This window comes from Entelurus aequoreus, linkage group LG19, assembly GCF_033978785.1.
Source record: "Entelurus aequoreus isolate RoL-2023_Sb linkage group LG19, RoL_Eaeq_v1.1, whole genome shotgun sequence".
In the NCBI taxonomy this organism is placed as follows: domain Eukaryota; kingdom Metazoa; phylum Chordata; class Actinopteri; order Syngnathiformes; family Syngnathidae; genus Entelurus; species Entelurus aequoreus.
Genome location: NC_084749.1, coordinates 44650744 through 44708243, shown reverse-complemented (window position 1 = coordinate 44708243; position 57500 = coordinate 44650744). Strand labels below are relative to the sequence as shown.

The following is a 57500-nucleotide window of genomic DNA, read 5'->3' as shown; positions in this document are numbered from 1 at the left end:
CACACTGATATCAACCTTTATATTAAAGATTAAGATTAAAGTACCAATGATTGTCACACACACACTAGATGTGGTGAAATTTGTCCTCTGCATTTGTCCCATTCCCTTGGGGAGCAGTGGGCAGCAGCGGCGCCGCGCCCGGGAATCATCTAGTATCACACTGACACTGATACCAACCTTTGTATCCATCTAGTATCACACTGACACTGATACCAACCTTTATATCCATCTAGTATCAGACTGATACTAACCTTTATATCCATCTAGTATCACACTGACACTGATACTAACTTTTATATCCCTCTAGTATCACACTGACACTGATACCAACCTTTATATCCATCTAGTATCACACTGACACTGATACCAACCTTTATATCCATCTAGTATCACACTGATACTAACCTTTATATCCATCTAGTATCACACTGACACTGATACTAACCTTTATATCCCTCTAGTATCACACTGACACTGATACCAACCTTTATATCCATCTAGTATCACACTGACACTGATACTAACCTTTATATCCATCTAGTATCACACTGACACTAACCTTTATATCCATCTAGTATCACACTGATACCAACCTTTATAGCCATCTAGTATCACACTGATACCAACCTTTATATCCATCTAGTATCACACTGACACTAACCTTTATATCCATCTAGTATCATACTGATACTAACCTTTATATCCATCTAGTATCACACTGACACTGATACCAACCTTTACATCCATCTAGTCTCACGCTGACACTGATACCAACCTTTATATCCATCTAGTATCACACTGATACCAACCTTTATATCCATCTAGTATCACACTAATACTAACCTTTACATCCATCTAGTATCACACTGACAATGATACTAACCTTTATATCCATCTAGTATCACACTGATACCAACCTTTATATCCATCTAGTATCACACTGATACCAACCTTTATATCCATCTAGTATCACACTGATACCAACCTTTATATCCATCTAGTATCACACTGACACTAACCTTTATATCCATCTAGTATCACACTGATACCAACCTTTATATCCATCTAGTATCAACACTGACACTAACCTTTATAGCCATCTAGTATCACACTGATACTAACCTTTATATCCATCTAGTATCACACTGATACCAACCTCTATATCCATCTAGTATCACACTGATACCAACCTTTACATCCATCTAGTCTCACGCTGACACTGATACCAACATTTATATCCATCTAGTATCACACTGACACCAACCTTTATATCCATCTAGTATCACACTGATACCAACCTTTATATCCATCTAGTATCACACTAATACTAACCTTTACATCCATCTAGTATCACACTGACAATGATACTACCGTTTATATGCATCTAGTATCACACTGATACCAACCTTTATATCCATCTAGTATTACACTGATACCAACCTTTATATCCATCTAGTATCACACTGACACCAACCTTTATATCCATCTAATATCACACTGATACCAAACTTTATATCGATGTAGTATCACACTGATACCAACATTTACATCGACGTAGTATCAAACTGATACCAACCTGCACATCGACGTAGTATCACACCGATACCAGGCTGTACATCGACGTAGTATCACACTGATACCAACCTTTACATTGATGTAGTATCACACTGATACCAACTAATACGTCGACGTAGTATCTCACTGATACCAACCTGTACATCGATGTAGTATCACAGTGATACCAATATTTATATCGATGTAGTATCACACTGATACCAACCTGTATATCGATGTAGTATCACACTGATACCAACCTGTATATCGATGTAGTATCACACTGATACCAACCTGTATATCGATGTAGTATCACACTGATACCAACCTGTATATCGATGTAGTATCACACTGATACCAACCTGTATATCGATGTAGTATCACACTGATACCAACCTGTATATCGATGTAGGGGCTGCATGTTGGAATCCACTCCCCTCCAACCTTTGGCCTAAGAGAAGTCCAGGATGTTGTGCCTCGGTCCTGCTGCTGGTGGTCAGTGCCATGGTCTCTGCGCTGGTCCTGCTGCTGGTGGTCAGCGCCATGGTCTCTGCGCTGGTGGTCAGTGCCATGGTCTCTGTGCTGGTCCTGCTGCTGCTGGTGGTCAGTGCCATGGTCTCTGTGCTGGTGGTCTCTGTGCTGGTCTACGTGCTGGAGTTAACAGCAGGGAGATCGGGGTGCAGTGACTCGGACCAGAGCAGTCTATAGAGACCAAGGACAAGTAGGTAGCAAACATGGCGGCCTGTGGGCCGGCCATAATCTCTCTGATTGGTCAAGAGCCCCTCATGTGACCACAGGCCGCCATGTTTGCTACCTACTGTCAAAGCCAGTTGTCCTCACTCTCTATACACCACTCTGACCCAGAGCGGCCGGCCAGAAGCTGTTAGGGTTCCTGGTTCCATTCCATCTTCCGCCATAGTCACTGCCGCTGTGCCCTTGGGCAAGGCACTTCACCCGTCCGGTGGAACGGGTGAGTTTGCCGATGTAAAAGGCTTTACTTTCATCATTCATTGAAAAAAGTGATGACACTAACATGCAGTCTACACACCTTTAGATGTTTACCACAATATGCTGTCCTGAGTGGTAAATGTTCCTGCAGACCAAACTTAGATTTGTACTGCCGCTGTAATCATTTCAATCTTTGTTTGGAATGTGAAAAGGTGTGGTTAGTGCATACTAAGTTGTCACCATTCTTCACTTGGAAGCACAAGTACAACATGTATCTGATGTTGGTACCAAATATAAACAACAACAAATCCAGATCTTGGATATTTACATATTAACTCTTCAGCATCCTGATCCGTCCTTGATTCCTGTATCATTAGCTTAGTGATGTTTGATGTACACACCACAAAAGCAGTGAAGTTGTCACGTTGTGTAAATGCTAAATAAAAAGAGAATACGACATCTTATATTCAATTGAATAGACTGCAAAGACAAGATATTTCATGTTCACACTGAGAAACTTTGTTGTTCCTTGCAAATATGAGCTCATTTGGAATTTGATGGCTGCAACATGTTTCAAAAAAGCTGGCACAAGTGGCAAAAAAGACTGAGAAAGTTGAGGAATGCTCATCAAAGACTTATTTGGAACATCCCACAGGTGAACAGGCTAATTGGGAACAGGTGGGTGCCATGATTGGGTGTAAAAGTAGATTCCATGGAATGCTCAGTCATTCACAAACAAGGTCGGGGTCGAGGTTCACCACTTTGTCAACAAATGCCTGAGCAAATTGTTGAAGAACAACATTTCTCAACAAGGAATTTAGGGATTTCACCATCTACGCTCCGTAATATCATCAAAAGGTTCAGAGAATCTGGAGAAATCACTGCACGTAAGCCATGATATACACAAACATAAATAAATGTATGTTTCACAGCAAATTTGGTGGTGATTCAGCCAAACATTTCATTGAAATAAGTGTGTGACATCCTCTAGCATATTTTACTGTGTGGTCAAAGTCAGGCTTTAACAACAGCGCCACCATGTGATGAGAATTATAAAAACTGCTGCATACTTGCACACATTTTGTGTCGGGAGGAGAAGAATTTAGAAGCCGTGTGATCAAATGAAGACACCTCCAAACTAAAAAAGTCACATTTACTTCCTGGGGAAGAGATCAACTTTTTTATCAGGTTGAAGAAGAGCATTTATTTCTCATTCAACTTTTGTCTTTTTCCCATCTTTGTTCAATTTGATGCCATAAAACTCAGTCGTTGTGTAAGTCAATGTATTAAAGATACAGTACGTAAGTCAATGAATTAAAGGTACAGTATGTTATTCAAAGAATTAAAAGGTACAGTACATAATTCAATGAATTAAAGGTACAGTACGTAATTCAATGAATTTAATTCAATGAATTAAATTCAGGTCACCACCTCCAAAGTTATGATACTTCCATATACTAAAGTAATGTCCGATCATTACCTTATAAAATTTGAAGTTTTGACTCTTTGTCAACAAGCTAATAATAATAATAACTGCTATAGCGGCCGCAACATTAATGCTGCCACAACGATGACTCTTGCTGACCTACTGCCTTCGGTAATAGCACCATTCCCAAATTATGTCGGCTCTATTGATAAACTCACTAACAACTTTGACGATGCCTTGCGCGAAATTATTGATAGTATAGCACCGCTAAAGCAAAAAAGGGCCCCTAAAAGGCGCACCCCATGGTTTACAGAAGAAATTAGAGCTCATAAATTATCATGTAGAAAACTGGAACGCAAATGGCGCGCGACTAAACTTGAGGTTTTCCATCAAGCATGGAGTGATAGTTTAATAACTTACAAACGCATGCTTACCTTAGCTAAAGCTAAATACTACTCAAATCTCATCCGCCTCAACAAAAACGATCCTAAATTTCTGTTTAGTACAGTAGCATCGCTAACCCAACAAGGGACTCCTCCCAGTAGCTCCACCCACTCGGCAGATGATTTTATGAATTTCTTTAATAAGAAAATTGAACTCATCAGAAAAGAGATTAAAGACAACGCATCCCAGCTACAACTGGGCTCTATTAACACAAATACGACGGTATATACGACGGACACTGCCCTCCAAAATAGTCTCTCTATTTTTGATGAAATAACATTAGAGGAATTATTACAGCGTGTAAGTGGGATAAAACAAACAACATGTTTACTTGACCCACTTCCTGGGAAACTTATCAAGGAACTGTTTGTATTATTAGGTCCATCAGTGTTAAATATTATAAACTTATCACTTTCCTCCGGCACTGTTCCCCTAGCATTCAAAAAAGCGGTTATTCATCCTCTGCTCAAAAGACCTAACCTCGATCCTGACCTCATGGTAAACTACCGACCGGTCTCCCACCTTCCGTTTATTTCTAAAATTCTCGAAAAAATTGTTGCACAGCAGCTAAATGAACACTTAGTGACTAACAATCTCTGTGAACCTTTTCAATCCGGTTTCAGGGCAAATCACTCTACGGAGACAGCCCTCGCAAAAATGACTAATGATCTATTGCTAACGATGGATTCTGATGCGTCATCTATGTTGCTGCTTCTTGATCTTAGCGCCGCTTTCGATACCGTCGATCATAATATTTTATTAGAGCGTATCAAAACACGTATTGGTATGTCAGACTTAGCCTTGTCTTGGTTTAACTCTTATCTTACTGACAGGATGCAGTGCGTCTCCCATAACAATGTGACCTCGGACTATGTCAAGGTAACGTGCGGAGTTCCCCAGGGTTCGGTTCTTGGCCCTGCACTCTTTAGTATTTACATGCTGCCGCTGGGTGACATTATACGCAAATACGGTGTTAGCTTTCACTGTTATGCTGATGACACCCAACTCTACATGCCCCTAAAGCTGACCAACACGCCGGACTGTAGTCAGCTGGAGGCGTGTCTTAATGAAATTAAACAATGGATGTCCGCTAACTTTTTGCAACTCAACGCTAAGAAAACGGAAATGCTGATTATCGGTCCTGCTAGACACCAACATCTATTTAATAATACCACCTTAACATTTGACAACCAAACAATTAAACAAGGAGACTCGGTAAAGAATCTGGGTATTATCTTCCACCCAACTCTCTCGTTTGAGTCACACATTAAGAGTGTTACTAAAACGGCCTTCTTTCATCTCCGTAATATCGCTAAAATTCGTTCCATCTTGTCCACTAGCGACGCTGAGATCATTATTCATGCGTTCGTTACGTCTCGTCTCGATTACTGTAACGTATTATTTTCGGGCCTCCCTATGTCTAGCATTAAAAGATTACAGTTGGTACAAAATGCGGCTGCAAGGCTTTTGACAAAAACAAGAAAGTTTGATCATATTACGCCTATACTGGCTCACCTGTACTGGCTTCCTGTGCACTTAAGATGCGACTTTAAGGTTTTACTACTTACGTATAAAATATTACACGGTTTAGCTCCAGCCTATCTCGCCGATTGTATTGTACCATATGTCCCGGCAAGAAATCTGCGTTCAAAGAACTCCGGCTTATTAGTGATTCCCAGAGCCAAAAAAAAGTCTGCGGGCTATAGAGCGTTTTCTATTGGGGCTCCAGTACTCTGGAATGCCCTCCCGGTAACAGTTAGAGATGCTACCTCAGTAGAAGCATTTAAGTCCCATCTTAAAACTCATTTGTATAATCTAGCCTTTAAATAGACCCCCCCTTTTTTAGACCAGTTGATCTGCCGTTTCTTTTCTTCTCTCCTCTTCTCCCCTGTCCCTTGCGAGGGGGAGTTGCATAGGTCCGGTGGCCATGGATGAAGTGCTGGCTGTCCAGAGCCGGGACCCCGGGTGGACCACTAGCCTGTGCATCGGTTGGGGACATCTCTGCGCTGCTGACCCGTCTCCGCTCGGGATGGTTTCCTGTTGGCCCCGCTGTGGACTGGACTCCCGCTGATGTGTTGGATCCACTGTGGACTGGACTTTCACAATGTTATGTCAGACCCACTCGACATCCGTTGCTTTCGGTCTCCCCTAGAGGGGGGGGGTTACCCACATATGCGGTCCTCTCCAAGGTTTCTCATAGTCATTCGCCGACGTCCCACTGGGGTGAGTTTTTCCTTGCCCGTATGTGGGCTCTGTACCGAGGATGTCGTTGTGGCTTGTACAGCCCTTTGAGACACTTGTGATTTAGGGCTATATAAATAAACATTGATTGATTGATTGAATTAAAGGTACAGTACGTAATTCAATGAATTAAAGATACAGTACATAAGTCAAAGAATTAAAGATACAGTACGTAATTCCATGAATTAAAGGTACAGTACATAATTCAATGAATTAAAGGTACAGTATGTTATTCAATGAATTAAAGGTACAGTACATAATTCAATGAATTAAAGGTACAGTACGTAATTCCATGAATTAAAGGTACAGTACATAATTCCATGAATTAAAGGTACAGTACGTAATTCCATGAATTAAAGGTACAGTACATAATTCAATAAATTAAAGGTACAGTACGTAATTCAATGAATTAAAGATACAGTACATAAGTCAAAGAATTAAAGATACAGTACGTAATTCCATGAATTAAAGGTACAGTACATAATTCAATGAATTAAAGGTACAGTACGTTATTCAATGAATTAAAGGTACAGTACGTAATTCCATTAATTAAAGGTACAGTACATAATTCAATGAATTAAAAGTACAGTACATAATTCCATGAATTAAAGGTACAGTACATAATTCAATGAATTAAAGGTACAGTATGTTATTCAAAGAATTAAAGGTACAGTACATAATTCAATGAATTAAAAGTACAGTACATAATTCCATGAATTAAAGGTACAGTACATAATTCAATGAATTAAAGGTACAGTATGTTATTCAATGAATTAAAGGTACAGTACATAATTCAATGAATTAAAGGTACAGTACGTAATTCCATGAATTAAAGGTACAGTACATAATTCCATGAATTAAAGGTACAGTACGTAATTCCATGAATTAAAGGTACAGTACATAATTCAATAAATTAAAGGTACAGTACGTAATTCAATGAATTAAAGATACAGTACATAAGTCAAAGAATTAAAGATACAGTACGTAATTCCATGAATTAAAGGTACAGTACATAATTCAATGAATTAAAGGTACAGTACGTTATTCAATGAATTAAAGGTACAGTACGTAATTCCATTAATTAAAAGTACAGTACATAATTCCATGAATTAAAGGTACAGTACATAATTCAATGAATTAAAGGTACAGTATGTTATTCAATGAATTAAAGGTACAGTACATAATTCAATGAGCTAAAGATACAATATGTTATTCAATGAATTAAAGGTACAGTACGTGTTCTATGTCAGGGTTTTATTGTTGGACTGATGATGTGTAAGCAATAAAGTGATGATGTGTATAAAATACAGTAGTAGTATTTATGCATCAAGATGTTTGGTGAGTCGACGTACTTTCTCCTTCTTCTTTCTGTTGCCGTGTTTCTTCCAGGGTTTGTTGTCTCCCGTCTGAGTCTTTTCTGCTGCTACAATCCCACACCCGGGTTTGTAGGCCATGACGGACTGGACTCCCTTGCACAGTGCCCGCACGTTGTCCTAAAACACATAGTTCATCTAGTCACTTAGTCCATCCAGTCACATAGTCCTGAAACACATAGTCCATCTAGTCATATAGTCCATGTAGTCACATAGTCCTGAAACACAAACATCTAGTCACATAGTCCATCTAGTCACATGGTCCTGAAACACAAACATCTAGTCATATTGTCCATGTAGTCACATAGTCCTGAAACACAAACATCTAGTCACATAGTCCATCTAGTCACATAGTCCTGCAACACAAACATCTAGTCACATAGTCCATCTAGTCACATAGTCCTGCAACACAAACATCTAGTCACATAGTCCATCTAGTCACATAGTCCTGAAACACAAACATCTAGTCACATAGTCCATCTAGTCACATAGTCCTGCAACACAAACATCTAGTCACATAGTCCATCTAGTCACAAGGTCCTGCAACACAAACATCTAGTCATATAGTCCATGTAGTCACATAGTCCTGAAACACAAACATCTAGTCACATAGTCCATCTAGTCACATGGTCCTGAAACACAAACATCTAGTCATATAGTCCATGTAGTCACATAGTCCTGAAACACAAACATCTAGTCACATAGTCCATCTAGTCACATGGTCCTGAAACACAAACATCTAGTAATATAGTCCATGTAGTTACATAGTCCTGAAACACAAACATCTAGTCATATAGTCCATGTAGTCACATAGTCCTGAAACACAAACATCTAGTCATATAGCCTATGTAGTCACATAGTCCTGAAACACAAACATCTAGTCATATAGTCCATGTAGTCACATAGTCCTGAAACACAAACATCTAGTCATATAGCCTATGTAGTCACATAGTCCTGAAACACAAACATCTAGTCATATAGTCCTGAAACACAAACATCTAGTCATATAGTCCTGAAACACAAACATCTAGTCATATAGTCCATCTAGTCACATAGTCCTGAAACACAAACATCTAGTCATATAGTCCATCTAGTCACATAGTCCTGAAACACAAACATCTAGTCACATAGTCCTGAAACACAAACATCTAGTCATATAGTCCATCTAGTCACATAGTCCTGAAACACAAACATCTAGTCACATAGTCCTGAAACACAAACATCTAGTCATATAGTCCATCTAGTCACATAGTCCTGAAACACAAACATCTAGTCACATAGTCCATCTAGTCACATAGTCCTGAAACACAGTGCTTATTACTAATTATTATCTTTAGTTAACTGGTATTTCATGTGTACATGTTGTATCAAAAAGACAAATACCCGCACCAATAACCAGTGGATCCCAAATAAAATGTACAAGTCAGTGAGAGAGTTGTGATGCTAGTTAATACTGTACCGCATGTAAGTGATGCTAGTTAATACTGTACCGCATGTAAGTGATGCTAGTTAATACTCTACCGCATGTAAGTGATACTAGTTAATACTCTACCGCATGGAAGTGATGCTAGTTAATACTGTACCACATTTAAGTGATGCTAGTTAATACTGTACCACATGGACGTGATGCTAGTTATTACTGTACCGCATGGACATGATGCTAGTTAATACTCTACCGCATGGAAGTGATGCTAGTTAATACTCTACCGCACGGAAGTGATGCTAGTTAATACTGTACCACATGGAAGTGATGCTAGTTAATACTGTACCGCATGGAAGTGATGCTAGTTAATACTCTACCGCATTTAAGTGATGCTAGTTAATACTCTACCGCATGGAAGTGATGCTAGTTAATACTCTACCGCATGTAAGTGATACTAGTTAATACTCTACCGCATGGAAGTGATGCTAGTTAATACTGTACCACATTTAAGTGATGCTAGTTAATACTGTACCACATGGACGTGATGCTAGTTATTACTGTACCGCATGGACATGATGCTAGTTAATACTCTACCGCATGGAAGTGATGCTAGTTAATACTCTACCGCACGGAAGTGATGCTAGTTAATACTGTACCACATGGAAGTGATGCTAGTTAATACTGTACCGCATGGAAGTGATGCTAGTTAATACTCTACCGCATTTAAGTGATGCTAGTTAATACTCTACCGCATGGAAGTGATGCTAGTTAATACTGTACCGCATGGAAAGGATGCTAGTTAATACTCTACCGCATGGAAGTGATGCTAGTTAATACTCTACCGCATGTAAGTGATACTAGTTAATACTCTACCGCATGGAAGTGATGCTAGTTAATACTCTACCGCATTTAAGTGATGCTAGTTAATACTGTACCGCATGGAAGTGATGCTAGTTAATACTCTACCGCATGGAAGTGATGCTAGTTAATACTGTACCGCATGGACGTGATGCTAGTTAATACTCTACCGCATGGAAGTGATGCTAGTTAATACTGTACCGCATGGACGTGATGCTAGTTAATACTCTACCGCATGGAAGTGATGCTAGTTAATACTGTACCGCATGGACGTGATGCTAGTTAATACTCTACCGCATGGAAGTGATGCTAGTTAATACTGTACCGCATGGAAGTGATGCTAGTTAATACTCTACCGCATGGAAGTGATGCTAGTTATTACTGTACCGCATGGACATGATGCTAGTTAATACTCTACCGCATGGAAGTGATGCTAGTTAATACTCTACCGCACGGAAGTGATGCTAGTTAATACTGTACCACATGGAAGTGATGCTAGTTAATACTGTACCGCATGGAAGTGATGCTAGTTAATACTCTACCGCATTTAAGTGATGCTAGTTAATACTCTACCGCATGGAAGTGATGCTAGTTAATACTGTACCGCATGGAAGGGATGCTAGTTAATACTCTACCGCATGGAAGTGATGCTAGTTAATACTCTACCGCATGTAAGTGATACTAGTTAATACTCTACCGCATGGAAGTGATGCTAGTTAATACTCTACCGCATTTAAGTGATGCTAGTTAATACTGTACCGCATGGAAGTGATGCTAGTTAATACTCTACCGCATGGAAGTGATGCTAGTTAATACTGTACCGCATGGACGTGATGCTAGTTAATACTCTACCGCATGGAAGTGATGCTAGTTAATACTGTACCGCATGGACGTGATGCTAGTTAATACTCTACCGCATGGAAGTGATGCTAGTTAATACTGTACCGCATGGAAGTGATGCTAGTTAATACTCTACCGCATGGAAGTGATGCTAGTTAATACTGTACCACATGGAAGTGATGCTAGTTAATACTCTACCGCATGGAAGTGATGCTAGTTAATACTGTACCGCATGGACATGATGCTAGTTAATACTCTACCGCATGGAGGTGATGCTAGTTAATACTGTACCGCATGGACATGATGCTAGTTAATACTCTACCGCATGGAGGTGATGCTAGTTAATACTGTACCGCATGGAAGTGATGCTAGTTAATACTCTACCCCGTGGAAGAAGTTCTTGTCCACAGGATTTTCTATCCTCTTGACTTTGTGTTTGTTGCTGGTGGAAGACAAGTCACCCCCGTCCAGATCTCTCCTGGGGAACGTGCGGTGTTGTGGCTGGAAGTGGTCGTCATGGATACCAGGAGGAGGATGGCAGTACAGAAGCTTTCCCTGGGAAGAGAGCATCAGTTAGCAAAGTTAGCTAGATGCTTAACTTGCACTAACTAGCTAAGTTAGTTAAATGTTTGAGATGCTTGACTTACGCTAACTCAGGGGTCGGCAACCCAAAATGTTGAAAGAGCCATATTGGAGCAAAAATACAAAAACAAATGTGTCTGGAGCCGCAACAAATTAAAAGCCATATTACATACAGATAGTGTGTCATGAGATATACATTGAATTAAGATGACTTAAAGGAAACTAAATGAGCTCAAATATAGCTACAAATGAGGCATAATGATGCAATATGTACATATAGCTAGCCTAAGTAGCATGTTAGCATCGATTAGCTTGCAGTCATGCAGTGACCAAATATGTCTGATTAGCACTCCACACAAGTCAATAACATCAACAAAACTCACCTTTGTGCCTCTTCACGCACGTTAAAAGTGTGGTGGACAAAATGAGACAGAAAAAGAAGTGGCATAAAACACGTCCTAGAAAGTCGGAGAAAGTTATACATTTAAACAAACTAAGGTGAGTTCAAGGACCGCCAAAATTAGTAGGACAAAACGGCGCTCGCCAAATACTCGAATCAGTGAAGCCTGTTTAATATAAACAGTGTGCTTTATAACAATTAGGGAGGTTTGTGTCATGTTTGTCCTCCTACAGAAACCATATTAAAACAAAAAAAATATATTTTTTCCCCTCATCTTCTTCCATTTTTCATACATTTTTTAAAAAGCTTCAGAGAGCCACTAGGGCGGCGCTAAAGAGCCGCATGCGGCTCTAGAGCCGCGGGTTGCCGACCCCTGCGCTAACTGGATAAGTTAGCGAAATGTGTGTGATGCTTAACTTAATTTAACTAGCTAAGTTAGCTAAAAGCTTGTAATGCTTAACTGACTTCAACTCGCTAAGTTAGCTAAATGCTCGAGATGTTTGACTTACGCTAACTAGCTAAGTGAGCTAAATGCTTGTGATGCTTAACTTGCACAAACTAGCTAAGTGAGTTAAATGATTGTGATGCTTAACTTACTTTAACTAGCTAAGTGAGCTAAATGATTGACTTACTTTAACCAGCTAAGTGAGCTAAATGATTGACTTACTTTAACCATCTAAGTGAGCTAAATGCTCGAGATTCTTGACTTATGCTAACCAGCTAAGTGAGTTAAATGCTCGAGATGCTTGGCTTATGCTAACTAGCAAAGTGAGCTAAATGCTGGAGATGCTGGACTTATGCTAACCATCTAAGTGAGTTAAATGCTTGACTTATGCTAACCAGCTAGGTGAGTTAAATGCTTGACTTATGCTAACCAGCTAGGTGAGTTAAATGCTGGATTTATACTAACGAGCTAAGTTAGTTAAATGCTGGACTTATGCTAACTAGCTAAGTGAGTTAAGTGCTGGACGTATGCTAACTAGCTAAGTTAGTTAAATGCTGGACTTATGCTAACTAGCTAAGTGAGTTAAATGCTGGACTTATGCTAACTAGCTAAGTTAGTTAAATGTTGGACTTATGCTAACTAGCTAAGTGAGTTAAATGTTGGACTTATGCTAACCAGCTAAGTGAGTTAAATGCTAGACTTATGCTAACCAGCTAAGTGAGTTAAATGTTGGACTTATGCTAACTAGCTAAGTTAGTTAAATTCTGGACGTATGCTAAGTAGCTAAGTTAGTTAAATGCTGGACTTGTGCTAACTAGCTAAGTGAGTTAAATTCTGCACTTGTGCTGACTAGCTAGGTGAGTTAAATGCTGGACTAACGTTGACATAGTCCTTGAGGATGTAGCGAGCAGATCTGGGCTGATCAGGCTGGCCGTGTGACGTCATGAAGCCTCGCATGTCTGACAGGAAGACAACAATAAAGTTGTTAAACAAGAAGAGCTGCAAAGTACATACAAGTACACAAAAGGAGCCACTTTGACATTTTTGGATCTTTAAAAGGCTAAACATTGTATTCAAAGACAAATTGTGTCACTAGTACCAACATTTAAACCTGAACATTTACTATGTTTATTATTAATACTTGGACTTTACTGAACATTTACTGTGTTTATTATTACTACTTGGACTTTACTGAACATTTACTGTGTTTATTATTACTACTTGGACTTTACTGAACATTTACTGTGTTTATTATTACTACTTGGACTTTACTGAACATTTACTGTGTTTATTATTACTACTTGGACTTTACTGAACATTTACTGTGTTTATTATTACTACTTGGACTTTACTGAACATTTACTGTGTTTATTATTACTACTTGGACTTTACTGAACATTTACTGTGTTTATTATTACTACTTGGACTTTACTGAACATTTACTGTGTTTATTATTACTACTTGGACTTTACTGAACATTTACTGTGTTTATTATTACTACTTGGACTTTACTGAACATTTACTGAGTTTATTATTACTACTTGGACTTTACTGAGCGTTTACTGTGTTTATTATTACTACTTGGACTTTACTGAACATTTACTGTGTTTATTATTAATACTTGGACTTTACTGAACATTTACTGTGTTTATTATTAATACTTGGACTTTACTGAACATTTACTGTGTTTATTATTACTACTTGGACTTTACTGAACATTTACTGTGTTTATTATTAATACTTGGACTTTACTGAGCGTTTACTGTGTTTATTATTACTACTTGGACTTTACTGAACATTTACTGAGTTTATTATTACTACTTGGACTTTACTGAACATTTACTGTGTTTATTATTACTACTTGGACTTTACTGAACATTTACTGTGTTTATTATTACTACTTGGATTTTACTGAACATTTACTGAGTTTATTATTACTACTTGGACTTTACTGAACATTTACTGTGTTTATTATTAATACTTGGACTTTACTGAGCGTTTACTGTGTTTATTATTACTACTTGGACTTTACTGAACATTTACTGAGTTTATTATTACTACTTGGACGTTACTGAACATTTACTGTGTTTATTATTACTACTTGGACTTTACTGAACATTTACTGTGTTTATTATTACTACTTGGACGTTACTGAACATTTACTGTGTTTATTATTACTACTTGGACTTTACTGAACATTTACTGTGTTTATTATTACTACTTGGACGTTACTGAACATTTACTGTGTTTATTATTACTACTTGGACTTTACTGAACATTTACTGTGTTTATTATTACTACTTGGACGTTACTGAACATTTACTGTGTTTATTATTACTACTTGGACTTTACTGAACATTTACTGTGTTTATTATTACTACTTGGACTTTACTGAACATTTACTGAGTTTATTATTACTACTTGGACTTTACTGAACATTTCCTGTTTATTATTACTACTTGGACTTTACTGAACATTTACTGTGTTTATTATTACTACTTGGACTTTACTGAACATTTACTGAGTTTATTATTACTACTTGGACTTTACTGAGCATTTGTGTGCGTCATTCCTTCCATGAGGTCTTACATCCATAAGCCATCAGAAACTCCTCTGAGGTGGGAGGTCTGTCAGGGTCTTCGTCCTCTCGAGGACGGATGATGTTGATGCCGTACGTGCCCTCCAGAACATGTCGAGGGATGGTTTGGCAGACTTGAGGGGATCGTTAAGGACTAAGCTGGCTCCAAAGTGCTCCACTGGCAGAGCAGAAGGATTGTGAAAGGATATGATGGAGGTGGCTGGCACGTGGTCCCTCATCTGGTCGATGGGCAGAATGCCACAGCAGATCATCTCGGCCCTGGTGGACACAAATGAGGGCATGACCAGACCCGGGCAGTCGCACAAGCACAGTCCTGGTTCCACGAACAAAGTCTGTGTGGAATGAGACCAGAAGAAGAGAGTGAAGATGACACATGACCATGCTCTTTAAGTATCTAGTCCAAAGTTCTTTGGATCCGGTCACATCCCCATAATCAGAATCAGAATCACTTTATTAATCCCCGAGGGGAAATTTGAGATTTTTCAGCACAATCCCATTCAAGATCAGACAAACATTACAGGGAGATAGAACAGGATCGCTGTGTGTAAAGGATATCACCACATGGGCTCAGGAACACTTCAGAAACCCACTGTCAGTAACTAAAGTTGGTCGCGACATCTGTAAGTGCAAGTTAAAACTCTACTATGCAAAGCCAAAGCCATTTATCAACAACACCCAGAAACACCGCCGGCTTCGCTGGGCCTGAGCTCATCTAAGATGGACTGATGTATAGATGGACTAATAGATGACGTATAGAATGATGATGTATAGATGGAGTAATAGATGACATATAGAATGATGATGTATAGATGGAGTAATAGATGACATATAGAATGATGATGTATAGATGGAGTAATAGATGACATATAGAATGATGATGTATAGATGGACTAATAGATGACATATAGAATGATGATGTATAGATGGAGTAATAGATGACATATAGAATGATGATGTATAGATGGAGTAATAGATGACATATAGAATGATGATGTATAGATGGACTAATAGATGACATATAGAATGATGATGTATTGATGGAGTAATAGATGACATATAGAATGATGATGTATAGATGGAGTAATAGATGACATAGAATGATGATGTATAGATGGACTAATAGATGACATATAGAATGATGATGTATAGATGGACTAATAGATGACATATAGAATGATGATGTATAGATGGAGTAATAGATGACATATAGAATGATGATGTATAGATGGAGTAATAGATGACATATAGAATGATGATGTATAGATGGGAGTAATAGATGACATATAGATGGAGTAATAGAATGATGATGTATAGATGGAGTAATAGATGACATATAGAATTGTGATGTATAGATGGAGTAATAGAATGATGATGTTTAGCTGACATATAGAACGATGATGTATAGATGACATCATATAGACTAGAGTGTGAGTGGTGCTCCTCAGCATGCTGACAAGACAAGTGTTGGTACCTGGAAGTGTTTGGTGTGTCCAGGAGTTGCTGACACGGACACTTTCTTGTCTCTGAGAATGGTGTTGATGGTTGAACTCTTGCCCACGTTGGGATAGCCCACCTTTGAAAAGAATGCATAAATACTCGGCACAAAGACGGAACAAAGCTTGTGACGACCCACCAGTCCCACTGTCAGCTGACCCTCTTTGCATGGAGGCCCACTGTGGACCTCCTTGAAGGTCTCCAACAACTGGTCCTTGTGCAGCAGCCGACTGGAGTTACGAAAGGTGGACTGAGATGTCGCACCTTCACCTTCACCTTCAGAGCAGGTTAGCCACTCCTCCTCCTCGCTTATCTCCCCCTTGGGCTCGTCCTCTCCCTCATGGTGGTCTCCATCTTCTTGCTCGCTCTCCTCACTTTGTGGAGGCTCCGCCCCCATGCCCTGGGAGACACATCATAGTCAGCCAGATTGACACAAATCCTTCATACTTTTATTCTCACTTCCATCCACTGCTAACATTATGGTCGTATGCTTTTTAGTTGCATTGGCACTGAGATGATCGTGTTCCTGAACCAACAACAAAATACGCGGGTTTCACTACTTTGGACTCAGTGTTTTTCAGGACTAGACTTGCGTCAAGAGTCAGGTGAAAGGAGACTCTTTGGTGGTCACGTTGTTGTGTCTGCTTCACCGTTTAATGATTATGTACCTAAAGTTTGGACCATTACTACCTTTTCACTCACTCTTCATTAGGAGTGTGAATCTTTCACTAGCTTAAGCAAAGCCAAAGCAACAATCAACAACACCCAGAAACGCCGCCGGCTTCGCTGGGCCCGAGCTCATCTAAGATGGACTGATGCAAAGTGGAAAAGTGTTCTGTGGTCTGACGAGTCCACATTTCAAATTGTTTTTGGAAACCGTGGACGTCATGTTCTCCGGACCAAAGAGGAAAAGAACCATCCGGACTGTTCTAAGCGCAAAGTGTAAAAGGCAGCATGTGTGATGGTATGGGCAGTGTTTCCCACACATTCATTTATTTGTGGCGGCCCGCCACGAAAGAATTACGTCCGCCACAAATAAAAAAAATAAAAAAATAAAATAATTTTTTTTTTGTCCTGTCCAGCTTCTCAGGCAAATCATATAGTTGATGTAGATGCCCATAGAGGCTGTTCGGATTTACTTTACAAAAGAGAAGTGTAGGATACTTCTCTTGTTGCCTTATTTGTATTTGACCACTACTGTTTTCTGTTTATTTGTTACTGACTGTGGCAGGACACCTCTGCCCCTGTTTCACTTTATGTTGCTGGTAAATAATATGGTTGACAAATCGCCGCGATCCATTTATCGTGTTTTTTGATGTTTGCCGGGAATCTATAGAAGCTAAGATTTGGTTTATCGCCTCGTCTATTGCTACATCCAACAGCACAGCAGGTTTCCGGCATTTCCAAGCTCAAATAGCAGCAGATCTAACAAGAAAGCGTGTGTGAGTCGTTGACCGGCACTGAACTGGTGACCGGCAAGATGGCCGCCAAGCTAATGGGCGTGGCTGATGACGTCAGCTGCAAAAATGTTAACTCGATAAAGTGTATTTCTTTTTTTAGCTTTAACTTTTCATTTTTTAGCATTGTAACCACATTTGCAAACAACTTTTCTCTTCATAGAATGTTCTTTCAGTAAAGAAATAAAGTGCAAAAATGTCAAAGCATCATAACAAACAGTTATGTCAAATAGCAGCAGAGCTGTATTATTTTCAGTTTTGTGCCCAAGGGACTGATTTTATTTAACACTATATTATTATTTATACAGAGACAGGTTGTTTTTGTGTTACTGTATATATTTGTTTTTCTGAAAAATCCCACTTAATATACTTTGGGTAACAACAGTCAATATTTATTTATTTTATTTTATTTTTTTAGGGGGTAACAGTAAATATTTATTTATTTATCAGATTACATTTTTTTTTCTCGTATAATAAAAGTGAGCTTTTGTTAAACCAAATATTGTGTGTTTTTTTCCATATACAACCACCTATCTGGACTCCATAAGAGAATCCATAAGGAATCGGTTCGATAAGAGGATTCGATAATAGGCTCGAACTCGATAATTTCTTATCAAACATCATCCCTAGATATAAGTAATAACTTTACACTACTTTATATTAGAAATGGCACTAAAACATTTTGATGGATTTTTGAGCGCCGTGTGTAATGTTCTATATTTTCAATGGAACGTTTACAATATTGGTGTTGTTTATTTGAAACGTATGTCTTATGTTTGACTGCCATCTACTGGTCATACTTATAATTACACCATGTACCAAATAAAATAGTGTCGCGTCCCGGAAGAGTTGGTACTGCAGGGGATTTTGGGTATTTGTGCTGTTGGGTTTATGTTGTGTTGCGGTGCAAATAGTCTCCCGAAATGTGTTTGTCATTGTTGTTTAGTGTGGTGTCACAATATGGCACATGTTTATGACAGTGTTGGCGTTGTTTATACGGCCACCCTTAATGTGACATGTATGGCTGTTGACTAAGAATGCCCTTCAATCACTTGTATATGATATATTCATAATCAACATTATCATTAAATTTGGCTAAGATCATACAGAGTGGCAGTTTTACTTGTCATCTTCAATTGAAGACCATCTTCACTTACGCGGGTAATTGAGCACTAATATTACTATCTAGTCTGGAAACTATTACGGTCTAATTAAATACGGTAATTGAGCACTATTTACTATCTAGTCCGGACTCTATTACCATCTAAATAAATACGGTAATCAAGCACTATTACTATCTAGTCTGGAAAATACAGTAATTAAGCATTATTTAGGCACTATCGGGTTTTAAGCAAGCACTATCAAGTTTTGCGCTTTAGAGTTCTCGTCCGGAAAATACGGTAATTAAACACTATCGAGTTTTACGGTAATCAAGCACTATTGAGTTTTTAAGGTAATTAAGCACTATCGAATTTAAAACTCCAGAAAATACGGTAATTAAGCATTATTTAGGCACTATCGGGTTTTAAGCAAGCACTATCGAGTTTAAAACTCCAGAAAATACGGTAATTAAGCATTATTTAGGCACTATCGGGTTTTAAGCAAGCACTATCGAGTTTAAAACTCCAGAAAATACGGTAATTAAGCATTATTTAGGCACTATCGGGTTTTAAGCAAGCACTATCGAGTTTATAGTCCGGAAAATATGGTAATTAAGCACTATCAAGTTTTTCGGTAATCAGGCACTATTGAGTTTTACGGTAATTAAGCACTATCACGTTTAAAACTCCGGAAAATACGGTAATTAAGCACTATTGGAAAATACGGTAATTAAGCACTATCGTAAACTCCGGAAAATACGGTAATTAAGCACTATTGAGTTTATAGTCCGGAAAATACGTCATTCGTTACATTATCACATTTGATGCGTATTTAATTCGTTACATGATCACGTTTGACACATATTTAATTAGTTACATTATCACATTTGACGCATATTTAATTAGTTATATTATCACATTTGACGCATATTTAATTCGTTACATTATCACGTTTGACGCATATTTAATTCGTTACATTATCACATTTGACGCATATTTAATTCGTTACATTATCACGTATGACGCATATTTAATTTGTTACATTATCACATTTGACGCTTATTTAATTTGTTATATTATCACATTTGACGCATATTTAATGCATTACATTATCACATTTGACGCTTATTTAATTTGTTACATTATCACGTTTGACGCTTATTTAATTCGTTACATTATCACATTTGACGCTTATTTAATTAGTTATATTATCACATTTGACGCATATTTAATGCATTACATTATCACATTTGACGCATATTTAATTCGTTACATTATCACGTTTGACGCATATTTAATTCGTTACATTATCACATTTGACGCATATTTAATTCGTTATATTATCACATTTGACGCATATTTAATTCGTTACATTATCACATTTGACGCATATTTAATTCGTTATATTATCACATTTGACGCATATTTAATTCGTTACATTATCACATTTGACGCTTATTTAATTAGTTATATTATCACATTTGACGCATATTTAATGCATTACATTATCACATTTGACGCATATTTAATTCGTTACATTATCACGTTTGACGCATATTTAATTCGTTACATTATCACATTTGACACATATTTAATTCGTTATATTATCACGTATGACGCATATTTAATTCGTTACATTATCACATTTGACGCATATTTAATTTGTTACATTATCACGTTTGACGCATATTTAATTCGTTACATTATCACATTTGACGCATATTTAATTCGTTACATTATCACGTTTGACGCATATTTAATTCGTTACATTATCACGTTTGACGCATATTTAATTCGTTACATTATCACATTTGACGCATATTTAATTCGTTACATTATCACGTTTGACACATATTTAATTCGTTACATTATCACGTATGACGCATATTTAATTCGTTACATTATCACATTGGACGCATATTTAATTTGTTACATTATCACATTTGACCCCTATTGTCGGAACTGGTTAATATTTGGGATGATATCATTGTCATATTTCTCTACTTGGCCATGACACATTTGCAAAAACGTGAGGAGAAAGAAAAACAGATGAAAAGCAAATAAAATAAGTTTAAAAATGAGTGCTGTAAAATGATTACATTTTGTAATTCAATTATTCACTTTTGCATTTTGATTAATCGCAGTTAATTAAATGCATGAAGAAGATTTCACACGTCGGACTTGTTACAAGTTGTCTTTTGAAAAACACTAACTAGAAAGGTATGATTATAACGACACGGTGGTGCCGCTATCAACACTGCTCTGCCTTCTTATGCTCTGGCAGAGCAGGTGTGTAAACAAGAAGCGGCAGGTCTATTAGTGTGATTAAAAATCAAAGGAGTGGAGAATGTAGGACAAAAACAAAGGAAATGTTTGAAAGAATAAAGAGTTGTAGTTTGAAGTCAGCTGGGATAGGCTCCAGCTGAATAATGCCCAAAGCAGGAGCAGAACAAGAATGTTAGTGACGCAGGAACTGGTCCTCACCTTCTCCTCCGCATCCAGCCTGTCGCTTTCAGCCAGAGCAGACCAGAACACGGTCCTCAGACCTTCTCGGTCAAAGTGTGCGGCCCAGGCTCTCCTCTGCTCCCTGGTCAGCAGGTCGGCCTTGTTGACCAGCAGCATGTTCACCTTGTGCGGCGACACCTCTCTGACGTAGGCCTCCTAGGGGGCGCACGGAGCTTTAGTGCGCACACGGCGCCAACACAAACACCATTCTTCCTACCAGGTCGGGACATCTGAACAAGGAAGGGTTCCTGGCGTCCACGATCTGAACCACCACGTCGCTGCAGGAAATCACACAATTAGAGCGTGAAGGCATTCCCACGTCAGGCCAGTTATGAAAGGTCTACCTCCGCTCGATGACGCGCCACAGCTGCCTCCAGAACTCCAGATTCCTCTCAAACGGAGTGAGGAGCAGCTTCTGCTCCTCTTCCAGCCTTCGGGGGAGAGATGCCACAATTGAGTACGGACTTGGAGAAGACGGCAGAGACAAAAGTTACCGTGCCAGCTCTCTCCTCCACTCCAGGAAGCTGTCCCGCTCGGCCTGCTGGAGAGCCTCTGAGCTGGTGCTTTGGTCCCACTGCGGGCTGAAACAAGAACATGTGGTTGCCGGGGCTGGAGCCTATCCCAACACGGACGACAACAAGCAAGATAGCTAGATGCTAAGCTAACTAGTTTAGTCAGTGTGGCGTTTAGACAAGAAGACCAGCGAGCACCTGCAGCTGACTTCAACACATTTTCTTCACATTCTAGAATCCTGGGCCACAAGAATATATTACACTATATACATTAAATATATTACACTATATACATTACATATATTACACTATATATATTACACTATAGACATTAAATATATTACACTATGTATATTAAATATATTACACTATATACATTAAATATATTACACTATGTAGATTAAATATATTACACTATATACATTAAATATATTACACTATATACATTACACTATATACATTAAATATATTACACTATATACATTAAATATATTACACTATGTATATTAAATATATTACACTATATACATTAAATATATTACACTACATACATTAAATATATTACACTACATTAAATATATTACACTATATAAATTAAATATATTACACTATATACATTACACTATATACATTAAATATATTACACTATATACATTAAATATATTACATTATGTATATTAAATATATTACACTATAGACATTAAATATATTACACTATATAAAATATATTACACTATGTATATTAAATATATTACACTATATACATTAAATACATTACACTATGTATATTAAATATATTACACTATATACATTAAATATATTACACTATATAAATTAAATATATTACACTATATACATTAAATATATTACACTATATACATTAAATATATTACACTATATACATTAAATATATTACACTATGTATATTAAATATATTACACTATATAAATTAAACTATATACATTAAATATATTACACTATATACATTAAATATATTACACTATGTATATTAAATATATTACACTATATACATTAAATATATTACACTATGTATATTAAATATATTACACCATATACATTAAATATATTACACTATGTATATTAAATATATTACATTATATATATTACACAATATATTACACTATATACATTAAATACATTACACTATATACATTAAATATATTACACTAAATATACAGAATATATTACACTATCTACATTAAATATATTACACTATATACATTAAATATATTACACTATATACATTAAATATATTACATTATATATCAAATATATTACACTATATACATTAAATATATTACAATATATACATTAAATATTACACTATATACATTAAATATATTACACTATATACATTAAATATATTACACTATATACACTAAATATATTACACTATGTATATTAAATATATTACACTATATAAATTAAACTATATACATTAAATATATTACACTATATACATTAAATATATTACACTATGTATATTAAATATATTACATTATATATATTACACAATATATTACACTATATACATTAAATACATTACACTATATACATTAAATACATTACACTATATACATTAAATATATGACACTATATATATTAAATATATGACACTATATATATTAAATGTATTATACTGTATACATCCATTCATACGTTATATTACTTTATTTACTTTCACATAAAAAACACACTCATTTTAAGGCTTGGCGACCATATCTATGGTGGTGACTTATTTTATTTTGTAGTAGTAGTGACTTCCTCCTGGTCAACTTCCTTTGTTTTCACTTTAGCAAACAACTGCGCAAGCAAGTGGGGGCCACATTGGGGCCACATTGGTGTGTTTTTACACTGGAGTCTGGTCAAAATCACATTTTACTTGCAGTGTAGTCAGTTGGAAAAATCTGATTTAAAAATAATAATCAGATTTGGACCACTTTGGCCTGCAGTGTAAAGGTAGTCATGAGTTCTGACTTGCACTAAAGGTCCACGGTCGCCGTGGTAACACGAGGGCCTCCTGTGAAACTTCTTCAACTTACCGCCGAGGAATTCGGAGGAAATGTTTGTTGTCTTCGTGCAGGTTCTTGAGTCTCTTGGTCTCCTCAGCTGACAGCAAACCTGCTCTGGCGTCCGCTGGCACGAACTTGATGTTGAGTTTCTCTGAGCACAAAGAAGAGGGTGAAGATGAAGCAGCATTAGAAGCTCACTTTGAGATCACCAGTCATGCAACTATCAACACACTCAGTGTGGGCTCGTTAAAGGAGCGCCACCAGTTTCGTGATCCGTCATTCAATCTCATAATGTGACAGAGATGGATGGATATGAAGACCACAGAAAAGATATCTCTATGACTAAAATGCAAACTTTGTGCAAACATGTTGACAAATATGAGATGATTATATAAGTCAAGAAGGTGAGGCAGCAGCTCAAACGTTCTCATACTTTCTGTAACATCCAGAAAGAAATTATAATACTATAATCTATGTGTTTTTATTTTCATAGCCGCCACACCATTAAAATACTTTAGTTTTTTTAACTTGACAACAAATTAAAGTAATATTGTATGTTGTAGCCCCCAGGAGAAGTCACACAAAGTCTCATGCTGTTTTTAACTTTTATTGCCAATCCTATGCTAACAAACGGCTCAATTCCAACAGGTTTTACCTCCCGTACAAACACTTTTGTCTCCGTGCTTCCCCGGACACACAGCAACACTTCCTCAATCTGCACCAATCACATTTCCAGCACGGACGGTGTGTTTGCAAACATGGGAAAAACTGACATCAAATCCAAACCGCACAAACATAAAACATTAGCTGGTCGTTACAGTATGAATTGATTCATGTACACTATATTGCCAAAAGTATTTGGCCACCTGCCTTGACTCACATATGAACTTGAAGTGCCATCCCAGGGAATTGTCCAAAATGTTTTGGTATCCTGGAGCATTCAAAGTTCCTTTCACTGGAACTAAGAGGCCAAGCCCAACTCCTGAAAAACAACCCCACACACCATAATTCTTATTCCAACAAATTTCACACACGGCACAATGCAGTCGGAAATGTAGCGTTCTCCTGGCAACCTCCAAACCCGGACTGGTCCATCAGATTGCCAGATGGAAAAGTGTGATTCATCACTCCAGAGAAGGCGTCTCCACTGCTCTAGAGTCCAGTGGCGACGTGCTTTACACCACTGCATCCCACGCTTTGTATTGGACTTGGTGATGTATGGCTTAGATGCAGCTGCTCGGCCATGGAAACCCATTCCATGAAGCTCTCTGCGTACTGCACGTGGGCTAATTGGAATGTCACATGAAGTTTGAGGCTCTGTAGCAAGTGACTGTGCAGAAAGTCTTTGCACTATGCTGACCTCTCTGTCAGTTTACGTGGCCTACCACTTGGTGGCTGAGTTGCTGTTGTTCCCAAACTCTTCACTTTTCTTATAATAAAGTTGACTTTGGAATATTTAAGAGCGAGGAAATTTCACGACTGGATTTGTTGCACAGAGGGCATCCTATGACAGTTCCACGCTGGAAATCACTGAGAGTGGCCCATTCTTTCACAAATGTTTGTAGAAACAGTCTCCATGCCCAAGTGCTTGATTTGATACACCGGGCCAAGTGATTAGGACACCTGATTCTCATCCTTTGGCAATATAGTGTATATATAACCCATTATTTGTGCACTATTGACAAGTGATGTACCGAACACCTCGACCACCGAAACCTGATGTAAACAAAACACTGTCTGGAGCATTGTCAGCATGTCTGTGATCTGGGCGTGATTGTTGTATATAACAAAGTTTCGTTGTACTTGTGCAATGACAAAGACCTACCTACCTATATATACTGCATACATATTGCAGATATACCCGCGTATACAGCCATCTACAAAATGTGCAAATACTAAGTTGACAGTGGCGGCTTTTAAAAAACAGAAAGTGAAACATGGAGGGACAGAAGTAGAGTCTCCAAACACGAGTACAGTCTATAATAACACCAGAAAGAGATGTTAGATTTGTTGCTAGTTCTTTTTAATAAAAAAAAAAGTCATTAAATGTTTCTTGACACTTGAAAAATTCTCAACAAAGTACATTGTACAAAAAGCAACAACAATTGAAAAAATGGCAAAACGCTAAAAAAAATGTATATGTTAATACTAATTAATAATAACAGATTTGTTTTTTTAATTATGTATACGCTTTTTGAGCATTTTTAAAGAAAATCATATCATAGCGGATTATGCAAATGATGTGATGACGCCATGGTGACCACGCCCCCACCATCACAGGTGTTTTGGCAGTCTCGGGGAAACGCTGAAACGTTGACAATATTTCAGGAGGAAACCTTACAACGTATTAACTCCATTAAGTGTTATAAAATGGAGTAGATGAGTTATTGTGATGTAGATACATTTTCCCAGGAGATTTTTCATATTTACAAATAAAATGTTGATGCTCCTCTTAGACACACGTAAAAATGTTTTTGATGTTTTTTTGCTGATAAATTTAACATAACATCAAACATTATGTCACTACTGGTCCCACCTTTCCTACAAAATAGTGTTTAAAAAACACTTTAAGCCTTGTCCAGATGTTTACTGATGTAATATTCATGTTTAAATAACTTTTACTACAAATGAATATCAGCTTCAAATATTGTTGACTACTAATAATCGGTATCGGCCCTGAAAAAAACCATGTGGGCGGATCTCTAATCGTAAGCACAGGTTTTGCTACGGAACGGAAGACTGAGGCGCGTCCAATCCCCACCTGGTAGACAATAAAAGTGTTTCTCCCGCCATGCCTCTACCTCATAAACAAATAGAGTGCCGTCCCGGTAGTCATTGCGACCAATACCTGTACTTAAATGTATAATGTATTTATATTATTCACATGTGAGTAATGCTGTATAATAGAATGTATTTATGTTATTCACATGTGAATAATGCTGTATAATAGACTGTATGTATGTTATTCACATGTGAATAATGCTCTATAATAGACTGTATTTATGTTATTCACATGTGAATAATGCTGTATAATAGACTGTATTTATATTATTCACATGTGAATAATGCTGTATAATAGACTGTATTTGTGTTATTCACATGTGAATAATGCTGTATAATAGAATGTATTTATGTTATTCACATGTGAATAATGCTGTATAATAGTATGTATGTTATTCACATGTGAATAATGCTCTATAATAGACTGTATTTATGTTATTCACATGTGAATAATGCTGTATAATAGACTGTATTTATATTATTCACATGTGAATAACGCTGTATAATAGACTGTATTTGTGTTATTCACATGTGAGTAATGCTGTATAATAAAGTACCAATGATTGCCCCACACACACTAGGTGTGGCGAAATTATTCTCTGCATTTGACCCATCACCCTTGATCACCCCCTGGGAGGTGAGGGGAGCAATAGACTGTATTTATTTTATTCACATGTGAATAATGCTATATAATAGACTGTATTTATGTTATTCACATGTGAGTAATGCCGTATAATAGAATGTATTTATGTTATTCACATGTGAATAATGCTGTATAATAGACTGTATGTATGTTATTCACATGTGAATAATGCTCTATAATAGACTGTATTTATGTTATTCACATGTGAATAATGCTGTATAATAGAATGTATTTATGTTATTCACATGTGAATAATGCTGTATAATAGACTGTATGTATGTTGTTCACATGTGAATAATGCTGTATAATAGACGGTATTTACGTTATTCACATGTGAATAATGCTGTATAATAGAATGTATTTATGTTATTCACGTGTGAATAATGCTGTATAATAGACGGTATTTACGTTATTCACACATGAATAATGCTGTATAATAGAATGTATTTATGTTATTCACATGTGAATAATGCTGTATAATAGACTGTATTTATGTTATTCACGTGTGAATAATGCTGTATAATAGACTGTATTTATGTTATTCACATGTGAATAATGCTGTATAATAGACTGTATGTATGTTATTCACATGTGAATAATGCTGTATAATAGAATGTATTTATGTTATTCACATGTGAATAATGCTGTATAATAGAATGTATTTATGTTATTCACATGTGAATAATGCTGTATAATGGACTGTATTTATGTTGTTCACATGTGAATAATGCTGTATAATAGATATATAATAATATAATATAATACTGTATTTATATTATTCACATGTAAAAAATACCTTAGTGTTTATTGTCTATTGTGAGCTGAATTTCCCCCAGGGATCAATAAAGTACTTTCTATTCTAATCTATTCAATAGTGCCAAGGAGAAGAAAGAGCTTGAAAAGAAAATGTCAGGAGAACTCACCTGCAACAAACTCTGTCCCTGCCAGCTCAGCAGTCGCCAGAAAGTCGTCCATGGAACTTTGCTCCGTCACCGACTGCAGGTTCAAGCGTCCCCAGTCGTAGCCGTCGTTCAGCTCACTGGTGTGCAGCTACGTTGGTCAAACACAGAACGTTTTCATTGTAGAGCGCCCGTACACGTTGTACACGATACATTGTGAGAACATGGACGTTTATGGAAGAGTCAGCAAGACATTATGCTTCAGTTTGGATGGTCGGACAGTCATTTTTTCTCTCACTGGCACTCATCAAATCTAAACATTGGAACTATTTAACTGGCCTCAACAAAATTGATAAGATCTTGGGTATGGTGGGAACCTGCTAGTCGTGACGGAGCGGTGCTTGCTGGACACACCACTTGGGAGAAGGAGTACCGCGTGCCTGGCGACCCTTTTCAGTCGAGGTCGTGAAGATATCTACCTATTGGGAATGATGACAACAGGACATCTGCTGATTGGAGTAAGCGTTGCTCTGGTTTGTCCACAAATTGGAAGTTGCTGGCAGTCTTCAAAGTAGCCCAAAGCTGCCACAAATGATTGGAGGATGCGGGAAGAACTGTGGAAACTCTTGTGATTTGGATAACATCTGACTGTCTTCCCCGCAGGATGAATTTGAGGACCAGTCATAGACAATTTAGAGTGAACAGGAAATGTTATTTTCACTCGCATACAAAACATTCTATCTTGGATTGTTTCCCTGGCTTGGAGACTCTCCCGAAGGACAGTGCGGCGAAGACATAAACTCCCTTCTTGTCTCTTATGGACACAAACCTGTTGTTGTTGACTTTGGACTTATCGGCTGCACGACATCAAGGCCGCGGAACAGAGACACACTGCACGCTTACACACACACACATGCATCCACAAAAAATATACGCCACACACAGATACCCCACCCCCCATTCAACGCCCTTGACACAAATCCCATAGGGAGGATGGATGGATGGGCAGCGCCTGAGCTGCAGCCTACCACCATGGCCCCCTACTCCCCTCCCCTCTGTTGCTAGATATCTTGAGATGTACGTTGTAATATGTATATGTGCTTTGCTATGGAGGTTTTTTTGCCCACTCCAGACCCCAGTCTAGATTGTATTTTTTTACTCATCCTTCCCCAGCGTTGACCTTTTTCTCATCTTTTAACGGGTGCTTTGTGGCGACCCATCAGCGTTCCTGTTCTGTAACGCTGTACACTGTTTGTCTAATCTTGAACGGGTTTGTGCTGAAAACAAAGTTTTCTTGTACTTGTGCAATGACAATAAAGACCTACCTACCTACCTACCTAGTTGTTACAACTCACCATTCAGCTACATTCCCACTCTTGGGTGACAACTTCATTCAGAATCCATTCGCCATATTCATTATGTAAATAATAAAAGCTTTTTAAACAGGTGACTTGTTACAAAAGCTAATTTGGCTACGCAAATTTTTGCCTAAAAACACATTTAATTTTTTTAATTCTTAAACATATTTAATCGATTTAGAATCTTAATAAATACAAAAATAATTATTTTCAGGCACTCGTATTTAATTGTTGTTAAATGTTCACCAATTCATTCTTTTTCCTGGGATTAAAGGCCTCGCCTTTTCTCCTCCAAACATAATGCTGGGTATTGTGGCCAAACAGCTCCATTTTTGTTTCATCTGACATCACATGGACAAAGATAAGACCTTCTGGAGGAAAGTTCTGTGGTCAGATGAAACAAAAAATGTTGCTGTTTGGCCACAATACCCAGCAATATGTTTGGAGGAGAAAAGGTGAGGCCTTCAATCCCCGGAACACCATACCTACCGTCAAGCATGGTGGTGGTAGTATTATGCTCTGGGCCTGTTTTGCTGCCAATGGAACTGCTGCTTTACAGAGAGTAAATGAGACAATGAAAAAGGAGGATTACCTCCAAATTCTTCAGGACAAGCTAAAATCATCAGCCCGGAGGTTGGGTCTTGGGCACAGTTGGGTGTTCCAACAGGACAATGACCCCAAACTAGGGGTGTAACGGTACATGTATTCGTATAGAACCGTTTCGGTATGGGGGTTCCGGTTCGGTTCGGAGGTGTACCAAACGAGTTTCCACACAAAATGCCTCAAATGTCCGGCATTTTGAGTTAGGGTTGCGTGTATTTTCGATGTACGTTCAGGGTTAAGAAGGGGTTAAAAACAAAACAAACAGCAGCATTGGTGAGGGAGGGGCAGAGACAGAGAGTGAGTGAGAGAGTTATGATAAACGCGCATGCGTCGCCAGGCTCTGCTTTTTATCCATAGATTTATCACATTTAATGTTTTATTATCTATAGCAGGGGTGTCAAAAGTGTGCCCCGGAGGCCATTTGGGGGCCACAGCTAATGTTTTAAAGGCCCACGGCACATTCTAAAAATACTATTCAAATAAACAAAAACATAACAAAAGTGAAATAAAAAAGCTTAAAGGTTAAATGTAATTTAGAAAAAGTTGCAATGTTGACTAATAAAACAAAGCTGTTTTTTTTTCTTTCAAACTGTCATTGCTCAAAACATAATATTGAATCAAAATCAATGTTATTATGAATTATTGACCTATCCAAGGTTCCCATTACTTCACATCAAATATTACACTAAGAAAAATATTTTTGGTGGAAGATTTTGCAAAATTTGGTAAATAAATAACCCAAAAATTTATATTTTGTTGTTTTCTTACTGTGCCGAAAATGAACCGAACCGTGACCTCTAAACCGAGGTATGTACTTGAAAGAAATACACTCTATACATTGCTAATGTGGTAAATGACTATTCTAGCTGCAAATGTCTGGTTTTTGGTGCAATATCTACATAAGTGTATAGAGGCCCATTTCCAGCAACTATCACTCCAGTGTTCTAATGGTACAATGTGTTTGCTCATTGGCTCAGAAGGCTAATTGATGATTAGAAAACCCTTGTGCAATCATGTTCACACATCTGAAAACACTTTAGCTCGTTACAGAAGCTACAAAACTGACCTTCCTTTGAGCAGATTGAGTTTCTGGAGCATCACTCTTGTGGGGTCAATTAAACGCTCAAAACGGCCAGAAAAACAGAACTTTCATCTGAAACTCGAAAGTCTATTCTTGTTCTTAGAAATGAAGGCTATTCCACAAAATTGTTTGGGTGACCCCAAACTTTTGAACGGTAGTGTATATTTCCCCAAAGTTACGTACGTGACATGCACATAACGGCATGCACGAACGGGCAAGCGATCAAATGTTTGGAAGCCGCAGCTGCGTACTCACGGTAGCACATATCCAACTCAAAGTCCTCCTGGTAAGAGTCTCTGTTGTCCCAGTTCTCCACAGGCCAATGGTAAAGCTTGACTGTCATCGTTCGGGAATGTAAACAATGAAACACCGGCTAGCCGCTCAGGTTTGTGTTGCTGCAGCCGGCCGCTAATACACCGCTTCCCACCTACAGCTTTCTTCTTTGCTATCTCCATTGTTCATTAAACAAATTGCAAAAGATTCACCAACACAGATGTCCAGAATACTGTGGAATTTTGCGATGAACACAGACGACTTAATAGCTGGCCACAATGCTGTCCCAAAATGTCCGCTACAATCCGTGACGTCACGCGCAAACGTCATCATACCGAGACGTTTTCAGCAGGATAGTTTGCGGGAAATTTTTGTGAGCAACAAGTATGTGCTCCAATCACTCTATCACAAAAAAATAAGAGTTGTAGAAATGATTGGAAACTCAAAGACAGCCTTGACATTATGTTCTTTACAAGTGTATGTACACTTTTGACCACCACTGTATGAGTAAATAAATGTGTAAGAACATGCATAACATTATATTAGTAAGTAAATACATACATGAAATGATATTAGTAGATAAATGTATAAGAAGATGCATAACATTATATTAGTAGGTAAATATGTACATGAAATGACATTAGTAGATAAATGTATAAGAAGATGCATAACATTATATTAGTAGGTAAATATATACATGAAATGACATTGGTAGATAAATGTATAAGAAGATGCATAACATTATATGAGTAGGTAAATATATACATGAAATGACATTAGTAGATAAATGTATAAGAAGATGCATAACATTATATGAGTAGGTAAATATATACATGAAATGACATTAGTAGATAAATGAGTAAATGTTCGCCATACCCAAGTGTCGAACCTCTTGTTGCCTCGGCTTGCCTGAAGTCTTTCTTTAATCAAAGCTCTGCCAAGTGCTCCTCCAGCCTTCTTCTTAGCCATAGCGCCTCTTAAAAAGTGTCTTTACACGGGAAAATATGAATTTGTTTTGATTTCTTTGAGCGAAAAGTCAGCAACGAGCAAAGCTACATGCGCACACGCTCGTTGTCCCGCGAACCGGAAGTGGAACAAACCAAATTTGACAACTACATCCGGGTAAAATGTTGTTGACATTATCCGACAAATACGTGACATTTGTACACAATATTTACAAACACGTGGTGTTATGATTTCAAATGTAGTATTTAGTTAGTTTGGGGGTAAACGTTTTTATTTTTTGAAATGAACAACAACATACATTCATAATGCACACACAAGTCAAGGCACTTTCAACATCAGCGAAACATGTCAATAAAAGAAAACAAAAGCAAATACAGAGTATTAAATAATAATGCAACCTATTTTTATGGACGTGCCTCTTTGTGATGTTAAGTTCCTGTTTTAAGCTGTTATACAGCATATGCCTTGAGCTCTTATTTTGAAGGCGCCAAGAGCGGAAGTGGGGACACATCGCGGTGGAGCGGAGTTTTGAAAACTAAGGAAATATAAATAAGTCCTCGTCTTTATTCCACATAAATCACAAGACGGCAGCAAGATGAAAGAAGTCTTCGTGCTTTCACATCACAAGGAGGCAAGTCCATAAAAATAGGTTACAATAATAAATAATAATACGAAAAAATATGAAAAGACAAAAAGGGCTACCTATATCACTTTAAATGTTTTTTTAACAAAGATATCAATTTAAGGGCTTTTGTACTCTTAATCATCCTCCAAGATTTGATTGATAATTGTAAACAATTAATATAGTTTGGGACTAAACTGTGTCACGCTGTTGTCGAACATTCCGAATAAATGTCCAACTCCCAAATACGTCCTGAAGGAAACGAAACCGTAGAGTATTTAGTTCCTAACGACTGATCAGAATCAGACTAGTTTTTATTGCCATTGTTATAGAACGGGTTCACAAACTAGGAATTTTTCTTGGTGCAATGGTGCAACATAAAACACATATTTGGTAATGACAAGAGCTGTAACTGAGCTATCACATCTTGTTATAGACTTAGAAGGAATTAAAAAAGCGACTGTTAGGAGTTATTGTTCATGTGCCTGATGGCCGAGGGGAAAAAGTGTTCAGGTGGCGGGAGGTGTGGGTCTGGATGGAGCGTAGTCTCCTGCCTGAGGGGAGAGGGGAGAATAGTTTGTGTCCAGGGTGAGAAGAGTCAGCTGTGATCCCACCCACACGCCTCCTGGTCCTGGAGGAGAACAAGTCCTGGAGGGATGGGAGCTTGCAGCCAATCACCTTCTCAGCAGCACGTACCATGCGCTGCAGTCTATGCTTATCATGGACTGCGGCGCCGGGGAACCAGGAGGAGGTGAGGATGGACTCTATGGTGGTTGAGTAAAACTGCACCAGCGTCTCGGTCTGCACCTTAAGTTTCCTCAGCTGCCGCAGGAAGTACTGGGCCTTCTTGATGAGGGAGCTGATGGTCGGCTCCCACTTGAGGTTTTGGGTGATGGTGGCGCCCAAGAAACGGAAGGAGTTAGTCCACAATGGAGACGGGGGTGGGAGAGTCAATCAGGGTGAGGGGGGATGGTGGGGCTGTGACTTTCCTGAAGTCCATGATCATCTCCACTGTTTTCTGGGCGTTCAGCTCCAGGTTGTTGAGGCTGCACCAGGACGCCACCAGGTCCACCTCTCTCCTGTAGGCGGACTCGTCGCCATCCGAGATGAGCCCGATGAGGGTGGTGTCATCCATCACGCTCTTTTCAGCTAAATTCCACCACCGCACTCCATTTAAGTGGTTTAGTTTGTGTTTAAAGTCATGTTTCTCCTCACTTTTCCTCCATTGTGTGTACTATTATGCACAATATTTGTGTTCGACATGTGCGTCAATAGCGGAAATCAACATGCGGAAGTGCACACATTTAAACAGCCTGTAATGTAACAATAACAATTTTTATTTTTAAAGGCTTATATTTGTTTGGTGAGCTCGCATTATTCATCACTTGCCAACATTTAGCATTTTATTACGAGAACTTTCCCTAGTTTTAAGAGCTATTTACGTATTTTAGTCATTGACTTTATATCATAATCTTAATTTCGGCACAAATCTTTTTTTTTTTTGTATTTAAATTTCAAAAGTGCGAAAATAACTATTCAAATAAGATATTTCCCGCACATACAACATATTGTAAAAGATTCTGCAACATTCCAAGGATGCTTCATTTAAAAATGGCAAGTTTAATAATGCTGGTTGTCAAAATAAAATATGTTTTTCTATTTTAAAAGTCCTGCTAATTTGGAGATATACACATCTTAATTTAGGATAAGATATCAGGTAAAGTTAAGTAGCTGCACGTAAAGATCATTTCACCAGTTTTTAGTATTTTGTCATCAAATCTTTTCAGCTGTAAATTGTGGAAGAGCACATTTAAACAGCCTGTAATGTAACAATAAAACCATTTTATTTTTTTTATTTTTAAAGACTTGTATTTGCTTGGTGAGCTCGCATTATTTATCACTTGCCAACATTTAACATTTTATTACGAGAACTTTCCCTAGTTTTAAGAGCTATTTATGTATTTTAGTCCCTGACTATATTTACATCATAATCTTAATTTCGGCACAAATCGTTTTTTTTGTTTTGTATTTTAAAAATGTAAAAACTGAGAAAAAACTATTCACATAAGATATTTCCCCCACATTGAAAATAAAAGATTCTGCAACATTCCAAGGATGCTTCATTTAAAAATGGCACGTTTAATAATGCTGGTTTTCAAAATAAAATACGTTTTTCTATCTTAAAAGTCCTGCTAATTTGGAGATATACACATCTTAATTTAGGATAAGATATCAGGTAAAGTTAAGTAGCTGCACGGACAGATCATTTCACCAGTTTTTAGTATTTTGTCATCAAATCTTTTCAGCTGTAAATTGTGGAAGAGCACATTTAAACAGCCTGTAATGTAACAACAAAACCATTTTATTTTTTATTTTTAAATACTTATATTTGCTTGGTGAGCTCGCATTATTTATCATTTGCCAACATTTAACATTTTATTTACTAGAACTTTCCCTAGTTTTAAGAGCTATTTACGTATTTTAGTCAGTGACTTTATTTACATCGTGATCTTAAGTTCAGCACAAATTAAAAAAAATTTTTTTGTATTTTAAAAATGTAAAAACTGAGAAAAAACTATTCACATAAAATATTTCCCCCACATTGAAAATAAAAGATTCTGCAACATTCCGAGGATGCTTCCTTTAAAAATGGCAGCCTGTAATGTAACAATAAAACCATTTTGTTTTTTATTTTCACCCCCTGCGACCTCAAAAGGGACAAGCGGTAGTAAATGGATGGATTTTTAAAGACTTATACTTGCTTGGTGAGCTCACATTATTCATCACTTGCCAACATTTAACATTTTATTTACTAGAACTTTCCCTAGTTTAAGAGCTAATTATGTATTTTAGTCATTGACATCAATCTCAATTTCAGCACAATTTTTTCGTATTTTTAAAATGTCAAAACTGACAAAATAACTATTCACATAAGATATTTTTGCCACATTGTAAAATATTCTGCAACATTCCGAGGATGCTTCATTTAAAAATATCAGTAGGAAATGGATGGAAGTTTAACAATGCTGGTTTTCAAAATAAAATATATTTTTCTATCTTACTGCTAATTTGGAGATGTACACATCTTAATTTAGGATAGGATATCAGCACGGACAGATCATTTATCGGGGCGGTATAGCTCGGTTGGTAGAGCGGCCGTGCCAGCAACTTAAGGGTTGCAGGTTCGATCCCCACATCCGCCACCCTAGTTACTACCGTTGTGTCCTTGGGCAAGACACTTTACCCACCTGCTCCCAGTGCCACCCACACTGCTTTAAATGTAACTTAGATATTGGGTTTCACTATGTAAAGCGCTTTGAGTCACTAGAGAAAAGCGCTATATAAATATAATTCACTTCACTTCACTTCACTTCACATTTCACCAGTTTTTAGTATTTTCTCCTCAAATCTTTTCAGCTGTAAATTGTGGAAGAGCGAGAAGATGCAGTTCTGACACTAGCCGGAAGGTGGCAGCAAAACATTCTCCCGGTGTGCCACATGAGGCTGAATGGTTGCTCTCTCCCCCCCTACAACAAGCCTGCGATGGTTTCTTCCAGCATTTAAAGCTGAGCCGCTCCCTCCTCCCCTCAGTGTGCCAGCAGACTGAGCGCGCAGCCATGGACCGCTTTAGCCAAGTACGGAGTCCCTGCCAGTCCTAGACTAGCTCTCACATGACTTGAGTGGCGCACAAAAGCAAAAGTTGACGTGTCCTTGTCTCCCAGGGGAGGTGCGGCGGGCGGCGGACAAAATGCTTCCGTGGAAGAAGAGCAAGTTGGAGCTGATCGAGGAAGACAAGCCGTCCAAGCAGAAGGGCTATGCGGTGAGTTTCAACTACGCGGCGCTCGCCTCCTTCGCCAAGTCCTGCCCGGAGAGCGCGCTCTACCGGGTGGGCAACATGTTCAAGTCCAAGAGGAGGAAGGTGAAGATCACCGGCGACGACCCCACCTACACGGTGCTCTACCTGGGCAACGCCACCACCATCCAGTCCAAAGGGGACGGCTGCACGGACGCGGCGGTGGGCAAGATCTGGGCCAAGAGCGACGCGGGCAAGAGCGGCACCAAGATGCGCCTGACCGTCAGCTCGCAGGGCGTCCGCATGGTGCACGTGGACGACAAGGCCGCGAGGCCGGGGCACCTGTACCTGCTGCACCGGATCACGTACTGCGTGGCCGACCCCCGGCTGCCCAAGGTCTTCGCCTGGATCTACCGCCACGAGATGAAGCACAAGGCGGTGATGCTGCGCTGCCACGCCGTGCTGGTGTCCCGGCCGGAGAAGGCCAAGGCCATGGCGCTGCTGCTCTACCAGACGTCCGCCACCGCCCTGGCCGAGTTCAAGCGTCTCAAGCGGCGCGACGACGCCCGCCACCAGCAGCAGCAGCTCATTGGCGAGCGCGGCGTCCCCCTGGTGCCGCTCAGGAAGCTGCTCAACACCCAGTGCTGCTACAAGCCCCCCGTGGAGCGCAGCCGCAGCGCACCCAAGCTGGGCTCCATCACCGAGGACCCGCTGGGCGAGGAGGAGGAGAAGGAGGAGGAGGAGGAGGAGGAGAAGGAGGAGGAGGAGGAGGAGGAGAAGGCGGCGCACTTCGAGTGCGAGGACGTCCTGGACACGCGGGGCGGCGGCCTGGTCGCCCGCGACGACCAGCAGGAGCTGACTCAGATCATCAACCATTTGGGCGAGATGAGCATCGGCAACGACGTGCGGACTCTGAAGGCCGACCTCAAAGTCACCCGCCTGCTCTCGGGAGAAAGCACCGGCAGCGAGTCGTCCGGAGACAGCGACCGGAGACTCTCCAACGGCCTGGAGCGCATCAGCGTGCAGTCGCCCGCGTGAACAGGTGGCACTACCTCAACTTTCATGTAGAGGTGGCACTACCTTAACTTTCATGTAGAGGTGGCACTACCTCAACTTTCATGTAGAGGTGGCACTACCTTAACTTTCATGTAGAGGTGGCACTACCTCAACTTTCATGTAGAGGTGGCACTACCTCAACTTTCATGTAGAGGTGGCACTACCTCAACTTTCATGTAGAGGTGGCACTACCTCAACTTTCATGTAGAGGTGGCACTACCTCAACTTTAATGTAAAGGTAGCACTATGTCAACTTTCATGTATAGGTGGCACTATGTCAACTTTCATGAAAAAGTGGCACTATGTCAACTTTCATGTATAGGTGGCACTATGTCAACTTTCATGTATAGGTGGCATTATGTCAACTTTCATGTATAGGTGGCACTATGTCAACTTTCATGTATAGGTGGCACTACGTCAACTTTCATGAAAAAGTGGCACTATGTCAACTTTCATGTATAGGTGGCACTATGTCAACTTTCATGTATAGGTGGCACTATGTCAACTTTCATGTAGAGGTGGCACTACATCAACTTTCATGAAAATGTGGCACTACATCAACTTTCATGTATAGGCGGCACTATGTCAACTTTCATGTATAGGTGGCACTATGTCAACTTTCATGTATAGGTGGCACTATGTCAACTTTCATGTATAGGTGGCACTACGTCAACTTTCATGTATAGGTGGCACTATGTCAACTTTCATGTAGAGGTGGCACTATGTCAACTTTCATGTAGAGGTGGCACTATGTCAACTTTCATGTAGAGGTGGCACTATGTCAACTTTCATGTAGAGGTGGCACTACGTCAACTTTCATGTAGAGGAGGCACTATGTCAAATTTCATGTATAGGTGGGACTATGTCAACTTTCATTTATAGGTGGCACTATGTCAACTTTCATGTAGAGGTGGCACTATGTCAACTTTCATGTATAGGTGGCACTATGTCAACTTTCATGTATAGGTGGCACTATGTCAACTTTCATGTAGAGGTGGCACTATGTCAACTTTCATGTAGAGGTGGCACTATGTCAACTTTCATGTAGAGGTGGCACTACGTCAACTTTCATGTAGAGGTGGCACTATGTCAACTTTCATGTATAGGTGGCACTACGTCAACTTTCATGTATAGGTGGCACTATGTCAACTTTCATGTATAGGTGGCACTATGTCAACTTTCATGTATAGGTGGCACTACGTCAACTTTCATGTATAGGTGGCACTACGTCAACTTTCATGTAAATGTGGCACTACATCAACTTTCATGAAAAAGTGGCACTACATCAACCTTCGTGAAAAAGTGGCACTACGTCCAGGTGCAGTAGTGCCACTTACACGTGCCAGCTGCCTGTCAGAGGTGTGAGAGGTCCTTGCCAACTGCCAAAGAAGCAAACCACCAAATCTTCTTCATTGGAGACGTTGGCACATGCAGAATGTGCAAAGTGTGGCACCCACATCACAGACTGGCACCCACATCACAGACTGGCACCCACATCACAGAGTGGCACCCATAGAGTGGCACCCACAGAGTGGCACCCACAGACTGGCACCCACAGAGTGGCACTCACAGAGTGGCACCCACAGACTGGCACTCACAGAGTGGCACCCACAGACTGGCACTCACAGAGTGGCACCCACAGAGTGGCACCCACATCACAGAGTGGCACCCACAGAGTGGCACTCACAGAGTGGCACCCACATCACAGAGTGGCACCCACATCACAGAGTGGCACCCACAGAGTGGCACCCACATCACAGAGTGGCACCCACAGAGTGGCACCCACATGACAGAGTGGCACCCACAGAGTGGCACCCACATGACAGAGTGGCACCCACAGAGTCTTATGTTGTGACAAACATGCTGGTCCTATCTTTGCTGTGCAAAAGACTTGTCAAATACGATGATGTCATGTTTCAATATCTTCTTTTTGATAAAATGTGCTTTGTTCTGTGAACCTCATTATTATTATTATTATTATTATTATTAATAAAAAATTGAATGTGATAAAAAATGTCTCCATTCATGAGCTCTTTGATGCCAAATAAAAAATATGGGGACTTTTCTCGTTATTATTTGTAATAATTGATCATTTCATCTCAAGTGGCCTGTATTATTTATGAAATAATGTTGACAGAAGGAAAATATGTAGTGCATGAAGTCGTACACTTAAACATGATCCAATATTGCAACAAATATTACATTATCTAACAAAATTTTAAAAAAAAATACATTTCAATATCTGCTTGACTTTTGATCTCAAACTAAGCAAAATACGCATCAAATTGTACGTTGAAAAAAATAAAATAGATTTTACGGTAATTGTAATTATAATTTTTCATACTACAAAGTCATGTTACAAAGTCATGTTACAAAGTTATGTTACAAAGTCACGTTACAAAGTCACGTTACAAAGTCATGTTACAATGTCACCTTACAAAGTCACGTTACAAAGTCACGTTACAAAGTCTCGTTACAAAGCCGCCTTACAAAGTCATGTTACAAAGTCAAGTTACAAAGTCATGTTACAAAGTCACATTACAAAGTTATGTTACAAAGTCATGTTACAAAGTCACGTTACAAAGTCATGTTACAAAGTTATGTTACAAAGTCACGTTACAAAGTTATGTTACAAAGTTATGTTACAAAGTCATGTTACCAAGTCACGTTACAAAGTCATGTTACAATGTCACGTTACAAAGTCTCGTTACAAAGCCGCCTTACACAGTCATGTTACAAAGTCAAGTTACAAAGTCTCGTTACAAAGCCACCTTACAAAGTCATGTTACAAAGTCACGTTACAAAGTCATGCTACAAAGTCACGTCACAAAGTCATGTTACAAAGTTATGTTACAAAGTTATGTTACAAAGTCACGTTACAAAGTCACGTTACAAAGTCATGTTACAAAGTCATGTTACAAAGTCACGGTACAAAGTCACGTTACAATGTCATGTTACAATGTCACGTTACAAAGTCACGTTACAAAGTCTCGTTACAAAGCCGCCTTACAAAGTCATGTTACAAAGTCAAGTTACAAAGTCATGTTACAAAGTCACATTACAAAGTTATGTTACAAAGTCATGTTACAAAGTCACGTTACAAAGTCATGTTACAAAGTTATGTTACAAAGTCACGTTACAAAGTTATGTTACAAAGTCATGTTACCAAGTCATGTTACAATGTCACGTTACAAAGTCACGTTACAAAGTCTCGTTACAAAGCCGCCTTACACAGTCATGTTACAAAGTCAAGTTACAAAGTCTCGTTACAAAGCCACCTTACAAAGTCATGTTACAAAGTCACGTTACAAAGTCATGCTACAAAGTCACGTCACAAAGTCATGTTACAAAGTTATGTTACAAAGTTATGTTACAAAGTCACGTTACAAAGTCACGTTACAAAGTCATGTTACAAAGTCATGTTACAAAGTCACGGTACAAAGTCACGTTACAATGTCATGTTACAATGTCACGTTACAAAGTCACGTTACAAAGTCTCGTTACAAAGCCGCCTTACAAAGTCATGTTACAAAGTCAAGTTACAAAGTCATGTTACAAAGTCACATTACAAAGTTATGTTACAAAGTCATGTTACAAAGTCACGTTACAAAGTCATGTTACAAAGTTATGTTACAAAGTCACGTTACAAAGTTATGTTACAAAGTCATGTTACCAAGTCATGTTACAATGTCACGTTACAAAGTCACGTTACAAAGTCTCGTTACAAAGCCGCCTTACACAGTCATGTTACAAAGTCAAGTTACAAAGTCTCGTTACAAAGCCACCTTACAAAGTCATGTTACAAAGTCACGTTACAAAGTCATGCTACAAAGTCACGTCACAAAGTCATGTTACAAAGTTATGTTACAAAGTTATGTTACAAAGTCACGTTACAAAGTCACGTTACAAAGTCATGTTACAAAGTCACGGTACAAAGTCACGTTACAATGTCATGTTACAAAGTCATGTTACAAAGTCACGTTACAAAGTCACGTTACAATGTCACGTTACAAAGTCACGTTACAAAGTCATTTTACAAAGTCTTGTTACAAAGTCTCGTTACAAAGCCGCCTTACACAGTCATGTTACAAAGTCAAGTTACGAAGTCTTCTTACAAAGTCATGTTACAAAGTCATGTTACAAAGTCATGCTACAAAGTCATGTTACAAAGTTATGTTACAAAGTTATGTTACAAAGTTATGTTACAAAGTCACGTTACAAAGTCATGTTACAAAGTCACGTTACAAAGTCACGTTACAAAGTCACGTTACAATGTCATGTTAAAAGTTATGTTACAAAGTTATGTTACAAAGTCATGTTACAAAGTCACGTTACAAAGTCATGTTACAATGTCACGTTACAAAGTCACGTTACAAAGTCACGTTACAAAGTCACGTTACAAAGTCATTTTACAAAGTCACTTTACAAAGTCATTTTACAAAGTCTTGTTACAAAGTCTCGTTACAAAGCCGCCTTACACAGTCATGTTACAAAGTCAAGTTACAAAATCTCGTTACAAAGTCTCGTTACAAAGCCACCTTACAAAGTCACGTTACAAAGTCATGCTACAAAGTCATGCTACAAAGTCATGCTACAAAGTCACGTCACAAAGTCATGTTACAAAGTTATGTTACAAAGTTATGTTACAAAGTCCTGTTACAAAGTCATGTTACAAAGTCATGTTACAATGTCACGTTACAAAGTCATGTTACAATGTCACGTTACAAAGTCACGTATCAAAGTCATGTTACAATGTCACGTTACAAAGTCATGTTACAAAGTTATGTTACAAAGTCCTGTTACAAAGTCATGTTACAAAGTTATGTTACAAAGTCCTGTTACAAAGTCACGTTACAAAGTCATGCTACAATGTCACGTTACAAAGTCATGTTACAAAGTTATGTTACAAAGTCACGTTACAAAGCCACGTGACAAAGTCCTGTTACAAAGTCATGTTACAAAGTTATGTTACAAAGTCACGTTACAAAGCCACGTGACAAAGTTATGTTACAAAGTCACGTTACAAAGCCACGTGACAAAGTCATGTTGCAATGTCACGTTACAAAGTCACGTATCAAAGTCATGTTATAAAGTCATGTTACAAAGTCATGTTACAAAGTTATGTTACAAAGTCATGTTACAATGTCACGTTACAAAGTCATGTTACAAGGTTATGTTACAAAGTCATGTTACAATGTCACGTCACAAAGTCATGCTACAAAGTTTTGTTACAAAGTCATGTTACAAAGTTATGTTACAAAGTCATGTTACAAAGTTATGTTACAAAGTCATGTTACAATGTCACGCTACAAAGTCATGTTGCAAAGTCATGTTACCAAGTTATATTACAAAGTTTCGCTACAAAGTCACGTTTTATCGTCCCAATCAGGACGAATGTTTTAACGGCGGCATGGAATTAGATGAGGAATGTGTGAGGAGTAGTGGACAGAAAAAAAGGTCAAAGAAAGCATGAAAATGCTGACTTACTGCAGAAGCGCTAATGTTGGTGTTGGTTTGTTGGAGGAGCTAGCATGTCCTGGAAGTGCTCAACGTCTTGATGCTTGAACGGGATCAATCCTATGAATGCTTTGGGAGTTAAAGGCGGACGAGAAACGCGATGGAATAATATTAATAAATTGAGGAATTTTGTTGATATTAAAGTGCAAAATGATGCAAAATAGGACGTGCAGACAACAGATACTTTTGTCTTCTTTCTGCGCATGAAAAGTAACATTTGGGGCTTCCAGACTCATCAAACTAATCACTCCCAATCTCAATTCAATCACCTTGATTGATTGATCCTGACGGCTTTTAACCTAAATTGCTTCTGAGGACGTTCTTTCATGGAGACTGGCAGGACATGATTACATCATTTCCTCTGCATTTGATGATTATGTATTTTGTGTTACAAAATTGCGATGCTAAGTTGCATTACAAAAACAACATTACAAATATGTGCTACAGAGTGGCGTTTGACTGGTACATTATGTAACTTTGTAACCACTTTCAAAATTGCAAAGTGAACCTACTTCACAAAAAAACATTACAAAGCAACGTTACAAAGTGGTGTAACACAGCGGTCACGTTACAAAGTCACGTTACAAAGTCACGTTACAAAGTCACGTTACAAAGTTATGTTAAAAAGCCATTTACAAAGTCATATTACAATGTTATGTTATAAAGTTTTGTTACAAAGCTATGTTACAAAGTGACGTTAAAAAGTCACGTTAAAAAAAGTCACGTTAGAGTCTCGTTACAAAGTCGTGTTAAAAAGTCAGCTTACAAAGTCAGCTTACAAAGTCATGTTACAAAGTAATTTTACAAAGTCACCATACAAAGTCACGTTACCAAGTTATGTTACAAAGTTATATTACAAAGCCATTTACAAAGTCATATTACAATATTATGTTACAAAGTGACATTACAAAGTCACGTTTAAAAAGTCACGTTAGTCTCGTTACAAAGTCACGTTACAAAGTTGTGTTACAAAGTCGCGTTACAAAGTCGCGTTACAAAGTCGCGTTACAAAGTTGCGTTACAAAGTCAGCTTACAAAGTCATGTTACAAAGTAATTTTACAAAGTCACCATACAAAGTCACGTTACCAAGTTATGTTACAAAGTTATATTACAAAGCCATTTACAAAGTCATATTACAATGTTATGTTACAAAGTGACGTTACAAAGTCACGTTTAAAAAGTCACGTTAGTCTCGTTACAAAGTCCCGTTACAAAGTCCCGTTACAAAGTCCCGTTACAAAGTCGCGTTACAAAGTCAGCTTACAAAGTCATGTTACAAAGTAATTTTACAAAGTCACCATACAAAGTCACCATACAAAGTCACGTTACCAAGTTATGTTACAAAGTTATATTACAAAGCCATTTACAAAGTCATATTACAATATTATGTTACAAAGTCACGTTACAAAGTGACGTTACAAAGTGACGTTACAAAGTGACGTTACAAAGTGACGTTACAAAGTCACGTTTAAAAAGTCACGTTAGTCTCGTTACAAAGTCACGTTACAAAGTTGTGTTACAAAGTTGTTACAAAGTCGCGTTACAAAGTCAGCTTACAAAGTCATGTTACAAAGTAATTTTACAAAGTCACCATACAAAGTCACGTTACCAAGTTATGTTACAAAGCCATTTACAAAGTCATATTACAATGTTATGTTACAAAGTGACGTTACAAAATGACGTTACAAAGTCACGTTTAAAAAGTCACGTTAGTCTCATTACAAAGTCACGTTACAAAGTTGTGTTACAAAGTCGCGTTACAAAGTCAGCTTACAAAGTCATGTTACAAAGTAATTTTACAAAATTCATGTGTTGAACAAATATTCATGTGTTCAACAAATATTCATGTGTTTAACAAATATTCATGTGTTGAACAAATGTTCATGTGTTGAACAAATATTCATGTGTTGAACAAATATTCATGTGTTGAACAAACATTCATGTGTTCAACAAAATATTCATGTGTTGAACAAATATTCATGTGTTGAACAAATATTCATGTGTTGAACAAATGTTCATGTGTTTAAAAAATATTAATGTGTTGAACAAATATTCATGTGTTCAACAAATATTCATGTGTTCAACAAATATTCATGTGTTTAACAAATATTCATGTGTTGAACAAATATTCATATGTTCAACAAATATTCATGTGTTGGAACTAATATTCATGTTTTGAACAATAATTCATGTGTTGAACAAACATTCATGTGTTGAACAAACATTCATGTGTTGGAACTAATATTCATGTGTTGAAAAAATATTCATGTGTTGGAACTAATATTCATGTGTTGAACAAATATTCATGTGTTTAAAAAATATTCATGTATTCAAAAAATATATTCATGTGTTTAACAAATATTCATGTGTTCAACAAATATTCATGTGTTGAAGAAATATTCATGTGTTGAACAAACGTTCATGTGTTGAACAAATATTCATGTGTTCAACAAATATTCATGTGTTGAACAAATGTTCATGTGTTGAACAAATATTCATGTGTTGAACAAATATTCATGTGTTGAACAAATATTCATGTGTTCAACAAATATTCATGTGTTTAACAAATATTCATGTATTGAACAAATATTCATATGTTCAACAAATATTCATGTGTTGGAACTAATATTCATGTTTTGAACAATAATTTATGTGTTGAACAAACATTCATGTGTTGAACAAACATTCATGTGTTGGAACTAATATTCATGTGTTGAACAAATATTCATGTGTTCAACAAATATTCATGTGTTCAACAAATATTCATGTGTTGAACTAATATTCATGTGTTGAACAAATATTCGTGTGTTGGAACAGACATTCATGTGTTGGACAAATATTCATGTGTTGAACAAATATTCATGTGTTGAACAAATATTCATGTGTTCAACAAATATTCATGTGTTGGAACTAATATTCATGTTTCACACATGAATATTTGTTCAACACATGAATATTTGTTCCAACACATGAATATTTGTTCAACATATGAATATTTGTTGAACACATGAATATTTGTTCAACACATGAATATTAGTTCCAACACATGAATATTTGTTGAACACATGAATATTAAACCAAACAGTTCTATTACATATTTCTACCTGGAGAGATTGTTTCCAACCTGCTGCACCTGAAAGACTGCATTGTTGCATGCAGGAGTGCACCTGGGAGTGTTACCTGCACACACCTGGGAGCGTGTTACCTGCACACACCTGGGAGCCTGTTACCTGCACACACCTGAGAGCGTGTTACCTGCACACACCTGGGAGTGTGTTACCTGCACACACCTGGGAGTGTGTTACCTGCACACACCTGGGAGTGTGTTACCTGCACACACCTGGGAGTGTGTTACCTGCACACACCTGAGAGTGTGTTACCTGCACACACCTGAGAGTGTGTTACCTGCACACACCTGGGAGTGTTACCTGCACACACCTGGGAGTGTGTTACCTGCACACACCTGGGAGTGTGTTACCTGCACACACCTGGGAGTGTTACCTGCACACACCTGGGAGTGTTACCTGCACACACTTGGGAGTGTGTTACCTGCACACACCTGAGAGTGTGTTACCTGCACACACCTGGGAGTGTGTTACCTGCACACACCTGGGAGTGTTACCTGCACACACCTGGGAGTGTGTTACCTGCACACACCTGGGAGTGTGTTACCTGCACACACCTGCCGTAGGTGTCTCCCTTTATGAATGCAGATGTCATGTTGTTGTGCAATAGTTGACTCATCTGCTACACAAACTATGAATGACACACAACTCTTGTTCTGCTGCAACACAACTGTTGGTCACACCACCAGTGTAAATGTATGCTACACAAACTGAGCAGAAATCGTTTGAGATACACTTTGTGTGTGTGTGTTTGTTATTTGAGTGTGTATGTGTGTTATTTGTGTGTATGTGTGTTATTTGAGTGTGTACGTGTGTTATGTGCGTGTGTATGTGTGTGAATGTGTGTTATTTGTGTGTGTTTGTGTGTGTGTTATGTGTGTGTATTATCTGTGTGTTACGTGTGTGTTTTGTGGGTGTTTTATGTGTGTGAATGTGTGTTATTTGTGTGTGTTATGTGTGTGTATTATGTGTGTGTTGTGTGTGTATTATCTCTGTGTTACGTGTGTGTGTTATGTGGGTGTATTATGTGTGTTATGTGTGTGTATTATCTGTGTGTTACGTGTGTGTGTGTGTGTTACGTGTATGTTATGTGTGTGTATTATTTGTGTGTTATGTGTGTGTTATGTGGGTGTTTTATGTGTGTGAATGTGTGTTATTTGTGTGTGTTTGTGTGTGTGTTATGTGTGTGTATTATGTGGGTGTATTATCCGTGTGTTACGCGTGTGCGTTATGTGGGTGTATTATGTGTGTTATGTGTGTGTATTATCTGTGTATTATGTCTGTGTTACGTGTGTGCGTTATGTGGGTGTATTATGTGTGTTATGTGTGTGTATTATCTGTGTATTATGTCTGTGTTACGTGTGTGCGTTATGTGGGTGTATTATGTGTGTTATGTGTGTGTATTATCTGTGTGTTACGTGTGTGTTACGTGTATGTTATGTGTGTGTATTATCTGTGTGTTACGTGTGTGTGTGTGTGTGTTACGTGTATGTTATGTGTGTGTATTATCTGTGTGTTACATGTGTGTGTGTGTGTTACGTGTATGTTATGTGTGTGTATTATCTGTGTGTTACGTGTGTGTGTGTGTGTTACGTGTATGTTATGTGTGTGTATTATCTGTGTCTTACGTGTGTGTTATGTGGGTGTATGATGTGTGTTATGTGTGTGTATTATCTGTGTGTTACGTGTGTGTGTGTGTTACGTGTATGTTATGTGTGTGTATTATATGTGTGTTATGTGGGTGTTTTATGTGTGTGAATGTGTGTTATTTGTGTGTGTATTATGTGTGTGTATTATCCGTGTGTTACGTGTGTGTTATGTGGGTGTATTATGTGTGTTATGTGTGTGTATTATGTCGGTGTTACGTGTGTGTGTTATGTGTGTGTATTATGTGTGTGTATTATCCGTGTGTTACGTGTGTGTGTTATGTGGGTGTATAATGTGTGTTATGTGTGTGTATTATGTCTGTGTTACGTGTGTGCGTTATGTGGGTGTATTATGTGTGTTATGTGTGTGTATTATCTGTGTGTTACGTGTGTGTGTGTGTGTTACGTGTATGTTATGTGTGTGTATTATCTGTGTGTTACGTGTGTGTGTTATGTGGGTGTATTATGTGTGTTATGCGTGTGTTATATGGGTGTATTATGTGTGTTATGTGTGTGTATTATCTGTGTGTTACGTGTGTGTGTGTTACGTGTATGTTATGTGTGTGTATTATTTGTGTGTTACGTGTGTGTTATGTGGGTGTTTTATGTGTGTGAATGTGTGTTATTTGTGTGTGTTTGTGTGTGTGTTATGTGTGTGTATTATGTGTGTGTATTATCCGTGTGTTACGCGTGTGTGTTATGTGGGTGTATTATGTGTGTTATGTGTGTGTATTATCTGTGTGTTACGTGTGTGTGTGTTACGTGTATGTTATGTGTGTGTATTATCTGTGTGTTACGTGTGTGTGTTACGTGTATGTTATGTGTGTGTATTATCTGTGTGTTACGTGTGTGTGTGTGTGTTACGTGTATGTTATGTGTGTGTATTATCTGTGTGTTACGTGTGTGTGTGTTACGTGTATGTTATGTGTGTGTATTATCTGTGTGTTACGTGTGTGTGTGTGTGTTACGTGTATGTTATGTGTGTGTATTATTTGTGTCTTACGTGTGTGTTATGTGGGTGTATGATGTGTGTTATGTGTGTGTATTATCTGTGTGTTACGTGTGTGTGTGTGTGTTACGTGTATGTTATGTGTGTGTATTATCTGTGTGTTACGTGTGTGTGTGTTACGTGTATGTTATGTGTGTGTATTATCTGTGTGTTACGTGTGTGTGTGTGTGTTACGTGTATGTTATGTGTGTGTATTATTTGTGTCTTACGTGTGTGTTATGTGGGTGTATGATGTGTGTTATGTGTGTGTATTATCTGTGTGTTACGTGTGTGTGTGTTACGTGTATGTTATGTGTGTGTATTATATGTGTGTTATGTGGGTGTTTTATGTGTGTGAATGTGTGTTATTTGTGTGTGTTTGTGTGTGTGTATTATCCGTGTGTTACGCGTGTGTTATGTGGGTGTATTATGTGTGTTATGTGTGTGTATTATGTCGGTGTTACGTGTGTGTGTTATGTGTGTGTATCATGTGTGTGTATTATCCGTGTGTTACGCGTGTGTGTTATGTGGGTGTATAATGTGTGTTATGTGTGTGTATTATGTCTGTGTTACGTGTGTGCGTTATGTGGGTGTATTACGTGCGTTATGTGTGTGTATTATCTGTGTGTTACGTGTGTGTGTGTGTGTTACGTGTATGTTATGTGTGTGTATTATCTGTGTGTTACGTGTGTGTGTTATGTGGGTGTATTATGTGTGTTATGCGTGTGTTATATGGGTGTATTATGTGTGTTATGTGTGTGTATTATCTGTGTGTTACGTGTGCGTGTGTGTGTGTTACGTGTATGTTATGTGTGTGTATTATTTGTGTGTTACGTGTGTGTTATGTGGGTGTTTTATGTGTGTGAATGTGTGTTATTTGTGTGTGTTTGTGTGTGTGTTATGTGTGTGTATTATGTGTGTGTATTATCCGTGTGTTACGCGTGTGTGTAATGTGGGTGTATTATGTGTGTTATGTGTGTGTATTATCTGTGTGTTACGTGTGTGTGTGTGTGTGTGTTACGTGTATGTTATGTGTGTGTATTATCTGTGTGTTACGTGTGTGTGTTATGTGGGTGTATTATGTGTGTTATGTGTGTGTTATATGGGTGTATTATGTGTGTTATGTGTGTGTATTATGTCTGTGTTAAGTGTGTGCGTTATGTGGGTGTATAATGTGTGTTATGTGTGTGTGTATGTTACGTGTATGTTATGTGTGTGTATTATCTGTGTGTTACGTGTGTGTTATATGGGTGTATTATGTGTGTTATGTGTGTGTTATGTGTGTGTATTATCTGTGTGTTACGTGTGTGTGTGTGTTATGTGGGTGTATTGTGTGTGTTATGTGTGTGTTATGTGTGTGTGTGTGCTATGTGTGTATTGTGTGTGTACTATGTGTGTGTTGTGTGCGTGTATGTTATGTGTGTAGATGTTGTGTGTTAGTTTGTGTGTGTATGTGCGTGTTATGTGTGTGAATTACGTGTGTGTTATGTGTGTTTTGTGTTTGTGTGTTGTTTGTGTGTATCATGTGTGTGTTGTGTGTGTGTTGTGTGGGTGTGTTTGTGTGCGTATGTGTGTGTGTTATGTGTGTGTTATGTGTGTGCGTGTTGTGTGTGTTGTGTATGTTATGTGTGTAGGTAAAGTGTGTTATGTGTGTAGTGTGCATGTGTCTGTTGTGTGAGTGTTTGCGTGTATAATGTGTGCGCGCGTGTTAGTTTCTGTGTGTTTGTGTGTGTAATGTGTGCGTCATTTGTGTGTGTGTTTTGTGTTTGCGTGTGTGTGTTTGTGTGTGTGAGTTGTGTGTTTATTATGTGTGTGTGTGTATCATGTGTGTTGTGTGTGTGTGTGTTAGGTGTGTTTGTGTGTGTGTGTTAGGTGTGTTTGTGTGTGTGTGTGTGTGTGTGTGTTAGGTGTGTTTGTGTGTGTGTGTGTGTGTGTTAGGTGTGTTTGTGTGTGTGTGTGTGTTAGGTGTGTTTGTGTGTGTGTGTGTGTGTGTTAGGTGTGTTTGTGTGTGTGTGTGTGTGTGTGTTAGGTGTGTTTGTGTGTGTGTGTGTGTGTGTGTGTGTGTTAGGTGTGTTTGTGTGTGTGTGTGTGTGTGTCCAGGTGGAGGAAAGAGGGGGCAGTTTGCTGCAGAGAATAAAACGAAGGAAACGGGAAGGAGATGACGAAGGCCTGCTGTGAACCTCACATTCAACTCCTTTTGTCATCCTGTGTGGAAAACACACACACACACACACACACACACACACACACACACACACACACACACACACACACACACACACACACACACACACACACACACACACACACACACACACACACACACACCTGGACAAGGAAGGCGGTGTACACCCGAGCATCGAACCCAGAACCTTCCTATCATGAGGCGCACACACACACACACACACACACACACACACACACTATATATATATATATATATATATATATGAGTCCGGATCAGATGTCTGGCACAAACCAAGCGTTTGTTCCCTCCAGTCTCCTTAGCGATGAAGAGCAGTGACACACATGATCTTCCCCTCAGCTCGCTGGCTATCCTCCAGACCAAGCAGGCGGCTCGCGTTTAACTCCTGAGACTTGATGACCCGCTAACTCCGCCTCTGATTCCAGGCAGCGTCTCCTGGCAGTCACCACCTGTGTCTTAAGAGGCTTTGGAGGCTTCAGACATGAGCAGCCATCTGCTCCTCTCCACAAACACATGCTAGCAGGGGCACACAGAGTGCAATGTAACGCAACATAAACACACTATGTGCAATATAACAGAACATAAACACACTATGTGCAATATAACTGAACATAAACACACAATGTGCAATATAACAGAACATAAACACACAATGTGCAATATAACAGAACATAAACACACAATGTGCAATATAACAGTTAGAAAATAAAGGATCAGCACCTCCAAATCTGAGGCCATGGTTCTCAGTGGGAGAAGGGTGGACTGCACCTTCTGAGTTTAGAGTGAAGTTCTGCCCCAAGTGGAGGAGTTCAGACAAGTGAGGGAAGAATGGAAGGTGAGACTGGCAGACTACAGAATGGAAGGTAAGACTGACAGACTACAGAATGGAAGGTAAGACTGACAGACTACAGAATGGAAGGTGAGACTGGCAGACTACAGAATGGAAGGTAAGACTGACAGACTACAGAATGGAAGGTAAGACTGACAGACTACAGAATGGAAGGTGAGACTGGCAGACTACAGAATGGAAGGTAAGACTGACAGACTACAGAATGGAAGGTGAGACTGACAGACTACAGAATGGAAGGTGAGACTGACAGACTACAGAATGGAAGGTAAGACTGACAGACTACAGAATGGAAGGTAAGACTGACAGACTACAGAATGGAAGGTAAGACTGACAGACTACAGAATGGAAGGTGAGACTGACAGACTACAGAATGGAAGGTGAGACTGGCAGACTACAGAATGGAAGGTAAGACTGACAGACTACAGAATGGAAGGTGAGACTGACAGACTACAGAATGGAAGGTGAGACTGACAGACTACAGAATGGAAGGTAAGACTGACAGACTACAGAATGGAAGGTGAGACTGACAGACTACAGAATGGAAGGTGAGACTGACAGACTACAGAATGGAAGGTAAGACTGACAGACTACAGAATGGAAGGTGAGACTGACAGACTACAGAATGGAAGGTGAGACTGACAGACTACAGAATGGAAGGTGAGACTGACAGACTACAGAATGGAAGGTGAGACTGACAGACTACAGAATGGAAGGTGAGACTGACAGACTACAGAATGGAAGGTGAGACTGGCAGACTACAGAATGGAAGGTGAGACTGGCAGACTACAGAATGGAAGGTAAGACTGACAGACTACAGAATGGAAGGTAAGACTGACAGACTACAGAATGGAAGGTGAGACTGGCAGACTACAGAATGGAAGGTAAGACTGACAGACTACAGAATGGAAGGTGAGACTGACAGACTACAGAATGGAAGGTGAGACTGACAGACTACAGAATGGAAGGTAAGACTGACAGACTACAGAATGGAAGGTAAGACTGACAGACTACAGAATGGAAGGTAAGACTGACAGACTACAGAATGGAAGGTGAGACTGACAGACTACAGAATGGAAGGTAAGACTGACAGACTACAGAATGGAAGGTGAGACTGACAGACTACAGAATGGAAGGTAAGACTGACAGACTACAGAATGGAAGGTGAGACTGACAGACTACAGAATGGAAGGTGAGACTGACAGACTACAGAATGGAAGGTGAGACTGACAGACTAAAGAATGGAAGGTGAGACTGGCAGACTACAGAATGGAAGGTGAGACTGACAGACTAAAGAATGGAAGGTGAGACTGGCAGACTACAGAATGGAAGGTGAGACTGACAGACTACAGAATGGAAGGTAAGACTGACAGACTACAGAATGGAAGGTAAGACTGACAGACTACAGAATGGAAGGTAAGACTGACAGACTACAGAATGGAAGGTGAGACTGACAGACTACAGAATGGAAGGTAAGACTGACAGACTACAGAATGGAAGGTAAGACTGACAGACTACAGAATGGAAGGTGAGACTGACAGACTACAGAATGGAAGGTGAGACTGACAGACTACAGAATGGAAGGTGAGACTGACAGACTACAGAATGGAAGGTAAGACTGACAGACTACAGAATGGAAGGTGAGACTGACAGACTACAGAATGGAAGGTGAGACTGGCAGACTACAGAATGGAAGGTAAGACTGACAGACTACAGAATGGAAGGTAAGACTGACAGACTACAGAATGGAAGGTGAGACTGGCAGACTACAGAATGGAAGGTAAGACTGACAGACTACAGAATGGAAGGTGAGACTGACAGACTACAGAATGGAAGGTGAGACTGACAGACTACAGAATGGAAGGTGAGACTGACAGACTACAGAATGGAAGGTGAGACTGACAGACTACAGAATGGAAGGTGAGACTGACAGACTACAGAATGGAAGGTAAGACTGACAGACTACAGAATGGAAGGTGAGACTGACAGACTACAGAATGGAAGGTAAGACTGACAGACTACAGAATGGAAGGTGAGACTGGCAGACTACAGAATGGAAGGTAAGACTGACAGACTACAGAATGGAAGGTGAGACTGACAGACTACAGAATGGAAGGTGAGACTGACAGACTACAGAATGGAAGGTGAGACTGACAGACTACAGAATGGAAGGTGAGACTGGCAGACTACAGAATGGAAGGTGAGACTGACAGACTACAGAATGGAAGGTGAGACTGACAGACTACAGAATGGAAGGTGAGACTGGCAGACTACAGAATGGAAGGTGAGACTGACAGACTACAGAATGGAAGGTGAGACTGGCAGACTACAGAATGGAAGGTGAGACTGGCAGACTACAGAATGGAAGGTGAGACTGGCAGACTAAAGAATGGAAGGTGAGACTGACAGACTACAGAATGGAAGGTGAGACTGGCAGACTACAGAATGGAAGGTGAGACTGGCAGACTACAGAATGGAAGGTGAGACTGACAGACTAAAGAATGGAAGGTGAGACTGACAGACTACAGAATGGAAGGTGAGACTGACAGACTAAAGAATGGAAGGTGAGACTGACAGACTACAGAATGGAAGGTGAGACTGACAGACTAAAGAATGGAAGGTGAGACTGACAGACTACAGAATGGAAGGTAAGACTGACAGACTACAGAATGGAAGGTGAGACTGACAGACTACAGAATGGAAGGTGAGACTGACAGACTACAGAATGGAAGGTAAGACTGACAGACTACAGAATGGAAGGTGAGACTGGCAGACTACAGAATGGAAGGTGAGACTGGCAGACTACAGAATGGAAGGTGAGACTGGCAGACTACAGAATGGAAGGTGAGACTGACAGACTACAGAATGGAAGGTGAGACTGACAGACTACAGAATGGAAGGTGAGACTGGCAGACTACAGAATGGAAGGTGAGACTGACAGACTACAGAATGGAAGGTGAGACTGGCAGACTACAGAATGGAAGGTGAGACTGGCAGACTACAGAATGGAAGGTGAGACTGACAGACTACAGAATGGAAGGTGAGACTGGCAGACTACAGAATGGAAGGTGAGACTGACAGACTACAGAATGGAAGGTGAGACTGACAGACTACAGAATGGAAGGTGAGACTGACAGACTACAGAATGGAAGGTAAGACTGACAGACTACAGAATGGAAGGTGAGACTGGCAGACTACAGAATGGAAGGTGAGACTGGCAGACTACAGAATGGAAGGTGAGACTGGCAGACTACAGAATGGAAGGTGAGACTGACAGACTACAGAATGGAAGGTGAGACTGACAGACTACAGAATGGAAGGTGAGACTGGCAGACTACAGAATGGAAGGTGAGACTGACAGACTACAGAATGGAAGGTGAGACTGGCAGACTACAGAATGGAAGGTGAGACTGGCAGACTACAGAATGGAAGGTGAGACTGACAGACTACAGAATGGAAGGTGAGACTGGCAGACTACAGAATGGAAGGTGAGACTGACAGACTACAGAATGGAAGGTGAGACTGACAGACTACAGAATGGAAGGTGAGACTGACAGACTACAGAATGGAAGGTAAGACTGACAGACTACAGAATGGAAGGTGAGACTGGCAGACTACAGAATGGAAGGTGAGACTGACAGACTACAGAATGGAAGGTGAGACTGGCAGACTACAGAATGGAAGGTGAGACTGACAGACTACAGAATGGAAGGTGAGACTGACAGACTACAGAATGGAAGGTAAGACTGACAGACTACAGAATGGAAGGTGAGACTGACAGACTACAGAATGGAAGGTGAGACTGACAGACTACAGAATGGAAGGTGAGACTGACAGACTAAAGAATGGAAGGTGAGACTGACAGACTACAGAATGGAAGGTGAGACTGACAGACTACAGAATGGAAGGTGAGACTGACAGACTACAGAATGGAAGGTGAGACTGACAGACTAAAGAATGGAATGTAAGACTGACAGACTAATTGGTACAGTTATGCAGTCACTCTGCCGGTCTGTTGTGGTGAAAAGGAGCTCTTTTTCTAGTCAGTCTACATTCCTACCCTCACTAATGGTCACCAGCTTTAGGAAATGAATGAAAGGACAAGTTGGTGAATACAAGTTTTTCCGCCCCAGGATATCTGGGATCACCTCAGAGATGGGGTGAGGAGCTCTGTCATCCAGGAGAGACTCAGAGTCCAGTCTCTGCTCCTTCACGTCGAGAAGAGCCAGCTAAGGTGGCATCTACTACTTATGTGTCCTGGACACCTCCCTGGTGAGGTGTTTCAGGTATGTTCAGTCGAGAGGAGGCCTCGGGGCAGACCTAGGACATGCTGGAGGGACTAGGTCTCAAATCTGGCCTGGGAACGCCTCTGTGTCCCGCTGTGGAACCAGAGGAGGTGGCCGGGGACAAGGAAGTCTGGACATCTCGGCTTAGGCTGCTGCCCCCGACTCACATGAGTGGTGGAAAATGGATGGATGGATGGACAGTTAGAAAAGTAGCACACAAAATGTAAAATGTGTTATCATTCATAATAAAATGTACTACATTTGTTTACCATTAGTAAAGCTGAACATTTGGTTGTAAAGTCAAACCACAATTTATATTTTTTGAAAGTATTTATTTATTTTACAATAATGCAGCTGGGATAGGCTCCAGCACCCCCCACGACCCCGAGAGGGACAAGCGGTAGAAAATGGATGGATGGATGTTTCATGTACCGTAAGATTTGTTGTAAAAACAAAGCCAATAATGCCATTTTTTGTGGTCACCTTTATTTTGAGAGGTATCAAAACGTATGGAAATACATTTTAGTACCGGTACTGGTACCAAAATATTGTCAGCATATTAAATATTGTCCATA

General features: G+C 39.0%; 3 protein-coding genes across 5 annotated transcripts; 2 read left to right on the top strand and 1 right to left on the bottom strand.

Moving 5' to 3' along the window:
* Positions 1-7798: 7798 nt before the first annotated feature.
* Positions 7799-32976, bottom strand: lsg1 (large 60S subunit nuclear export GTPase 1). The gene is made up of 14 exons (XM_062027611.1): positions 32749-32976; positions 28582-28708; positions 24265-24385; positions 22184-22270; positions 22034-22120; positions 21907-21967; positions 21669-21845; positions 16767-17027; positions 16605-16706; positions 15322-15465; positions 15124-15247; positions 13414-13493; positions 11492-11662; positions 7799-8106 (listed from the first exon to the last, which is right to left on the bottom strand). The coding sequence occupies exons 1-14, from the start codon at positions 32839-32841 to the stop codon at positions 7933-7935; spliced, it is 1809 nt and encodes a 602-aa protein (XP_061883595.1). The 5' UTR covers positions 32842-32976; the 3' UTR covers positions 7799-7932.
* Positions 32977-36883: 3907 nt separating this feature from the next.
* Positions 36884-39504, top strand: fam43a (family with sequence similarity 43 member A). 3 transcript variants are annotated; one of them, XM_062027606.1, is made up of 4 exons: positions 36884-38827; positions 38884-38995; positions 39220-39331; positions 39388-39504. In XM_062027606.1, exon 1 carries the CDS (start codon positions 37209-37211, stop codon positions 38289-38291), a length of 1083 nt encoding a protein of 360 aa, XP_061883590.1. In that variant the 5' UTR covers positions 36884-37208; the 3' UTR covers positions 38292-38827; positions 38884-38995; positions 39220-39331; positions 39388-39504. The 3 variants fall into 3 exon arrangements, with proteins under 3 accessions (XP_061883590.1, XP_061883593.1, XP_061883592.1); XM_062027609.1 differs by lacking the exon at positions 39388-39504 and having other exon boundaries at positions 36884-38995; positions 39248-39310; XM_062027608.1 differs by lacking the exons at positions 39220-39331; positions 39388-39504 and having other exon boundaries at positions 38912-39205.
* Positions 39505-39646: 142 nt separating this feature from the next.
* On the top strand, positions 39647-40286 carry LOC133634947 (uncharacterized). Its single transcript, XM_062027610.1, has 2 exons — positions 39647-39786; positions 39825-40286. The coding sequence occupies exons 1-2, from the start codon at positions 39745-39747 to the stop codon at positions 40263-40265; spliced, it is 483 nt and encodes a 160-aa protein (XP_061883594.1). The 5' UTR covers positions 39647-39744; the 3' UTR covers positions 40266-40286.
* Positions 40287-57500: the final 17214 nt, after the last annotated feature.

Coding starts and splice junctions, on each gene's coding strand:
- lsg1 (XM_062027611.1), bottom strand. CDS start 32,841: ATGGCTAAGAAGAAGGCTGGAGGAGCACTTGGCAGAGCTTTGATTAAA. Junction 28,709..32,748: donor ACAAGAGGTTCGACACTTGG/GTATGGCGAACA, acceptor TGACCAACGTAG/CTGCACACCAGTGAGCTGAA. Junction 8,107..11,491: donor ACAAGAACTTCTTCCACGGG/GTAGAGTATTAA, acceptor TATGTGTTTTAG/GACAACGTGCGGGCACTGTG.
- fam43a (XM_062027606.1), top strand. CDS start 37,209: ATGCTTCCGTGGAAGAAGAGCAAGTTGGAGCTGATCGAGGAAGACAAG.
- LOC133634947 (XM_062027610.1), top strand. CDS start 39,745: ATGTGCAAAGTGTGGCACCCACATCACAGACTGGCACCCACA. Junction 39,787..39,824: donor ATCACAGACTGGCACCCACA/TCACAGACTGGC, acceptor GTGGCACCCATA/GAGTGGCACCCACAGAGTGG.